This window comes from Diabrotica virgifera, chromosome 10 (genome assembly GCF_917563875.1).
Source record: "Diabrotica virgifera virgifera chromosome 10, PGI_DIABVI_V3a".
NCBI classification, from domain to species: Eukaryota; Metazoa; Arthropoda; class Insecta; order Coleoptera; family Chrysomelidae; genus Diabrotica; species Diabrotica virgifera.
Window position 1 is genome coordinate 133104126 of NC_065452.1, and position 60948 is coordinate 133165073.

General features: G+C 33.9%; 1 protein-coding gene across 1 annotated transcript; it reads left to right on the top strand.

Moving 5' to 3' along the window:
• The first annotated feature begins 12855 nt into the window (after positions 1–12855).
• On the top strand, positions 12856–56970 carry LOC126893413 (mediator of RNA polymerase II transcription subunit 30-like). The gene is made up of 4 exons (XM_050663563.1): positions 12856–13313; positions 17339–17638; positions 35360–35568; positions 45707–56970. Exons 1-4 carry the CDS (start codon positions 13259–13261, stop codon positions 46070–46072), a joined length of 930 nt encoding a protein of 309 aa, XP_050519520.1. The 5' UTR covers positions 12856–13258; the 3' UTR covers positions 46073–56970.
• The last annotated feature ends 3978 nt before the right edge of the window (positions 56971–60948 follow it).

A 60948-nucleotide genomic window follows, 5' to 3' on the forward strand; every position in this document is an offset into this window, starting at 1 on the left:
GCATCCCAAAAATAGTAATATAAGATAAAAATATCTACACCTATTTTTTTTTAATTTCTATTTTATATCCTTTTTGACAATATCGTGAAACCGTCACTAAAAATTTAGGCAGCTGCCCGGATTCTGGCACTACCTTCCTAAAGTTATACGAGCCGCCACTGAACTAGGATGCACAAATAAATGTACAAAGCAATGTCAAAATTAGGGAAAATATCTTTCAATCCTATAATATAAAATACGAGACAAATATAAAAGAGAAGCATTATTTTGTGGGAAAGGTATTTCTTCTTGAACCAGATTGTTCATCAAAAACTTAATTGCAACATCATTATGTTTGCATCCAAACAACCAATGATTAATATCGTCAACATATCCATTGCGATTGCAATGGATATGTTGACGATATTAATCATTGGTTGTTTGGATGCAAACATAATGATGTTGCAATTAATTTTTTGATGAACAATCTGGTTCAAGAAGAAATACCTTTCCCACAAAATAATGCTTCTCTTTTATATTTGTCTCGTAGAAATTCTAAAATTAAACAAATCATCTGGGAGTTTTTAAAAAGGACTAAGAGGAAAATTTAACTTGCACTGAATGAGTCCGGTTGAATGTGTTTAGCAATAATTATTGTTTTTTTATGTTTATCCTTATTATGTAATATTGTCTCCCTGTGAAAGTTCATTAAGTAGATTTTGCAGGGAGGTAATAAGAATAGAATTGTATAAAAGTTTATATTGAAAAAATTAAAAAAAAAAAAAAAAAAAAATTATACAAAAAAATATGTATACAAAAAAAATGTATAAAAAAAATTAAATCTTAATAAAAAAAAATAAATAAATAAATAAAAAGTATAATAAATTATAAAAAAAATAAAAAAGAGAAAAAAAAAAAAAAAAAAAATTAAAAACACAAAGAGGGTGTAAACCTCCGCGGGGTTGATCCGGGTTGAAGCCTTATCGCTGTGTAAAAAAAAACATATATTTATTAGCATTTAGTATTAGTATTTAGTATTAGCATGTAGTTTTTTTTTGTCGATTTAATTATTTGTAAATTAATTTAAGTTGGTTAGGGCCATGAATGAGGAGTATACCTACTGGTCAATTAAATGTTTCCACTTCTACATATGTATGTATGTATGTGCGTGCATAAGTATTATATGTGCGCACATGTACCTAATGTATTATGTAATGCAATGTATTATATTTGGAATATTGTAGCAAACAGTAATTTATTATCTATCGTAGCTGAATGGATCAAGTAATCCAAAGCCAATAAGGAAAAAAAAAATCTTTCAATCCACTTAGTGCAGTCACTGAAGGTTTTCACCTCCGATTTCGTTGAACCTCCATCGATTTTCATGAAAATTGATGAGTTGTTAGGGGATACCTCAATAAACAAAGGTAACATGATGTCAACTTGCGCTTTTACCGTGGTGGTGGATGCCACCCCTTCTCGCTGGTGAAAATTATTATTTTTTAATAATACCATAAATCGATAGAGAGACAAGTTCTAAGCAAAATTTGTTATACAAAGTTATTAATATAAATCAATACTTTTTGAGTTATTAAAGATAAGATTTTATTTTTTCGTAAAAAATGCATGTTTTAAAGCTGTATTTAACTTAAAAACTATAAGCTTTTACAAAAAAGTTATTATTACCAAAATTGAAGATAATAAAAAGCTGAATACATACCTCACTTAAAGAACTAAACTAATATTAATTCAAAGTGTGTTATGGGTAATTGAATGTATATTTTTTTCAACGAGTACCTACTCAAATCTAAGTATTCAAGCTGAAATAACGGGAAAACGTTGCTTTATAAAATATACCTGCCAAGCACTTGTCAAAGTACTTCGGAGTACCTATCAAATGAGCTCCAGTAGAAGTTAATAGCATCACAATTAAGCAAGTTATGATGAAAATAAGAGAACCCTTTAGAACTATTTAGGAAAAAGTGAAAAATAAAACGTAAGTAGGTACGCCATTTCCACACAAATAAAATTTTTAGTAATCCTTAGAAGAATTTCTTTATATTAGCAAAGTAATGATTTCAACAATTTTTAAGATTTAGAATGCATATTTTTGAAAAACAGTTATAATTTAAAAAAATCAGAAATTCTAAATTTTTTATTTTTTTTTTGATACTCCAAAAATACTCAATATACGTAAAAAGTGATATATGTTTAACCAAATTTTAGTTTTTTCTGTATCAAATATTTTACCTTTTTACTATTTCTGTATGGTAAAAAATAACTGAGATAGAAACGTGTAAATCTTAAATTTTGCTGCGAGAACCATGTAACCGGGGCCATTTAACCTTTTATTTTAAAAAAAGTAGGGGGTTTAAAAGATCAAATTCAACGTGGTTTAATAACCACTAAATTTAGTTTAAAATGTTTTTTAGGCAAACCTGATATCGTAAAAATTAACGAAGTAAAAAAAAACAATAACTTTTTTGGAAATATTTTTAAAAGATAAATTCTGAAAAATATTTTCTGTATAAATTTTAATGTCAACTTGTCCGGAGGCTCATTTAATAGATATTTCTAAGTAGGTACTTCGACAAATGTTTAATAAGTTTATGTAATAAAATGCATTATTTTCCCGTTATTTAAGCTTGAATACTTGGGTAGATACTCACCGAAAAAAATATACATTCAATTACATACAACTCACTTATAGTTAACATTAAAAGGTTTTTCCACTAAGGAGTTTATTTCATTTTTTTATTAGCTTCAATTTTGATAATAATAACTTTTTTGCAAAATGTTATAGTTTTTGAGTTATTTATGAAAAATCGGTTAAAAACATGCATTTTTCTCATGAAAAATGAAAATCTTTGATCTTGAATCACTCAAAAAGTTTTGAATTATTTTAATAACTTTATATAACAAATTCTGCTTAGTATTTGTCCCTTTATCGAATTATGGGGTTATTTTTAATAAAATATTTTCACTACTGAGACGGAGTGGCATCCACTCCCAGGGTAAAAGCGCAAGTTGGCACCATGCCACCTTTGTTTCTAGAGATATCCTCTAACCAGTCAACAATTTTTATGCAAATTGACCGAGGTTCAACGAAATCGGAGGTAATAGCTCATATCCACCTTCAGTGACTGCACTAACTCTTCTTTAAATAGTAAGATTAGTATGTCAATTGGTGATTTTATTATGGTATCCAAATCACCCTTTAAGTAAATGCATTCATGTACGAATGATGTATCTTGGTCGTCTTTATTTTGTATCAGATTTTCAGCTTCTTTAATAATTTCTTCATTGCTTAATTTTGGCAAATATGTTAATAACACGAAAACGTTGATAAATAAGTTGATAAGATTCCAGACGTCTCTTCAGGTCTCTTATCAGAGTGTCGATTATAATATAGAATGTGTGGATCTTCATCTCATCACTAGCTGAAAAGTTTGGTTCATCATCGGCCCCCTCGTCAAATTGAATTTTTCTTTTTCTCTTTCTTATTTCTTTATATGTTTTATTTGGGCACAATTTTTTTGCTTCCTTGCGGTAAGGTAATTTGAAAGAGCTTCATGCTGTTTAATAACAGAACCCAATCCATAATTTTTATATAAAAATATTTTTTTGTACAGTATATTTGCCGCCCTCTCATAATGTGCCGCCCTAGGCAACTGCCCATGTTGCCTAATGGATAAAGCAGCCCTGAGGATACGTCACTACAAAATTCATTATAAAAAAAAACATTAATTTGTATAGTACAATATTCACAGTGTAACAAAACTCACAAAACATAAAATATATAAAATAACATTTTTTTACAAGTGTGATGAGAAGCGACTGCAGTTTGCCTCGCAGTTTGTCTCTTGCAGGCACATAAGTGTAAAATTAACAACTGATGCTTGAGTGGCAGATCACTTTTATGTAAATAATGATTGCACAAAATATAATCAAACAACTGTGGCATTCTATTTTTTTCTAGATATCGATATTTTCAATATTATCAAGGGAAGCGTATCGACAATACAAGAGTATTGTATTGATTTCAGATAATGAGTATCGTATCAACATTAATATTGCTAAGGTATGTATATATTGCAATATCAATATATTTTTCGAATAGCGTGAAACTCTACTTGCAACATTTTTTTTTTAAATTTCGAGGAAAGTGGTATTTCTTTTACTGTTTTTGGCAAATGAGTGTATAAAGTCAGTCCTATATATCCGAAACAATGTTGAAATCTCGATGTTCTGTGTTTGGGAACTCGTAAAGATTCAGCACCTCTTGTATTATAATAGTGATTGTCTGAATTTACTGAATATGTATTGATTTCCTCTTTAACATAAAGTAAACATTTATGGATGTATCAGCTGTAGAAAGTTAAAATGTTTAATAAAAATTAGTTTACACAATTGTTGATAATCGAAACTAAAAATTGTACATGTAATTTTTTTGGGTAATGAATATGAACTCTTTGTTACTATCTACTGAGTTCCCCCACAAAATTACATTATAGCACATGTGGCTGTAAGCAAGGCCAAGTTATAAACGTTCATTAATCAGAAATGGGTAGTGTATAAAATTAAGTAGAACAAAACTTTATTCCAGGATTGAAAACAGCTATATCTCTTTGTGCATTGGAACAAGAATTAGATTAAATATAAGAAAGCAGTTCCAGTACAGAAAACGGTGTAAAGTTAATAGGATAAAGAAATACTATATAATATACCTAATGTTGATTTAAAGATGATATACAGTGGAACCTCGATAAGTCGGATTAATCGGGACCGCAGCCGATCTGGGTTATCGAAAATCCGGGTTAGCTGGAGAATATGGTAAAAATTAACAAAATACTGTATTCTTACAAGTAAACTGTGTTATAATTACGAAAACATGTGAAATACATATGGACAATACATCTAAATTATGTACAGTTGTATACCGTATTGTTCATTTCTTGGTAAAAAACTCTCTCTCTCTTGTATGGCGCTACAGCCCAAGTCGGGCCCTGGCCTCCCTTAGCATCCGCCTCCAAGTATCTCTGTCTCTGGCTGCTCTCCTCCAGTTGTCCACCCTCAATATCTCTTTAGAATTGCATTTAAACCTGGATATGCTAGAGCAGGGGTCACCAATTATGTTCCCTGAGGGTCCGTTTCTCAAACCTAAACCTATAACACTTGCGGGGTCCGGATTGAATGCTACCTGTGTCTGGTTGTTCTGATTCGGTTTATTTCCGAATTCTTGTCAAAAATATCCCCTTTAAATAAATCAGAAGGGTGCCGGGCGAAATTTTTGGAAAGAAAGTGTTTAACAATTTTTTTAACGAATTCAAAACATCACCTTTTTGCCCCCGAAAATATTTTTTTAGCATTTCTGGGGTCATCTTAAACAAAAAATATCTTTTGTCATTTTTCTCAAAAGTTTATAGATTTCGAGTTTTAAACGATTTAAAATCTGAAAAATACGAAAATAAGCATTTTCGAAGCTAGAAAAGTCATTTGTAAATTATTATTTTTGATTTGTCGTCAAGTACCTAAATTGAGGTTTAAACATTCAGTTTCAAGATTGTGATGTGTAATCGGGGTTTATTTTAATTTGGACTGTTGTTTTTAATTGTTAATTATGTACGTCCACTCGACCCTTAAGCCGGCGGCACGTCGCACTATATGGTGAGTATCGTACTATATGATTAGTATATTTAATTAGCTCATTGGCAATCAACTGAATAAATAAATAAATTATTTAAAAAAGCTATGTTAATAACCTATTATAACATTTTAATAAATTTTCGCATATGTATAATATATGTATACGTGTGACAGAGACTCACATATACATATAAAGTGCGACGCGCGACGATTAACAATTAAAAAACAACGGTCTATATTGAAATAAGCCCCAATGACTCGTTAGAATCTTGAAGTTGAATTTATAAGCTTCAATTTAGGCACTGGTCAACCTGAACACTAATGATTTACACATGATCAACTATTTTTAATGGGAAATAAGCCACAATTTTACCAAAAAAAAATGATGAATACTACTAGTATTTTGTATTTTGACAACGAAACCCGATTTGGGCTTCAAAACGTTAATAAAATCATTTTTTTTTTTTGGTAAAATTGTGGTTTATTTCCCATTAAAAATAGTTGACTATAAAAATGCCACAAGGAAATAGCTTCAGAACAACATTTACACATGAGTTTTCAAGCCTCGAAAATGTGTATGCGTATTTTCGCATTTTTTGGATTTTAAATCGCTTATAACTTGAAAACTATCAACATCTACTATCAAACTATCAATATCAACATTCAGTCGTTTACCAGCACTGGAAGCGTACGGTTGTATGTTTTGTTTTGTTTCTTGTGTTTACACATTTTGTTATTTTTTGTTAATCAGAAACATTTCTCACTCCACCTTCCTCTTTTTTCATTCGAAAAAACCCATGGCATTCTTTCAACAAATACTTCTACTCATCATAATTACTTTTCGGGAATTCTACAAATATTCTTTGGGCTTAAACAAAAGGACTTAAAATTCCAAACTTCTCTACCTTATTTTTCTAAAAACTAATTACCTGTGGCTTTTGCCTTTCCCGTAACAAACAATCTTTTTAAAATTATAATCCGAAATAAATTGTCTTTTCACTTCACCTTATTTACAAATGTCTTTAATTCTTCAGGGAAAAACTCATTAAGGATAAACCCACTGCGTAAAAGCTAACTTCTAATAAATAGTTACAAATCAATATACAGGGTGTATCAAATTTATGTGCCCGCGTTATAAAAAAAATAAAAATTTTATTCTATCTTTGATTGATAAAATGATACACAATAATACATAGGTCTATTAGCTCTAGGTATACAAAATTAAGACCAGCACGTCAATGATAGTAGGTAGTAGGTTCTGGTTGTCGTCCTCTTGGACGTTGTTCCGCATTTCCCTCCTCAAGCAGTTGATCAAATTTTTTTTTGTAAATTCTGCCTTTCACTTCTTTTCCAATATTTTTATTTCTTCATAATATGAAATTATTGTTTCATTCAGGAAACCTGCGGCTCTGTTTGCTTTATTCACTTGATCTTCCACTTCTGTTTCGAGATTTCCGTAGATAAATAGTGTGATGCCTAGTTATTTAAACTTCATTTTCTTTGTGTGCCTTGTCCGTTCTGAACGTTGGCAATTAACATGGCTATTCTGACTTTGTTTACGGCAGATGGCAATCCGAACCATTGCCGCAAGTTTTGGAGCCACGAGTGTCACCTCCTCCCTGGATTCCTTCTGCTGTCTATTTTCTCTTGAAGGATTAACTATAGTACTTTACAGGGACGCCGCTACCATATGTGCGAAGTGTGCATCGTACACGGGCGGCCGATTATAGGGGCGGCCAAAAGCAGGCCACTGATGATAATACCTTTTTAAAACGAAAATAAATTCAAAAAATTAAATAGTAATGATTCAGATATTTTTATAAACTCTAATATTCCAAACAATCTAAACAAAAATGCCAGAAGATGTTATTTATTATATGAACTGCCCTTTTGCAGCTGTAGTCATAAAGTAGTTCCGGGAATCAGGGGTGTAGTGGAGCCGGAACGCCGTTCCGGTACTGCTTTTTTGGGTTCCTCAAACCCCGCGGAAAATTGACCACTGTACTGACAAGTAACATCACAAAGTCATAGCGTCCCGGTAGTGCTTAATTTGCGACTACACCCCTCAGGGGCGTCATTTGATAGGGTCGGGGGGGCATTTGCTCCCACCTGACTCTGAAAATGACTGAAATTTACAAAAAATACATAAATTTTCATCATTACATCATATATAATTTATTGTATATATTATGCGTGCCCCCCTCCCAATCAAAATTTCAAATGACGCTCCTGACACTCCTGCCGGGAATGCTTTTTAATTCAAAGTGGTTGGCGGCTTTCGGACATTGATATTTTTATCTGCGTGGTTCATATGCGATTTTTTCAAATTCTGAACATTTATGATTTGAGAGTACGATACGACAATAGGATACTTTCCGAGAATTTAGATAAGTGCTTGTTAAGTTGCTCTCATTGAGTAATAAAAAAAAAGTCTTTTTTATTGCTCGATGGTTTAAAAAAATCATTTTTATTACTCGATGGTTGCTCTGTTATAATACTGTTCCTTTATGCTAATGTATGGTTATAGATGGGTTATAGTTCAGTCTAAGTTGAGAAGTTGATGATTTTAGACACGCTTTTGATAAACGATTTTGTTTGTAATATACATATAGTAGTGTGCCCGTTTCTTTTGCACACTACTGTATTTCAAATAGGCCTGGATCCCGCGTACGAAAAAAAAGTTGATTAATAGCAAACTGAAAATTTGTTAATAGCTTAACGGTGTCTGGTCGGGCAAACTTTGATGTACGGGAGCACTGGAACAGGGGAAATTTTAATTGTGGAACAGTTTAAAAATTTGGAACGTCAGATTACGAAAACGTCCCATGTATTTCGTCGGACTCGGGCAGAACATCCAATTGATTTGTTACCCTTTTATTAAACTCTCATGCAAAAATCAGGCTGCTATTACTAACCAACATGCTTCCTGTCGTTTTGAACATTTGACATGTTCTTCGTGTTCCACTCATTATAATGCCCAGTTGATGATAGACACCAGTCTGATTTTTGCATGAGAGTTTAATGAAATGGCAATGGTAACAAATCAATTGGAAGTTATATCATATTGGAACGTTTTCGTAGTCTGACCAAATTTTTAACCTGTTCCACAATTAAAACTTCCCCTGTTCCAGTGTCCCCATACATCAAAAGTTTGTCCGACTAGACACCATTAAGCTATTAACAAATTTTCAGCTATTAATCAACTTTTTTTGGTACGCGGTATCCAGGCCTATATATTTAAATATATTAGTAGACAATTAAGCATGCCGAATATTGTAAGTAGTCTTGTAAACAAAACTTACGCATGTAGGTATTAGTGCAAGATTGCCTTTTTGTATATTATTGTTGACATAATAATAATAACTTTTTTTTACATATACGCGTTACGGTCTCCTGCACATTTCTTTAAATACTAGTAAAATACCTATGTTGAAACGTCTAAAGTGTTGAAAGGGGGGCGGCAAATATTAAGTTGCACACGGGCGGCCAACACCTTAGCGGCGGCCCTGGTACTTTATATTTATTGTGCCTCATAACCTGACCCAAGTATTCCAACTTTCTTTTCGTTATAGTTATTCCTATCTCTCTTTCTTTACATATCCGGCGTAGTACCTCCTTATTAGTCACGTGCTCGGTCCAGGATATAGTAATATACGTCGGTAAGCCCACATTTCGAAGGCCTCTACTTTTTTTATTAATGTTGCGGTCATTGTCCACGCCTCCATTCCCTTCAGAAGTAGGATTTTGAGAGGTAGAGTGAAGCTGTGAGGAGGTGAAAATTTGATTCATGCTAGTGAACGACGCTTTTGCTTTTTCTATTCTTATACATATACTTCCTTCGCTTAATATCAACTTGAATTGAGAGCCAGAGTGGCCTAACTGATTTTAACATTACTTTACATAATCAAAGAAAATAATCAGAAGCTAACAATGTCCGATCGTTTTAGTAATTTTATGTTGACCAAGAATCATTATTGGTCAACATACAATTACTAAATTGACTTAATGGCAATTACTTAATTGCCATTAAGTCATTGAAATGTAAACAACTTAATTTGGATCCCACGTGTTGGGAAATCTCAATACATTACCTTAGGGCATTATCCTGGTTGCCGTGTGACCATCACAGTGGATTTTTATTGAAGTATGCACTTTTAAGGCATCTATATTATATGTAAAGGGTTTTTACCCGGATATTTTTCTTTTGTGGCTCAGCTAGCATCCAGTTTATCGAACACTGATGATGATTTTTTTATAAAAATCGAAAACGTTTTTCTGTGATGTAGCCCTTTTAACCCACCATTACACGCGCTATGAGGGAATCCCTCACCATATTTGTTAATAACCAATGAAATTGTGTAAACTAATACGATAACCTTAAGCACCCAGGAATGCCTTTAGCATGGTTCATGAGAGGGTATGAAAAAGTTATAGAATATTTCAGGCGGTCAGTGTGCTGTGTGATAGTTGAAAGAAGAGACATCCCTCTTCAAGTGAGGGAATTCCTCACTGCGCGTGCAATCACGGTGAAATCACGTTTCTGTTATCTCAAAGAAACTTTTAGTTTTTATTTAATATTTAGGTAGGTTTAATTAAAATATTATGGTTTGGATTAGGTTAGGAACAGTGGCACACCGAGCGGGGGGTTTGGGGGTTAAAATCCCACCCAGAGCATATAGAAATATATACAGGGTGTCCCAAAAGTAGTGGAACGGTCGAATATTTCGCGAACTAAACATCGGCTCGAAAAACTAAAAAATACGTGTTCAATCATTTTCAAAAATCTATCCAATGACACCAAACACCAACCCCCACTACACCCCCTGGAGGTGGGGTGGAGGGTAACTTTAAAATCTCAAATAGAATCTCCTAGTTTTTCTTGCAGATTTGGATTCGTTACGTAAAAGTAAGCAACTTTTATTCAAGACATTTTTCCGAACTGTGGATAGATGGCGCTATAATTGAGAAAAACGATTTATCCTGATACCATAGGTAAATTATATAAACGGTCTAATATCTCGAGAAATACACTTCCAAATAAGAAACCAAAAAAAAGGTTTTTAATACTTTTCGAAAACCTATCGAATAACACTAAACATGACCCTCCAACCCACCCCCTGGAGATGGGGTGGGGGGTTACTTTAAAATTTTAAATAGCAACCCCCACTTTTTATTACAGATTCGGATTCGTCATGAAAAACTTAGCAACATTTATTCGAAACATTTTTAGAATTGTTGATAGATGGCGCTTTAATTGGAAAAATACGATTTATTAGCGCCATCTATCAGCAATTTTAAAAAATGTTTCGAATAAATGTTGCTTAATTTTTCATGACGAATTCGAATCTGCAATAAAAAGTGGTGGTTGCTATTTAAGATTTTAAATTTACCCCCACCCCGTCTCCAGGGGGTGGGTTGGAGGGTTATTTTTGGTGTTTATCGATAGGTTTTCAAAAAATATTAAAAACCTGTTTTTTGTTTTCTCATTTGGAAGTGTATTTCTCGAGATATTAGACCGTTTCTATAATTTACCTATGGTATCAGGATAAATCGTTTCTCCCAATTATAGCGCCATCTACAGTTCAAAAAAATGTCTTGAATAAAAGTTGCTTACTTTTACGTAACGAATCCAAATCTGCAAAAAAAAACTAGGGGTTTCCATTTGAGATTTTAAAGTTACCTCCACCCCACCTTCAGGGGGTGTAGTGGGGGTTGGTGTTTGGTGTCATTGGATAGATGTTTGAAAATGATTGAACACGTATTTTTTAGTTTTTCGATCCGATGTTTAGTTCGCGAAATATTCGACCGTTCCACTACTTTTGGGACACCCTATATAAAAGAAAGTAGGAAAATGTAACTTGTCTTTCACAAATAATACAAAAAACTTTCGGTGCCCAAGCTAAACCCCCCTCCCCCAGAGGAAAATTTTAGGTGCGCCACTGGTTAAGAACCTATTTTTAAATTTACCTATTCTAATTGGGAAATAAGCCACAATTTAACTTGAAAAATTGATTTTATTGACGTTTCGAATTCCACCTCGGACGTCGTTATCAAAATACAAAATATTAATAGTTAATTACATAAATACCACAAAGAAATAGCTTCAGAACAGATGTTAATTTTAATTTGTATTTTTAGTAAAATGAATTCGCGTAAAGAACGTTAATTTTTTCAGTGGCTTGCTGAAATTGAAAATTAAGAAAACTTGCTTTTGATCTATGTATATTATTTTTACTTTTGTTTTGTTAAATTAATAAAAAAAATTGGTTTACGAGACTTTCTATAATATGTGATTACAACCCATTTTATATTTATACATGTTGACATTCATTCTTCCTCGAAATAAGTCGAACTTATGTAGGTGAGGGCGACGCTCATACGCGTGCAACCACGCCACAATAGGAGACGCGTGTAACGGCGGGTTAAGGGATTTTAATAAAAAAAATTTATACCTTTTACAAAGGATTTCTTTCCAATTTTAGACATTGATAGCTTCTGATCATTTTGTTTGATTATGTAAAGTAATGTTAAACTCAGTTAGGCCATTCTGGCTCTCATGGCCCCAATTAACTGTTGTTCCTAAGTAGATGGACGAATCCACGTGTTCAATTCTTTGATTGTCTAATATCAGTAGTTGTCTTGGTCGTTATTGGCTTTTGCTGACTAACATCCATTTGGTTTTTGTGATGTTTAGTTTGCGTCCTTATTGTGCACTTGTTTTTTGTATCTTACTCATTTGGCAACTCAGTTCCTCCATGCTACTCGCTAGAATCACAGTATCATCAGCATACCTTAGGTATGTTATTAATGTACACGTCTTAAAACTCCATAAGTTGTTATATTATCTGACCCTCCAGCTTTAATTTACATCTGATTAGATTTGCTGTTATAACCATGCATTTGGTCTTTTTGGGGAAATTAACAAGTTGAATTGTTGAATAATATATTTATAATAATAATAATTTATTAATCCTGATAGATCACTTACGTGATAGGACAAAACGATTAAAAAATACAAATACAAATTTATGAAACATTTCAGAATTAGAAAATTACATAGGATTAATGATTACTATTAACATCAATCACCTCATATTGGAATTGTACTGTAAATTAATAGGGAAAACTGGTAAAAGTGACAACACTGCATTTTTATTTACAGGAAGTCCAATTTTGGAAGCGCATGCGGTATGAACGTCAGAGCGTGTCTTTGGCAGATGACAGATGACAGATCCCCAGGTCCTGTTATTTGTTTATTAAATTTGTAATTTGTTTGTTATTAATAGACAAATAATAAATAATATATGTTTTATCAAGATACTAACAATTGCTATTTTCAAATTATAACAATTTATAAGTGAAAATAATTGAAATTCCGACGTTTAAGCAATTTTTAAACCCCATTTCGAAATACAAAATCATCCTAAATGATAGATCTTAATTCAGTATTTGTTTTGGCTGAAACACTAGCCACAGAAATAAATACTATTAATCGTGAACAGGAAAGTATAGAATTATTAATTATATATGGTTGCGTTGGAGTAGTATTATTCTATGGAGTTTCTAGATATTTAGATGTGAAGCCAGAAATAGTGAGAACTATTAATAACAATTATTTCTTCTGAATATAATAATGGCAGCTCCTCCACATCATTTTATGCAAAATTTGAATAACCCTCAGCCTACGGGTAAGTTATTTTGTAATACAATTATTAAAATATATACAGGGTGCAACAAAAAGGTAGGTTATAAATTCAATATGAGCTAATCAACTTGTTGGATTGGTCTACAAGAAATGCGATGAGTCGGAATCCATCTAAATGTAAAGCTATTACGTTTTCTCGATCCAGATCCCCAATCAAATTTGAATATAAGATTGGCCTGCATTGCCTAGATAATGTACCTTTCATCAAGGATCTAGGTGTCACTTTGGATGCAACTCAACAACTTTCCAATCACTTAAATAATGTAGTCAACAAGGCATTTCAGATTCTTGTCTTTATCAAAAGAAGCACACATGATTTTACTGGGATTACTGCTAAAAACTCTTTATTGCTCTCTTGTCCGTCCCCATCTCCAGTCTGCATCCTGTGTATGTTCACCTTTTTATGGTGTGCATATTGAGACCTTCTATCATGTTGAACATAAATTTCAAAAACAGACTACTTTCAAATTAAACATTTTGTACAACTAGAATGATGCAGATTTACTTGTTTTAAATAAGCCACCCATTTCTATGCTGCTGTGCTTAGCAAAAACGCAGTATCTGCAAAAATCTGAAAAAATGAAATTTTTACTTTTTTCTAACCCAAATGTACATATCTATCTTATTTGCTTACTAAACATGACATAAGTTAAGCAAAAACACAATAAACACACCGCGTTTTATGCCGTATCCTGTGTAAATGTATACGAATTCTTAAACTAAAATCGATTTTACTCATATGTGATGTCTCTGCAGATACAGCGTTTTTGTTAAGCACGGCAGTATGCGTCATAAGAAGAGAGATCTTATTACTATTTACAATATTCTGCATGGTAGAGCTGCTGCTTCTTCTTTGTTCAATAAAATTAATATACATCTTCCATCTAGCCCTACCCGATCTACAGCTAGTTTTCATTACCCTATACATGGCACTAACTATGGATTTAACAACTACCAGACTAGCCAATCAATATGATAACATAGGGTGCGTTCGGACGACCATAGCGGCTGGCTGCCAGCAGAAATCGGCTGAGTGGTTGCATCCAGCCGTGATAGGGAAAGCTTAGTAAATCTCTCAGCGGCTGGCTTCCAGCGGTAACGTCTGACAGCTACTGCTGGCTCAGCTGTCCAGCCGCTGTGGTCGTCCGAACGCACCCATAGATTCTTTGCAACCTTCGACTCATTTCTGCTTCAGGTTTTGTGTACTCTTGGCTTGAGTAATTACTATACTAAATTTACAATCAAGATGCAGTAGAAATAAACAAACCAAGACACGTTATATGCTACTAGGAGCACTCCCGAATCATAATTGACAATGTATATACAGTAGGACCCCCATTATCCGGGGCTCTATTAACCGGGTTGACAAAAAGCAAAGTTTTTGTAATTTTTTATTTATGTATTTATTTTTTTAAGTGTTTTATACAATATACATACATACCATAATTTAATATACACATTTAACTACATACATATGTGAAAAAACATTTGTTTTTTAATAAAAGTGATTTTTCGGATACATTTTTTTAATTATCCTTCTTATCCATCACATTAAGTCAATAAAATAATGTATTTCCGTTATCCAGTGTTTTCGATTATCCGTGCACCCCCAAACCCGTCATTACCCCTGATAACGGAGGTTCTACTGTACATTGTATATCCTAAATCATAATTTCCAAAGTTTATACATTGTAAATTATGATTCGGGAGTGCTCCTAGTAGCATTTAACGTGCCTTGGTTTGTTTATTTCTACTGTATCTTGATTGTAAATGTAGTATAGGTAATTTTATTAAGCAATTCAACATAATATATAGTCATAGTCAGATAACCTTTTGTATTGTAACCATAGATTATTTGTGATGTGTTGATAAATGTTACTGGTAAAACGGTTCAAGTGTAGATTTTAACTATTACTAATCATTTTTATCCCAGCTTGTATCCACAGTGTAAACACAACTTGCACGTTGCCTAATACTTTTACATAATTAGTCTTCAAAATTCAGTACAAATCTAATATTTATTTACTTGAAATTAATCCTGTATGAGGTTTTTACAGAATACTAAAAATAGTTTTGTGGTAAAATGATTCAAGCGCACTTAAACCCGTTTATTACTACATACTTGTTTTTAAAGAATATTAAAAATAGTTTTGTGGTAAAATGGTTCAAGTGCTCTTAAACCTGTTTACTACCAATACAAAATGCAATTTTTTTTATTAAATTAAATGTAATGGCGACTGTAGGGCGAAATATGCTTGAATCCTTTTACCACCAAGACCAAGTTATAATATCATTTAAGTATGCGAATTTGTATTTCGAGCATATTTTTAGAAAAGTGCACTTAAACCCTTTTACTTCTAACTTTCTAACCCCCTCAATTGTAACTGGGCTTGTCCCTTGATAGATAAAATAAATCACATATTCTGAAACCGAAAAAATCTGAACCTAACTTACCTTAGTACAAATGTGCACATACAAAAAGTTACAGCTCTTTGAAGTTACAAAATGAAAATCCATTTTTTCTAATATATTGAAATGAATTTTATCTTGAAAATGGACATGTGGCTTTCTGATGGCAGGAACATCTTAAAAAAAAATAAAAGTGAAATTTGAGCACCCCATAAAAATTGTATGGGGTGCCCATTTTAAACCCTCTGGAATATTTGTACTTTCCAACTAAATTATTATTGTTGTACCATTAGTTAAAGACAATGTTTTTAAAACTTTTTTGCCTCTTAAGTACATTTTCGATAAGCCATTTTTTATCGAGATGCACCTTCTTTTTTAAATGTTTCAAAATTTCTGAGTACCTAACAAAATGTAATTTTTTTTTATTTAGCTTAACACATTAGCTGCCACTTATATTGAGTATTGCCACTTTCTATAGAGCCATTACAAAAAGAACTTTATTTAATTCCACAGGTTATGAAAGGCATCAGCAGCACAAAATGCCTATTGGCATCAGTGGGAGCGAATGTGTTAATGTCTCAACAACTAATGGCCATTTGCATGGTACTGTTGATTTCGCAATCATATAGTGTAATGTGTGTGTCTTATTATTTAGTAAAGTCGACTTCATTGTCTTTATAAAGAGACACTAATTGTTTCTGAAAGTCTGCGGTCCCTCCGGTGAGTACCGATCCCAGAAGGATAGAAACTAGTTTCCTTTATTAATTTTTAATAAATGAAACATATCCTTCCCAGCTGAGATTTGAACTCACAACCCTTGGATTCAAAGCTAGGCTCTCTTACCACTGAGCCACAGAGGGGAAAATCAAATTATAAATAAATTTACATATTATTAGGTCTCTATAATCTTACTTAACCTAGTTAACTTAGTTCTGCTTTTGTGATGTAGCTGTCTTAGGGAATTTTAATAAATATACCTTTTATAAAGGATTTTACTGTAATTTTTTAAAAGTTGACTGAAAAATACTAAGAGGCAAAAAAGTTTTAAAAACATTATGTTTAACTAATTGTACCACAATAATAATTTAATTGAAACAGTACACAAATATTTGGGGGGTTTAAGGGAACAAAACCCCCATAAAATTTTTATAGGGTTCACAATTTTCACTGCAATTTTTTTTAAAGATGTCCCTGCCATAATAGTGCTACATGTCCATTTTCAATAAAAAAATCTCTAATAGTTTTCGATATATTGGAAAAAATCGATTTTCATTTTGTAACTTCAAAGGGCTGTAACTTTTTTATGTGCACATTTGTACTAAGGTAAGTTAGGTTGAATTGAACTATTTTGGTCCCAAAATATGTGATTTAATTTATGACCTACTTTTTTGTTACACCCTGTATAATCTGCATTGTAAATATTTTGTTTCCCTAGTTTAACACACAATTATCCGAGTATGATATTTCCCTCATATACTTTTGGCCTGGTATTCCAATCTTTTATCTTACAGTTGTATCATTTAGCCCCATGTGCTGATAAATGTTAAATTATGCAAAAAAAAATAGAAAATAATAGGAAAATATATTCATTTCTTATAGCGATGCGTAGTTCGTTTGGACCATCACCAATGCAGACTCAGATGGCTCCAGGGGGTATGCAGACTGCCATGCCAACGCAGATGCCAGTGCAGCTGTCGAATCCGATGGGTAGTCCTATGGTATCACAAATGAGCAATCCGATGAATGGCACCTTGACGCCAATGAATCCCAGCATGAACGGAGGCTCGCCAATGTTAAGTCAGATGAACCAGCACTACAACATGAGCAGTCCAATGAATGGGGGGCAAATGGGGCCTCATCAACCCCCTACCCAAATACCTATGCAGTCAAGACCCATGGGTAAGAAAAAATAGAAATATTACAATATTTGCCTCATCACTCATCATACATTCCATTTAGTTTTAAAACACTTCTAATTAGGCTGGCTTGTTGTAAACAGTACCTCTTTCCTTTGCGATGTAGGTATGTAGTTTTCATATTTTTCTTCTATAATCATTGGTTTACTTTTGGAGGTATCAAAAAGATTATTTGTGGACCTTATCTCAAAATGATGAAAGATTTCTTGGTATTTTTGGTAGAAAAATTCTTAGAAAGATTTTTGGAGGATGTTAATGAAAATGGGCTATGGCGTCGAAGATACAACTTTGAACTATATCAGTTATACACCGATCCAGTTATTGTGAAAATCGTTAAAGTGCAGAGACTTAGATGCGCTGGACACATTGCTAGGATGTCAGATCACAAATACACTAAGAGGACTACAAGGCCAAATGATCGCTTTGAAATATACAATCTACACAATTAGTGCATCTAACTAATAATAGAATCACGAAGAGGTTACCATTTTCAAAACCAGAGGGCACAAGAAGTAGAGGACGACCACGAAGAAGATGGATTGTTGATGTGGAAGAAGACCTAAAGATTTCTTTGTGAGCAGGCCAAGATCCACAACGGATTATCAAGCCACTTATGATGATGATGATGATGATGATGTATTTTCTTTATTTTATCGAAGCTAAGACAAAAAGTCCCCGGACAAATAATCCCGGACAAAAATCCCCACAAATTATCCCTGGACAAAAAATCCCCACAAAACATCCCGGACAAATAATCCCCACAAAACATCCCGGACAAATAATCCGCACAAATTTTTTTGTTGAACAAAATATCCCCACAAAAATAAATACAACAAATTTGTGCGGACAAATAATCCGCACAAATTTTTTTGTTGGACAAAATATCCCCACAAAAAATCCCGGACAAAAAATCCCCAAGAAATATTTCGATGGCTTAGTGTGAAAACCTCGTAACTCATTTTTTTTTTTCGAAAATGACATTTTGGTGGCTTTAGTTTGAAAATCTTGTATCTCACGATTTACAACTGTTAATTGTAATTGTAACTTGCCGCAGTAATTGTAACTTGTAATTCTTCTTCTTCTTCTTGTGCCACTCCTATCGGAGATTGGAAATCATCAAGGCTACCCTGACTTTGTTTACAGCTGACCTAAAAAGTTCATTAGTGGTGCAGCCAAACCACTCTCTCAAATTCCGCATCCACGACATTCTTCTACGGCCTGGATTCCGTTTTCCTTCTATTTTTCCTTGCATTATATTTTGAAGTAATGCGTATTTATGACCTCTCATCAGGTGACCCAAATACTCGAGTTTTCTTCGTTTTATCGTTAATAAAATTTCTGGGTCTCTTCCTATCCTTCGTATTACTTCAAGATTTGTGATTCTTTCAACCCAACTTATCTTCAGCATTCGACGGTAGCACCACATCTCGAAACTTTCAATATTTTTTATGTTGTTCTGTTTGAGAGTCCAGGCCTCTACACCGTATAATAGCGTGTTAAATACGTAGCCACTTAGCATTCTCAATCGTAGAGGGATGCTTATATCTCTGTTGCAGAAGAATTTTCTCATCTTTATGAAGGTGGCCCTGGCAATTTCGATACGTCTTTTTATTTCATTGTTTTGGTCTCCAGTTTCGTTTATTAAAGTTCCCAAGTATTTATAACTTGATACTTTTTCAATTTGAATGCCGTTTATACTAATATGTGCTGGTTGTGTCATGATTTTACTGAAGACCATATACTTGGTTTTTTTGATATTAATGTTTATGCGATAATTGTTGCAAGCAATATTTATGTTTGTAAGTAATCGTAGACAATCCAGAAAAACAATAGGTTGTCTAAACAGCGTACTGTGGAATCATGAAATAGGAAAAAGAAGAAAACACAATATCTACGAATCTCTTATTAAAAGCAGTCTATTGTACGGAGCAGAAACTTGGCGGATAACCGAAAACAACAGAAGAAAACTGGAGGCAGTAGAAATGGACGCTTTTAGAAGATCAGTAGGAGTGTCACGCAGAGAGAGAATACGTAATGATGAGATAAGACAGCGAATGGGGGTTGACGGCTCTCTAACAACAGACATAGAAAGAAAACAGCTGATATGGTACGGACACGTCCAGAGGATGGATAACTCAAGACTCCCTAAAATAATTATGCAATGGGTACCACCAAACCGCAGAAAGAGAGGAAGACCCAAGAAATCTTGGAGAGAGGGAGTAACGAAGGCGATGAGCGCAAGAGATCTTAGAGAGGGCCAATGGGATGATAGAGTGTCATGGAAATTAGGCATCGGACAACGTCGCAAGACGTTTTAAAACCGATTGATATATAAGTAATCGTTGTAATTCTTCTACTGTTCTTGCAGCTAGTACAGTGTCGTCTGCGTATCGAATATTATTTACAACCTCTCCATTGATTACGATTCCTTCATTTGCTTGCAAAAGGGCTTCCTGACAGATGCTTTCACTATATACATTAAATAGCAGTGGTGACAAAATGCATCCCTGTCTTACTCCTCTACGTATTTCTATTGCTTTTGATATCTCGTTTTCTATTTTGATGTTAGCTTTCTGATTCCAATATAAGTTGAGAATTATTCGCAGATCTTTATTATCTATGTCTTTTCTTTCAAGAATGTCTCTTAGCCTATCGTGGCGTACTCTGTCAAACGCTTTTTCAAAATCGGTAAAACATGCATGTACTTCTTGACTAACGTCTAGGCATCTTTGTGTAAGAACATTCAAACCGAAGAGAGCTTCTCGAGTACCTAGTCCTTTTCTGAACCCCATCTGTGTATTACTAATATCTGACTCCAACTTTTGATAAACTCGCTTGTGGATGATTTTTAGAAATATCTTTAGTAGATGGCTCATTAAAGATATTGTTCGATGTACTGAACATTCTTTTGTATTGGATTTCTTTGGCAATGTAACGAATGTAGACAGCAGCCACTCTTGAGGTATAATACCAGTATTGTATACTGTGTTAAATAAGTGCAATATTATACCTATTGATTCATCATTCAAGAGCTTTAGTAATTCAGTAGGAACCTCATCGGGTCCATTTGCCTTTCCAGTTTTGGAATTTCTAAGTGCCATTTCTACTTCACATTTTAGGATTTCAGGTCCCGTTTCACCATTTACCTTGTCAATGTTATTTCTGTTGTCCTCAAACAATTCTCTTATGTATTCACTCCATCTATTAATTTTTTCTGTTAAGTCTACAATAATATTTCCGTCTTTGTCCTTAAGCAAACTTATTTGATGTCTTCTTTGGGTTCCTGTAAGTTCTTTTACTTTTTTATGTATATTGAATGTGTCATACTTTCTTTCATAGTCTTCCATTTCTACACATTGTTCTTTAATCCATGATTCTTTGGCCTTCTTTATTATTTGCTTTATGTTCTTATCAACCTCTCTGTATTTTTCTGAATTATTCTTCAATTTGCGTCTTTCATCCATTAGTTCTAGTATGTCTGGTGTCATCCACACCTTATGTTTCTTTGGAGATTTTGTTAGGTGTTTCTTTCCCGTAGTTCTTATTATAGTGTTTATATACTTCAGTTTTTTATCTATGTTGTCTGTTCTGCGGATTTGGTTTTCTGCTACACTGAGGTCGGTGTTGATTTCTTCGCGCATTGTTTGTCGTCGGTGTTCACTTTTAAGCTGACTTAAGTCTAATGTTGGGATGATGGTTTTTCTCATTTTCTTTGGTCTAGCTTCTAACACAGATACTACTGGATTATGATCCGAACCGATATCAGTTCCAGGGTAAGTTTTAGTAGATTTCACGGCATTACGGTATCTTTTTGTCACCATTATGTAATCTATTTGGTTTCTGATTACTTTTTCTTGTGTGTGTTGAGGTGACGTCCACGTATACAGTCGCCTTGGGGGTAATTTAAAGAATGTATTAGTTATTATTAAATCTTCGCTTTGACAAAACTGAACTAAACGATCACCCCTTTCATTTCTATTACCTAAGCCGTATTCACCGACATTTTCTCCAACTTTACCCTGACCTACCTTGGCGTTCAGATCGCCCATTACTATGTTAATGTGTTGTCTCTTTGTTGTTCTCATCACCTCTTCTAAGTTATTATAGAATTGTTCTATTTCCTCTTCGTCTTTGTCTGCTGTAGGAGCGTACACTTGTATGATGTTTATTATGTTCTTCTTATCTTTCAGTTGTATTAACATCACGCGCTCTGAGAATGGAGTAAAATTTGCTACAGCATCTTTCCATTTTTTTTGAGATGATGACTCCAACTCCGTATCGATGGGTTGTGGTGTCACTTCCGGCATAATAAAACATACCATGATTAGTTGTGGGGCATTTTCCATTTCCTGGCCATTGTGTATCGCTTATGCCTAATATGTCTATACCCAAACGATCCATTTCCAACACGGCGTTATCTAATTTTCCCGAAGAGAATAAGCTCCTCACATTCCACGTAGCAATTTTTATGGTTGTCTTTTTCTTATTACAAGGGTTTCGCAGGTTTACGACCGAGGAAGCCTTGTATACCTCGTCTAATTTACTTACCGTTGCACGTCATCCGCGCCATAGCCTGTGACGCGATACCAACAGGAAATATTTAGGCGGTGGGTGTGTTCTTTTTTAGAATCAAAATGATTCTAAAGGGGAACACACCTACCGCCTAGATATTTCGTGTTGGTATCGTGTCACAGGCTATGGCGCGGATGACGTGCAACGGTAAGTAAATTAGACGAGGTATACTTATCTATTTGTCTTCCTCTGCCGGATCTTGGTATCCGATGTCCATGATCAGTACTTCTCCTTGTAATTAACTTACCGCAATTAATTTCTTGGGTACATCCAGCTCGGCCATTTTGGTCGAGCTGGGCGTATGGCCGAGCTGGGCGTACGTAAAAATTGTATTCCATATAGTGTTGGATGATTAATTTAATCATAAGCCTGTTTGGAATCTATAAAGACCTGATGTACGTCTTGATTATACTCCCAATCCTTTCAAGCATTTGTCTAATAGTAAATATTTGATCGACAATCGATCTTCCAGGTCTGAAATCACACTGGTAGTCACCAACTATTTGTTCGGCGTATGGTAGTAATATTTTTTATTAATACCGAAAAATATTTAGTTATCAGTTTCAATTAATGCAAACAACATTTCAAAAACCTGTTTCAAAAGCTATGTCAAAAACCTGTGTTCTGCGTTTTCATAGCAAAGCTAAAATTCGTAATATGTCAAAAGCTTTGCATGGACGTATACAGATAATAGCCCATGTTTTGAACTTTCAAGGTAGAGTGAGCAATAGATTTAAGCAAATAATTACAAAATAATTCCCACAGCCTTAGCTCATTTCCATTTCTTCCACGATTTTTAAAAAACTCACATTTTTTTGTCATGTAAAATTTGAAATTTTCGGCATGGAATTGGATTTCGAAATTTGGTAAAAGGACATCGCACACATCTTATGGAAAATATAATGTCACTCAAATTCAATAAAACTTACATGAATAGATTCGTTTCAATGTAACGGTCACTTATTATCATTGCGCCAACTCTGAATTTTCAGTAATAAGAGCAGGAATTGATATAAATTAATCTGAAATCAAATGGGTAGGTACATAAGTTAGAGAGAAAAAATATTTTAAGATATCCAAATTATCGGGAGTTCATAAATCTTCTAAGATTATTAAGCCTCTTACCTTGTAAATCATAAATGACAACGCACTTCCAGTGACGCACCGTAAAACAAGGGTATTTAACGCACTAATGAGAATTTAACAGAATTTTATTTAACAATAAAAAACTGAAAACGTTTGTTTTCTATACTTCCACAAAATTTATTATATCTAAGTGACTACAGCTGTTTCGGCGGAGTGCCTTTCTCAAGTAATATAGTTTACAATGTGTACAATTACTTGAGAAAGGCACTCCGCCGAAACAGCTGTAGTCACTTAGATATAATAAATTTTGTGGAAGTATAGAAAACAAACGTTTTCAGTTTTTTATTGTTAGATAAAATGAACTTCCATCAAGTAACGGTCGAATCCATCAAGAATTTTATTTAATTAACACTATTGAATTACGACTTAAATTGCATTCTACTGTGTTTTAACATTATCGACGAATTAAAAGAAAATTAGGCAAATCGTTTGCTTTAGAAAGAATCAAAAGTTTTTGTCACTAGTCAACTTTATCTGGTAATTATTATTGTAAACTAGTAATTATTATAAAGGGTCGTTACGTTCCGCCAAATGGTTAGTTTTTGTCGAACTGTTGTTCTACTATTAACTATTTTAATGTTTTGTATGTGATAGAGCTAGAAATCTTGAACGTTTGTCATTAAAAGCTAGAGTAGATATCTACATGAAACGAGAGATTTTTGTAGGAAAGGGTGCTTTATGTTGCAGTGATCACATAAATGATGACAGTATGCTAGATCAGGGGTCACCAATTAGTTTCCCTGAGGGTCCGTTTCAAAAACCTATGACACTTCCGGGGTCCGGATTTGTGCTGCCTGTGTCTGACTGTTCTGATTCGGTTTCTTTGTGGATTCTTGTTAAAAAATATCCCCTATAAACAAATCAGAAGGGTGCCGGGCGAAATTTTTGGGTAGAAATTGTTTAATATTTTTTTAACAAATTCAAAACATCACCTTTTTTGCCCGCGAAAATATGTTTTTAGCATTTTTGGGTCATCTAAAATAAAAAAGATCTGTCATTTTGTTAAAACTTAGAGTTTTCAAGCATGGCAAATGCATATTTTCGCATTTTTCAGATTTTAAATCGCTTATAACTCGAAAACTATCAACTTTTCAGAAATATGACAAGAAACCTTTATTGTTTATAATTACCCAAGAAACCTAAAAATACATTTTTCGAGGCAAAAAAGTAATTCTGAATTTCCTTAAAAGATTGTTTCACCCGGCACCCTTCTGATTTGTTTAAAGGGGACATTTTTGAACAGGAATCCGCAAAGAAATCGAGTCTTCTTCTTCTTCTTCTTCTTCTTCTTCTTTCTCGAAACCCCTTATGCCCCTCAGGAGCGTCGGAGGTTTTATTCATATTCTATCCATCTCTTCCATTTCTTGCGGTCCTTTGCTAACTCTTTCATTTGTTGATGTTTTTTTCCTTGTTCCTGTCCAATTTCTATAATCTGATCGATCCATCTCTTCCTTGGCCTCTGTTTCCTTCTTTTACCATATCTTTTCGATTCCATCACCTGCTTTGGTAGTCTTCCCTGGTCCATTCTGTTAATGTGTCCATACCATTTTAATTTTCTTTTTTGTATCTTGGTTATTATCGATTCCTGTTTCAGTCTTTGTCTAATATCTTCATTTCTTATTCTGTCCAATTTCGTTTTTCCTGCTATTTTTCTTAGCTGCTTCATCTCCGCTGCGTTTATTGTACTGTCTATTTTTGCATTGTTTACCCATGTCTCACTTGCATATATTAAAGTTGGTACAGAGATTGCGTTGTATACCTTCAGTTTTATTTCTTTATTCTATTTCTTCCTTTCCAAATATTGTTTTATTTAGTGCATAGTAGATCTTATTTGCTTTTTTCGCTCTGTATGAGATTTCTTGATCTATCTTTCCATCCTCTGATATTATTACTCCAAGGTATTCAAACGTCGAGACTGTTTCTATTATTTCGTTTTTGCACCTAAATATCGTTTGGTTTATTTCTTCCCTTTTCTTTTGGGTTACTATCATGGTCTTCGTTTTCTTTACATTTACCTCCATTTTCAAATTTTCTATTTCCTCCACCCAGATATCGATTACTTTTTGCATTTTCTCTTTATTGTCTGCTATTATCACTAAGTCATCTGCATATAGTAATCCCTCCATTCTCACTGGTACTAAATTCCTGTACCCTATTATTGACTGTAATTGCCTTGACCTTCTTTTAGCGCTCTTCATTACTCTATCCATTACTGATATAAACAAAACTGGGCTGATACTGTTCCCTTGTTTTATTCCTCTCCTTAGGTTTATTATTGGCGATCTGTTTCCGTTTATTTGTACTTTAGCAAGTACGTTTCTATATGTACTTTTTACCATGCTTACTATCTTTTGCGGGATTTGCAGATCTTCCATTCCTGACCATATTACTTCTCTATTTATAGAATCAAAAGCAGCTTTAATATCTATAAACGTAATATATAAGTATTCTACTATTTCGTTTTTCCTTTCAATTATATTTCTCAGTATGTATATATTATCTGTTGTTCCTCTTTCTTTCCTAAAGGCCGCTTGTTCTTCTAGTTTTTCTTCCAGTTCTTTCCTGAGCTTCCTTTCTATTATCCCGGTGTAGACTTTATATGCCACTGATGATAAGCATATAGCCCTATAGTTATCACATTCCGCTTCATCTCCTTTCTTGTGTATTGGTATCAATAAATTTTCTTCCCAGTCTTCCGGTATCTTTTTTGTTCTCCATGATTCCCTCATTATTTCCAGTAGCCAAAGCTTGCCTCGGTCGCCCACGTACTTCATCATCTCCGGATCTATGTCATCGGCACCTCCCGCTTTTCCAATCTTTATTCTTGCTAATCCTTCTTCAATATCTTTGTTATGAATTTCGTCTACTCGATTGTCTCTATCCACTTCTCTTGCCTGCTGTCCTCTCTCCTCATTTTGTTGGTTACTTGCCTCGAATTTTTCTTTATAGTGCTTATTCCATATTGTATGTCTTGTATGTTTGTTTTCAATTCATTTCGCTCATTTCTAATTCCTCTTATTTGTTTCCTTTTTGTTCCTTTCATGCTTCTTATTTTATTCCGAAACTGTTTATTGTTATTTCCAAAACCTTCGTTCAATTCTTCACCGAATTCCTTCCAGCTCTTCTTCTTCGCATCTTTTACTAGTTCTTTCACTATATTTCTCTGTCTTCTGTATTCGTCTCTGTCTTGCTCTTCATTTGTGTTTATGTATCGCTTCCGCATTTCTTTCTTCTTTTTTACAGCTTGCTTTATTTCCTTATTCCACCATTCAGTTCTTTTATTATTCTTCCCATTCTTTCTTATTCCACATACTTGTTTTGCAGTGTTCCATAACGTGTCTCTCAATTTTTTCCATCTCTCTTCCATATTCCATATTTCCTCATTGTTTTCATGCTGTTCCAGTATTTTATCTGTCTCTCTTTGGTATAACTTCCTCATTTCCATATTTTTCATCTTATGTATTGCTATTCTTGTATATTGAGGACTCTCTATTATTTCCATTAGTGTCATGTTTATCTCTGCTGTCACTAGTCTGTGTTGGGTATCGAGTTCGGCTTCGTTCTCTGTTTTTATATTTTGTATCGTTAGTTCTGCGTCTCGAGGATATACTATGTAGTCAATTATGTTTCTCGCATTTCTTTCTTCTGCTACGTATGTATATTTTTCGTTTCTCGGTTGATACCAGAAAGAATTACCTATTAACAAGTCATTTATTTGGCAGAAACTTATCATTCTTCTACCATTTCTATTCGTATATTGTCTATATCATCTCTTCTCCATACCTTCCCCAGCAGCCTAATGCCATATTTTCATCATTTCCTATTCGTGCATCCCAGTCTCCTAGTAAAATGATGTTTTTACTTTCCTCTTGTATCTCATCAATAAGTTTCTGTATCTCATCATAGTTCTGTTCTGTTCTGTTTACTGTAATGTTAACTTAAGTCCGAAAGAAGTTTCAGAGTGGTTTCTGACAGCAATTGAAAATACTACTAATCGTTTCGAAACAGACACGGGTATTCAAGAGGACGACTTCAAAGCATTGACAAACTTAAGCAAAAATAATTTTTAAGATCTTTATACTTATTGCGATGAGGTCGTAGTTTATGATAGAACTAGAGTTATTACTAAAAAGGATTTAATTACATTTCTTATGAAATTAAAATACAATTTAAGTGACGATTTATTAAAAATTTTGTGCTCATATTCTAGCAGATCCAACGTTAGTCTGACAATAACTGCAGTACGTACAAGTCTTTGTCAACGATTTGTTAGAGAAAATATGGGTTTAGAAGCAATTGGTCGCCAAGAATTTATTAGAACCCATGTTACAGATTTTGCTAACTCTTTGTACAATCCGAATCCTGACAATCCTCAAGCCATTATTTACATAGATGGAACCTATCTCAAAATTCCCAAATCGTCCAATTTTCGAAGTCTTCGCCAAACTTACTGTCTACATAAGGGTTATCATTTAATCAAACCTGTTTTAATAGTCGGACCTGACGGATATATTTTGGACGTACAAGGCCCCTATTTTTCTGATTCAAGAAATAACGTTGCTGCAATTTTACAACATCACCTTGAAGATGAGGAACAAGACGAAGTAAATAACTTGCGTAACTGGCTGCAACCAAATGATATTGTAATTGTAGATAGAGGCTATCGTGATTCTATTCATTTATTAAATTATTTAGGCCTAGAATGTCATTTGCCACCACTTCTACCAAGAGGACAAAGACAGTTGTCTACTGAAGATACTGAAGACAGAATTTAGATGAACTTATTTTACCAGAATTTCCCATTTTGTCGTTACAACAGATTAGAGATTTGACTATTGGAATCTACCAAGTAAAACTTGCACCCAGTTACATTCAAGATAAATTACAGAGAGAAAACATTGAACATTTTACATTTCAAGCACTTTTAGAAGAACAGGGTCTTCTTAGAGCTCGTGTTTACTCTAGATTTCGTCAGGCGACTAAACATCAATTATGGATAGCTTTTCAACCACTCCATCTAGAAAATGACGGTGACAATATACCAATCGACGGCTACTACTGCACTTGCAAAACTGGTGCACGAACTGTTGGATGCTGTGCTCATGTTGCAAGTGTATTATGGTATCTAGGGTATGCAAGGCATGACGCAATTGTAAGGTATCCATCAACACAGTTATTACATTCTGTCTTAGACGCTCCTAATAGAGACGTGCATTTGAATCAGTAATTGTTGACTTTTTGAATACCACAACTTGGTTTTCAATTTTTTTATATATATTTTTAATAATTAATGACAACATGGATTAGGCCTAATGGGGAAACCATGCAAAAAAACGCGCCTTGCATTTTACCTCAATGGTGGTGGGGAAATGAAATGCATTATTTAATCGAAATTAGTTACAGATTTTATGTATACTTACCATACATAAATAATAAAAAATGATTAGTATTGCACAACATTTACACAGACGAACCACTCACTAATGAATGCATTATTTAATCGAAATTAGTTACAGATTTTATGTATACTTACCATACATAAATAATAAAAAATTGATTAGTATTCCACAACATTTAAACAGGCGAACCACTCACCATTGATAATTTTTAACGAACGCCTATGTAATAATTAAATATTTGGTGAGAAGTAGGAAAGTATAAATAGTTTCACTAATCCGCTTTTAGGACCCGCTGGGCTTAAGCTGCTTTGAATAGCACCCTGAGTAATAGTGATTGTATCTGACATTTTTATGAACTCCCAAAATATGATTTTGATAAACTTTAATTGCAATTTGCGCCGTAATTAATCATAATTAAGAGTTGGCGCAATGATAAGATTTGATCGTTAATTTAAAACGAATCTATTCGTATAAATTTTATTGAATTTGAGTGACATTATATTTTCCATAAGATGTGTGCGATGTCCTTTCGGGAAAACTTTTAGAGAACTATTCGGCAGCAAATATTTCTAGGGGATTTTTTGTGGGGATATTTTGTCCAAAAAAATTTGTGGGGATTATTTGTCCGGGATCTTTTGTGGGGATTTTTGTAGAGGGATAATTTGTGGGAATTTTTTGTCCGGGGATTATTGGTCCGGACCCCATTTTATCAGTTATCGGTACTTACTGTATGTTCTGAATATATTTTTCTAGGGCATTTTAATAGTGTATACTATTTTTATTCGTAATTACCACAGTTTAATATACATTGTTTTGTCGTTTCCATTTCAGAAACCTATTTTAAGGATGATTTCCAAAGTCTAAATCAAAATGTCAAAACAATGTATTTTAAATTGAAATTATCCCCAAATAATTCCCAATAAAAATACTAAATAATACTGTATATCTGGTAAAAAATAGTAAATCATTTTGTGCATATTGTTCTGTATAGGGTAAGTCCAGGATAGACTGCCACAAAAAAACAAATTTCTCCTTCAGGAGACTTTTTATTCAGATATTTGAGAGTCAATTAAACTGTTTAAAATATATTTATTTCTTTGAAATCATAACAATAGAAGTATAACTTCTTACGTGCGTACAAAGTACACACACTCTTTTTTTATTGTTAATTTAGTTTTGTTTTAGTTAAAACACGTCATGTTAAATATTAAAAGCGTATATTTTCTTTGTTTCTAAAGATATCAGGTCATTCAAAAAACAAAATGTTCACAAAACATAAGACTACAGTACCATTTCGATGTATACCCATACCCCATATTTATACCTCATCCTCCCTACAGGATGTCTCAAACTTAACACACAAAAAAACATTTTTTTCTTCCACCCGGTATAAGTTCAAAAAAGAAGTTTGAGTAAACCTTTGCCCAACTGTGGAAATACCAAAGAAAAATCGAAAATAATAAAAAAAATTTAGCAGAATGCGTTAATCTGTTCACGAAAAAATCAACTCTGAAAATGACCATACTTTTTGGGTGATGCATAACTTTTGAAACTATGTGTATAAACTGACTATATTCTGTGACATCTATCGTCAAACGTAAGAAATATTAAGCATGGTCTTCACCTAGTATGGCCATCTATCCCGGACTTATTCTATTTGTTACTAAAAAACTTTTACTTCCCTATAAATTAATCATTGTACATTCCAGTGTTATGATTAATTTGATGATTAACGAACAAAAACAACTATAAAAAATCAATAATTATTGCTATTTTCTTATAATTTAAAGTTAATTTATGATGAATATAGTGAATCTATTTAAACAAGTTTGAATAATTTTAATTTTACTAAAATGGATTATACTCTGTCCACTTCTGTGACAGAATCAAAAGATACTGAAGACACTACGAATAGAAAAACCTCTGAACAGGAAACTACAGATTATGATACACATTCAGGTAATCTGTTTCAAGACAACTTTATAGGTGCGGCTCCGTCTAAAGCTATTAGAAGTACCACAGAGTCAAAAGATACTGAAGAAACTACAAACAAAAAAACCTCTGAACAGGAAAGTACAGATCATGATACACATTCAGGTAATCTGTTTCAAGACAACTTTATGGGTGCTGGTCCGTCTAAAGCTATTAGAAATACCACAGAATCAAAAGATACAGAAGATACTACAAACAAAAAAACTTCTGAACAGGAAAGTACAGATTCGGGTAATCTGTTTCAAGACAACTTTATAGGTGCTGGTCCGTCTAAAGCTATTAGAAGTACCACAGAATCAAAAGATACAGAAGAGACTACAAACAAAAAAACCTCTGAACAGGAAACTACAGATCATGATACACATTCAGGTATTCTGTTTCAAGACAACTTTATAGGTGCGGGTCCGTCTAAAGCTATTAGAAGTACCACAGAGTCAAAAGATACTGAAGAAACTACAAACAAAAAAACCTCTGAACAGGAAACTACAGATCATGATACACATTCAGGTAATCTGTTTCAAGACAACTTTATGGGTGCTGGTCCGTCTAAAGCTATTAGAAGTACCACAGAATCAAAAGATACAGAAGATACTACAAACAAAAAAACCTGTGAACAGGAAAGTACAGATTCAGGTAATCTGTTTCAAGACTTTATGGGTGCTGGTCCGTCTAAAGCTGCTAAAAGTGCCACAGAATCAAAAGATACTGAAGACAGTATAAACAAAATAATCTCTGAACTCATAACTACATATCATGATGAACATTCAGGTAAGTAATCTGTTTCAAAACAACGTTTACTGGATATTGTATTGTAAGTTATTTCATTATTGTAAATAATGTCACTTCTTTGCGTTTTTGCTTCTTTCACCGATTTTGTATTCTCCATTATTTGAAGATGACCCCACCAACTGAGTTGCTTTCGTATATTCCAAGATTGACTCGATTTCCAAATCTCTTACTTGAGTGTTCCGTAGTCCATCTCTTTTGGTAAATACTCAAACTCATTTGTGTTATTTCATTTCTACTGCCTGTATTTTACTTTTTTGTCGTTCTGTTAGAACCCAAGACTCACAACCAAATGTTAATACAGGCCTATATATTGACTTCACATTAATTTTTGTTTTTCTAGTTATTTCATTTTTATTTATGAATTTATTGTTCATTGCATAGTATAGGTTCATCGTTTTTTGGATTCTATTATTAATTTCTGTTTCCTGTCTTCCGTTGTCTTCTAAATCTACGCCTATGTACTGGAAGGTTCGGGTTTGTTCTATATTTACTTTCCTATTTTTATGTTTATGTTTTCTTCTTCATTTTCTCCTATGAACTGGTTTTATTTTTATTCATTGTCAATCCATATTTTTTAGTACTTCATTCTATATTTCTTTGTAATTGTTTCTCGTTTTTGGCCAATATGACGACGTCGTCAGCGAATGCTCCTTCTGAAATGTCTATTCTTCTTAAATTTCTATAACCCACATGCATTTTTCACTTTTACATTACATTCTTTAATTATCTCATCCATATTATGAAGAGTGTTGGACTTAATCCTCCTCCTTGTGTCAAACCCTCGTTTGAAGTAAATGGCTTTGATATTCTTTTTTTGACGGATAACGTAATTCATATTGTTGTTGTAAATATTCTTAATTATATTCATTTTGTTACTCAATACTTTTCTTTAATTTTTTTTGTCTTGGCACTGTGTCAAAAGCCTTTTCAAGGTCTATATATGCCATACACATCTTTTTCCTGTTACTGATATTTTTATATTATTTGCTATTGGTAAATACAGGGTGTTAGTAAATAAGTATGAAAAATTTTAAGGGCTAATTCTACATGCAAAATTAATGCCGGTTTGCTTTATAAATATATGTCCGCAAATGCTTAGTTTACGAGATACGGGGTGTTGAAATTTTTATTTCAAACTACCAATTTATTTATTGCTCTAAGACCAGTTGAGCTATGAAAATGAAATTTGGTGAGTTTTAGGAGGTAGTTATTACGCATTTTTTGACATACAATTTAGTACTTTGTATTCATCATTGGCGCGCCTACGGGTAATGGTCTGAATTTTTTTAAAGAAAAGAATAGTACGCCACTGAGATATTTCGAATTAAAAATTATTTTTAAATTACACGTCTAATTTATGATAAAAATCCTTTCTTGACTTTTTTTCATATGGTGCACCGTTTTTATGCAGAAAAATAAAACATCTTGACGCGTATTTTTCATTTTTTGATTACATTATCAAGAAATATCCATAATAATACTAAACTGGAACAATAACAGAAAATATTTCTAATAAGATTTTAACTAGGTGCAGAGCTACAACAAATGTTAAAAAGACTTCCTTTAGAGGTTATAGAAGAATTTTATATTCATCATTGGCGCGCGTACGGGTAATGGTCTGATTTTTTTTTAAGTGAAAAATAGTACGCCACTGAGATATGTCAAATTAAAAATTATTTTTAAATTGCTGGTTCAATTTACGACAAAAAATCTCTCTTGCCTTTTTTCATATTCGGCATCGTTTTTATGTAAAAAAATAAAACATCTTAACGTTTTCAAAGTATTTGAACTAAGTTTCTATGCATATGGAAACTACCTCGAATACTTTGTAAGCGTTAAGATGATTTATTTTTTTGTATAAAAACGGCGCCTCGTATGAAAAAAAGATAAGAAAGATTTTTTGTCGCAAATTGAACGATGAATTGAAAAATGATTTTTAGTTTGACATATCTTAGTGGCGTACTATTTTTTTCTTCAAAAAATTCAGACCATTACCCGTACGCGCACCAATGATGAATATAAAATTCTTCTGTTACCTGTAAAGGAGATCATTTTAAACATTTTTGCAGCTTTGCACCTAGTTGAAATCTTATTAGTAATATTTTTTGTTATTGTTGTAGTTTAGTATTATTGTATTGGATAGTTGTTCTTGATGATGTATTAAGAAATGAAAAACACGCGCCAAGATGTTTTATTTTTCTGCATAAAAACGGTGCATTATATGAAAAAAAGGCAAGAAAGGTTTTTTATCAAAAATTAAACGTGGAATTTAAAAATAATTTTTAATTTGAAATATCTCAGTGGCGTACTATTTTTTTCTTTAAAAAAATTCAGGCTATTACCCGTATGCGCGCCAATGATGAATACAAAATTCTTATTTGTATGTCAAAAAATGCGCAATAGCTACCTCCTAAAACTCACCAAATTTTATTTTCATATCTCAACTGCTTTTGGAGCAATAAATAAATTGGCAGTTTGAAATAAAAATTTCAACACCCCGTATCTCGCAAACGAAGGATTTGCGGACATATGTTTATAGAGCAAACCGGCATTATTTGTTTATGTAGAATTAGCCCTTAAAATTTTTCATACTTATTTACTAACACCCTGTATATGATCATGGGCCGTTTCTGAATCCGCTTTGTGATTCTTCAATCACAATTTTTCAGGTTTTTTTTTCTTTTGTTCAGTATTTTTTCGGATATTTTCATGGCAGTACTTAAGAGTGTTATGGATCTGTAGTTTTTGCAATCCGTTCTATCGCCCTTTTTATAAATCGGTACTATCTGAGCCTTCTGCCAGTCGATTGGAATCTGTTTTTCTCTCCATATGGCATTAAATATCTTTAGTAATAACTCTGTTGCATTTTGTCCATTTTTTTTATCATTTCACTTGTTATTCTGTCGTACCCTGGTGCCTCTCCGTTTTTCATTTCTGCAATTGCTTCGTGCAGCTCATTTATGGTTATAAGATCTACAATATCATCTTCTATTTGGTTCAACACGCTGTTCATTATTTCGTTTTCTTCTGTGAGAATTTCGCCAGTTTTATTCTTTATGTTTTTTATGACTTGAATTTATTCTTTTCTCATTGATTTTAAAACTCCATAGAACAGTTTCTGATTCTTTTCACTGTTTGTTTCCATCTTTTCTCCAAATTCTGTCCATTTGTCATTTTTTGCTTTTGTAACAAATTCTTTTACTATTAATCTCCTGCGTTTTTTATATTCTTTATCTACTAATCAATAATGAAGTGTAATATCTAAGTTCCTGGCCTAAATTATTTTCTTTATAGAGACTATTTAACCTAGCAAACCAGTTAGGATTGAAAATAAAAAAGGCAAACAAAAACAATCTTAAAACAATAATACTTGCTCTTTTCTTTCAATTTAAAGTTTGCATAATTTTCTAAGAATAATCTAAGATTAATAATTCTTTAAACAAGTTCGAATAATTTTATTAGTACTAAAATGGGTTCTACTGCGTCTACAAGCTACTAAAAGTACCACAGATTCAAAAGATACTGAAGAAAGTAGAAACAAAAAAACCTCTGAACCGAAAACTACAGATCATGATAAACAACCCGCTAAGAAAAAAAGGAAGAAGTGTTCAAAACATTCAGGTAATCTGTTTCAAAACAACTTTTATTGGATATTGTGTAAGTTATTTCATTAGTGTACTAAATGTTTACATTGATAAAATGTATTTGTAAATGTGAGTGACAAGCTTAACTAAGACCTGCCCTGTATATTGTACCGATGTTGAAAAACCAAATGCCAATAGTAACAACATATTCTATTTTTCCAGAATTTGCTCCTGCTTTGAATCACCATGAAATGCCTCAACAAACTCCAACAGTTGCTCCAACACCTCCACCAGTTCCTGTTCAACAGCAACAACAACAACAGCAAGCCAAAGAGTTCAATACTGCTTCTTTGTGTAGATTGGGACAAGAGACTGTTCAAGATATTATTAGTAGAACACAGGAAGTATTTCAGACCTTGAAACAGATTCAGGTTAGTAGATAAGTTTTTTTTATTTATTTTCTTCTACCGATGGTGATTTATCTCTTGCTATTTTGACCACACGTGTCTCCCCAATTTTGCTTTTGTGGTTATTCCATTCTTTTTTTTTCTATACAGGGTAGCGAGAAAGTATGGAAACACGGTAATTTCTCGGAAACCGCTTAAACGATTTTTATAAATTTTGGTGGGTAAGGGTGTTTTAATGCGACCGATATTACAGTGGTAATTACATTGTTGTCAAATCTTCCATTTTTCTGTAAATCTGATGAACTTTTTTATTTTAAATGAAACAACCTGTATATTTTTTGCGTTTTGAAATCTTTAAGAAATACTGATTATTTTTCATGATATATTCCCTATACATAAATGCCATAATTTCGGTATATATTAATAATAACGTAATAACGTTTAAATAATAATAACGTATAAACGTTTATTTTCCATGGAAAGTATCCCCCATTCGCAGGGGGCCGCGCCTGATAGAAGAACTGACAAAAAACTCCCACAGGTAAACGTTTATTTTCCATGGAAGTATACAATTAATAATAATACAATACTATACTTACATCACTATACAATAATTTAATTTAATATTACATTCATTTAATTGTTCTGTACTTTGTTCAAGGTAAAAAAACAATAGTGCCCATTAAAGCAGTGAAGTTGAGCATGTGCCAATTTTTTTTTATATTGTTCATTTATATTGAGCTTACATTAAATTTTTATTTAAGCGATTAAACAATTTTAAAAACTTAACAAATCTATTAAGTTTAAGAATTTTTTTTATTAAGCGATTTTAATTATTTTAAGAATTCTGTTAAAAAAAATTGACATAAAAAAAATCTACAAAGGAGAGATATTTCATGCTTATAACAATAGATGCTTATATTTAATCTGAATCTATTAACTTTATTTATTAATTGGTTTCAAAAAGGTGGCTGAACATTTGCCTGTGATTTTGTTTCAAGTACCTACTAAACAATTTCTTAATCATTTTCAGGGAATTTATAGTGATTAGGTATGTTTTGTAAATTTCAGGGATTAAATTGTAGATTCTTCCTTGTAAATACTCAAAATTTCGTTTCTTTACAACATTTAGTCTAACACAGGACTGTGCTCTTGTTCTTGTATTGTAGGTATGCTCTAATGGTGTAAGTAAATGTTTATTTTTGTATAGATTGGTAATTATGGTAAGAATATATAATTGTCTTGTATCTAACGTTTGATATTCGCTATATAGATCATTAGTAGAGTATTTCGAAGGTCTATTGTAAATAAATTTCAGTATTTTTCTCTGGATAATGTCTAATTGGTTTAGGTATCTATTTACAACTCCACCCCAACTAAGGATTCCATAACGTAGTCGCGATTCTACCAAAGAATAGTAAATAACCTTTAGATGATGGATATCCAGTATGTTACGTAAATATCGAAATTTGTACAATAGACATCTCAATGTTTTACACGTTTGGTTTATGTGTATATCCCATCGTAGATATGAGTCGATGTGAACTCCAAGGTATTTTTTATTACTTACTGCATTAATATTCAGATTTTGTATTTTTATAAATTTATAATCTGGTAGACCTCTCTTATAGCTTTTAAATGGAACATAAACCTTCTTATCCATATTTAATGTAAGAAGTTTGTGGTTAAATATATCAATAATTCTTCCTAAGTCATGTTCCATTTTTCTCTTTAGTTCCATCCACGTATCTGCAGAGTACAAAATTGCGGTATCATCTGCAAAACTTAGTATATCACCTTCAGTGCGACAAGTAAGGATATTATTTATATACATTATAAATAATATGGGTCCTAGTACAGTCCCTTGTGGTATACCAAAATTTATGTTTCTTGCACTACTTAATTTCCCTGCTAACCGCACTCTTTGATATCGATTTTCTAAGTAGCTTTCCATTAAGTTAAAGGTGTTTCCTCTTATACCCATGTCTGCCAATGTTTCTAATAGTTGTGAGTGACTAACCGTATCAAACGCCTTTGCCAGGTCTAGGAATACACAGGCTGTTGGTGTACTGCTGTCGACTAGGTTGTAAATTTTGTTTGATAGGTACGATATTGCATTCTCCGCGGATACTCCTTTCCTAAAACCATATTGTTTATTTGATATTAAATTATATTTTTCTAAGTATATTACTAGTTGATATTTTATAGTCTTTTCCAATATCTTACAAAGTGAAGTGATTAGTGAGATTGGTCTGTAATTGTTTATTAACTTTTTATCGCCTTTCTTATGAACGGGAATCACCACTGTTTGCTTAAGTTGTTCGGGCCATTTGCCGGTAGAAAATACATTATTTATTAAATGGGTAATGGGACCAGTTATTACTTGTGATAGTTCTTTAAGTACTTCAGATTTAATACCATCTATTCCTGGTGCTTTGTTCGATTTTAAGGAGGCTATAATCTGGGCAACGTCATTTTCATTCACAGGTGATAAAAAAAGGAGTTTATTGCAACGTTTCTCTTTGGTGGTTGAGAACAGGGTTTTATTATTTTCTGAGCATATTATGTTTCTCCAACTTTTGAAAAATATTCATTGAATTCCTCAGCAATATCATTTGGATCGGTAATAGATTGGCTTTTTGCAGTAAGTATTTCTTTTATATTTTGAGTATTAACATTTGCACTGTTATAGTTATTCACTATTTTCCACACATTTTTTGAAGACTTGTTATTTTTCATAATTTCTTCTTTAAAGTAATTTTTTCGTTGTCACCTTAATAAGTATGTTCAATTGTTTACGGTAATCTATGTATGCTTCCTTTTTATCTTCATTTGTTGGCTCATTTATGTGATCTTTATACAGTTTATTTTTGAAGTGAAAACTTCTTTAGGGACATTGTGCGATTTTTGGATTGGGGAAAAAGCATTGAATTCGCGACCGTCATTGCGACCGTCATCGTGACCGTCATTGCGACCGTCATCGCTTATGCTATATATTATTTGTATGTATATATAAATTGTATAGAAGTATTTAAATTTAAAATAAATGTAAAACCTATTTTAGGATGGGGAAAAAAGATTTATTTCGCGACCGTCATCTCTTCGACGAAATAAATTTTGTACGTATATATATTATGTGTATCTATACATAAATTGTATAGAAGTATTTAAATTTAAAATAAATGTAAAAACTATTTTTCGATAGGGAAAAAGGATTTATTTCGCGACCGTCATTGCGACCGTCATCGCTTCGAAGAAATAAATTTTTGAAGTGAAAACGTCTTGAGCGTCGTTGTGCACTTTTTGGATGGGGAAAAAGTATTAAATTAGCGACCGTCATCGCTTCGAAGAAATAAATTTTTAAAGTGAAAACTTCTTGAGTGACGTTGTGCACTTTTTGGATGGGGAAAAAGTATTAAATTAGCGACCGTCATCGTTTCGACGAAATAAATTTTTGAAGTGAAAATTTCTTTAGGGACGTTGTGCACTTTTTGGATGGGGAAAAAGTATTAAATTAGCGACCGACATCGTTTCGACGAAATACATTTTTTAAGTGAAAATTTCTTTAGGTTGTTAAAATAAATTTTTAAAGTGAAAACTTCTTTTGGGGACGTTGTGCACTTTTTATATGGGGAAAAATTATTAAATTTGGATGGGGAGAAAGTAATAAATAAGCGACCGTCATCGCTTCGACGAAATAAACATTTGAAGTAAAAACTTCATTAAATTATCGACCATGAAATAAATTCGTGGAGTGAAAACTTTTTGAGGGACGTTGTGCACTTTTTGGATGGGGGAAAAGTATTAAATTAGCGACCGTCACTGTTTGACGAAATAAATTTTTAATGTGAAAACTTCTGTAGGGACGTTGTGCACTTTTTAGATAGGAAAAAATATAAATTAGCGACATTTATCGCTTCGACGAGATAAATTTTTGAAGTGAAAACTTCTTTAGGGACGTTGTGCACTTTTTGGATGGGGAAAAATTATTAAATTAGCGACCGTCATCGCTTCGACGAAATACATTTTTGAAGTGAAAACTTCTTTAGGAACGTTGTGCACTTTTTGGATGGGGGAAAAGTATTGAATTAGGGACCGTCATCGCTTCGACGAAATAAATATTTGAAGTGAAACTTATTTATGGACGTTGTGCACTTTTTCGATGTAAAAAAGTATTAAATTAGCCACCGTCATCGCTTCGATGAAATCAATTTTTTAAGTGGAAACTTCTTGAGGGACGTTGTGCACTTTTTGGATGGGGAAAATATATTAGCGAACCTTCATCGCTTCGACGAAATAAATTTTTGAAGTAAAAACTTCTGGAGGGCCGTTGTGCACTTTTGGATAAGAAAAAATTAGCGATCGTCATCGCTTCGACGAAATAAATTTTTTAAGTGAAGTGCACTTTTTGTATGGAGGAGAAGTATTGAATTAGGACCGTAATCGCTTCGACGAAATAAATATTTGAAGTGAAACTTATTTAGGGACGTTGTGCACTTTTTCGATGTAAAAAAGTATTAAATTAGCGACCACCATCGCTTCGACGAAATAAATATTTGAAGTGAAAACTTATTGAGGGACGTTGTGCACTTTTTGGATGGGGAAAAAGTAGTAAATTAGCGACCGTTATCGCTTCGACGAAATACATTTTTGAATTGAAAATTTCTTTAGGGACGTTGTGCACTTCTTGGATGGGGAAAAGTATTGAATTTGCGACCGTCATCACTTTGCTGAAATAAATTTTGTACATATATAAATTATGTGTATGTATACATAAATAGCATAGGGCATACGCATCGCGTATATCGTATATGATATAGGTATAGCACTTCTTTTAGGATGGGGTAAAAGCATTGAGCTCGTAATTTATATACTATAAGAAGTTTTCACTTCTGTCGGCACTCCCACGAGTGCCTTTAATTTTTTTTATTTTATTTTATAAAAAAATTGTTTTAACAAATTATAAAAATAAATTTTTTTCGGCCCGGGTAGACATTATTTTAGGTTCTTTGGATTATTGGGAACAAAAAAGGTCTTTTGTAATTTTCCTCAGAAGTTAATCGTTTCCGAGTTATGAACAATTTAAAACTGAAAAAAAAAATCGAAAAATGACGATGTTCTAGGTTCAAATAGACAAGCAAAAAATATTATTTTTGGAACTACTATGTTCCTAAATTTAAGTGATTTTGTCTTATTTCATTTTAAAACATTATTTTTTAGTTGTTAATGCAGCGCCCGATCGCCCGTCCTCTCATATGAGCTTCATTAACCATTAAAAAAACAATGTTTTAGATTAAAACATGCCAAACATTCTTATAGGGATCGGATAGAAGAAGGTGTGAGCTTGAATTTAGGTACTTCCTAATTTTAAAAATGATTTTTTTACTTGTGTCTTTAAACCTTAAAAATCGTAATTTTTCAATTTGTTTTCAGTTTTAAATTGTTTATAACTCGAAAATGATTACCCGTGTTGAGCTGCCCCCCCCCCCCACTTGCAAAAATCAAAAAACAAATAGCCCTGATTTATGAGCTATTTATGAGCTTTCATATTCCGCAAACTAAAAATTTTGAGCTCGTTCCACTGAGCAGAAATTTAATACTTTAGTGGGGGGGAGTGAGGGGGGGCTGAGTCAGCCCCCCCCCACTACTTAAAAATAGGAATATAGAATCGGTTTTTGCGGCAGAATTACGAGCTATTTATGAGCTCTTGAAATTATATAGTTTCGATTTTTGAGCTCATCCCCTTCTCCCCCAAACTACCCTTTAATTGATTTAACTTAAGAGAAAAATGCTGAGAAAACTTAAAATATATCGTATTGCGGATATAATTCCTATAGCTTATATACTCTAAGAATAAACTATTAAATCACGTGCATTTCGATTATTGAGCTACAACCCCTTCGCAAGAAAACCACCCTATCTTCCCGGCTTAAGAGAAAGTTGTACTTAAAATGCATTAAACATTAAACTGATTATTTGGCGACTAAATATCATTGAATTATTTATAAGCTTCCAAATTACGCGCATTTAGATCAGTAAATTGCAATTTATTTTGTATAGTGCAGTCACTGAAGGTAAAAATCAACGATTACCTTCAATTTCGGTGAACCTTCATCGATTTTCACGAAAATTGGTCAGTGGTTAGAGGATACGTCAAGAAACAAAGGTGACATGGTACCACCTTGCGCCTTTACCCTGAGGGTGGATACCGCCCCTTCTCGGGGGTGAAAATTATTTTATAAAAAATAACTGCACAAATCAATAAAAGAACAAATTAAAAGCAAAATTTATTGTATAAAGTTATTAAAATAAGTCATTATTAAAATAAGTCAATACTTTTTAAGTTTTTAAAGATCAAAGATTTTAATTATTCGTGAAAAAAAATGCATGTTTTGAAGCGGTTTTTCATAAATCACTGAAAAACTGTAAGTGTTTACAAAAAAAGTTAATAGTAGTTTAATTCGTATAGCTTATATTCTAAGAATAAACTCTTAAATCACGCGTCTTTCGATTATAGAGCTACAACCCCTTCGCAAGAAAACCATCCCATATTCCCGGCTTAAGAGAGAGTTGTACTTAAAATAATTTAAATTAATTATTTGGCGACTACATATCGTTTAATAATTTATGAGCTTGCAAAATATACGCATTTCAATTATTGAATTGCCATTTTCTTTCTATAGTGCAGTCACTGAAGGTAAAAATCAACTATGGCCTTCGATTTCGGTAAATCTCCATTCATTTTCACGAATTGACAATAACAACTTGCGGTTTTAGCCTGGGGTATATGTCACCCCTTCTCGAGGGTGAAAATTACTTTATTAAAAATAACCCCACAAATCGAGAGAGGGACAAATTGTAAGCAAAATTTGTTATCTAATGTTATTAATAAATCAATACTTTTTGAGTTATTAAAGACCAAATTAATATTTTAATTTTTGTGAAAGAAAATGCATGCTTTAAAGCGATTTTTCATAAATAACTCAAAAACTGTAAGTTTTTACAAAAAAGTTTTCATCACTAAAATTGATGCTAATAAAAAATATAATAAATTACTTACTTGAAAAACCCTTTAATGTTAATTTAAAGTAAGTTATTGGTAATTAAATGTATATTTTTTTCTGCGACTGTTCAAATCTAAGGATTCAAGCTTAAATAACGGGAAAGAGATGCATTTTATAACACTTAGGTACTAAATACTTGTCAAAGTACTTAGAAATACCTATCAAAAATGAGCTCCAGAAAAAGTTGATAGCATCAAAATCCGCTCACCAATTTTCGTGAAAATGAATGGAGATTTACCGAAATTGAAGATCATAGTTGATTTTTACCTTCAGTGATTGCACTGTAGAAAGAAACTGGCAATTCAATAATTGAGATGCGTATATTTTGTGAGCTCATAAATTATTAAACGATATCTAGTCGCCAAATAATTAATTTAAATTATTTTAAGAACAACTCTCTCTTAAGCCGGGAATATGGGATGGTTTTCTTGCGAAGGGGTTGTAGCTCAATAATCGAAAGGCGCGTGATTTAGGAGTTTATTCTTAGAATATAAGCTATACGAATTAAACTACTAGTAACTGTTTTGTAAAAACTTACAGTTTTTCAGTGATTTACGAAAAACCGCTTTAAAACATGCATTTTTTTCACGAATAACTAAAATTTTTGATCTTTAATAACTTAAAAAGTATTGACTTATTTTAATAACTTTATATAAGAAATTTTGCTTATAATTTGTTCTTTTATAGATTTGTGCAGTTATTTTTTATAAAATAATTTTCACCCCCGAGAAGGGGCGGTATCCACCCTCAGGGTAAAGGCGCAAGGTGGTACCATGTCACCTTTGTTTCTTGAGGTATCCTCTAACCACTGACCAATTTTCGTGAAAATTTATGGAGGTTCACCGAAATTGAAGGTAATCGTTGATTAGTGACTGCACTATACAAAATAAATTGGAATTTACTGATCTAAATGCGCGTAATTTGGAAGCTTATAAATTATTAAATGATATGTAGTCGCCAAATAATTAATTTAATGCATTTAAGTACAACTTTCTCTTAAGCCGGGAAGGTAGGGTGGTTTTCTTGCGAAGGGGTTGTAGCTCAATAATCGAAATGCACGTGATTTAATAGTTTATTCTTAGAGTATATAAGCTATAGGAATTATATACGCAATACGATATATTTTAAGTTTTCTCAGCATTTTTCTCTTAAGTTAAATCAATTAAAGGGTTGTTTGGGGGTGAAGGGGATGAGCTCAAAAATCGAAACTATATAATTTCAAGAGCTCATAAATAGCTCGTAATTCTGCCGCAAAAACCGATTCAATATTCCTATTTTTAAGTAGTGGGCTGACTCAGCCCCTCCCCCCACTAAAGTATTAAATTCCTGCTCAGTGGAACGAACTCAAAATGTTTAGTTTGCGGAATATGAAAGCTCATAAATCAGGGCTATTTGTTTTTTAATTTTTGCAACTGGGGGGGGGGGAGGCAGCTCAACACGGGTAAAATGATTAACTTTAGAGGAAAATTACAACAGACCTTTTTTGTTCTCAATGATACAAAGAACCTAAAATCATGTCTACTCGGGTCGAAAAAAAAAAGATTTTTATAATTAAGTTTAATTTTATTTAATAAAAGCAGTAACTCCGAAATTATGGCATTTAGGTATAAGGAATATAACATAAAAAATAATCAGTATGTCTTAATGACTTCAAAACGTGAAAAATATATAGGATGTTCTATTTAAAATAAGAAAGTTCATTAGATTTCCAGAAAAACGGAAGATTTGACAACAATGTAATTACCACTATATTATCGGTCGCATTAGAACACCTTTACCCGCCATAATTTATAAAAATCATTCAAGCGGTTTCCGAGAAATTATCGTGTTTCCATACTTTCTCGCTACCCTGTATAGTGTTCATTCGTTTATACACTTTACGTTACATTGTCTTCTAATGTCTTCACTCCTCTCTCGGTCTCTCAGCGTATTTCCTGTAATTCTTCTCAGTACTCTCATCTCTGCCGTTTCTAGTAGTCTTTATTTTGGTGCTGTATTGGGTCTTGGTTCTGATGCATGTGTCATTATTGGTCGGACACTGACTTTATAACTCTTGACTTCATGTCAGTGTCGGTTTTGTCACATAGTGTTATTAAGACATCCTTCCAGTCTATTTGCTTTTTGTACTTGATTTCTCACTTCTTTGTCCAGGTCTCCATAGCTTGTTAATGTAATTCCAGGGTATTTTATTTCCATTACTTGTTCAATACTGATACCATCAATTTCTATTTTACATCTGGTTGATTCTTTAATGATTACTATTGTTTTAGTTTTCTGTGATGAAATTGTCATATTGAATTATTTTGCTTTTATATTCAATCTGTGAACTAATCTTTGCAGACTATCTTCATCTTGAATCATCTAATATTGTGTCGTCTGCGTAACAGAGTATTTTTACTTCTTTGTTTCCCATTATGTATCCTCTTACTTTGTTGACACTTTTGATTATTTCATCCATGATCAAATTGAAGAGCATAGGACTCAATGAGCCTCCCTGTCTTATTCCGCTGCCTATATCTATAGGTTCTGTAAGTTGTCCATCTATTCTGACTTCCATTTTGTTGTTTTGGTAGATGTTTCCAATGGTTTTTATAATAACTAGAGGGAATTCTCTATTATACAGAAGATGGAATACATCTTTGAATGTTACTCTGTCATATGCTTTCTTCAAGTCAATCAGACATAGAAATGCTGGTCTATTATACTCTTAGTGATTTCTCAGTAATATGCTTTATGACGAATATTGCATCTGTACACGAAATCCCTGTTGTTCATCTGCTAAACTTATCCTCTGATTCATTAGTTCTTGTAGAATTTTAGTTGTAAGTTTTAGGGTAGTATTTAACAAGTTGATACCTCTGTAGTTTTCTGGTTGCTTTTTATCTGCCTTTTTGAATAGTAGAATTAGTTCGCTCGTTCTCCATTCTTCTGGTATTTCATTGTTTCATGATTTTGTTAATTAATGTTGTTAATTGTTCTGTTATTGCTGCTCCACAGTATTTCAGTAATTCGTTTGATATACCTGTTTGATATACCATATACCTAAACAAGACTCAACACTTTAAACCTTTTTTTATAAAGATTATTCTGTTTTTTAGCCTCCTAATGGGACCCCCCAATCCCTTAACACAAGCAACGAAAAGAAGGCCAAGGTTCAAGAACTTCTGCGCACAATTAGAGTACTATTCAAAAGACTGCGTTTGATATACGAAAAATGCAATGAAATTTGCCAACTACAAGGAATGGAATACACACATATCGAAAGTTTGATTCCGTTTAAAGACGAATTAGATCCGAAACACGACGAGAAGAAGAATTCTGAAGCATACCGGACAGCTTGCGATGAGAGCAAGGAAGTGATGGAGCAGGTTATCTTAAAAAACAAGCAACTGAAAGAGGTTATAGATCATTTGAGGCGTATTATTTGGGAGATCAATACAATGCTCACTATGAGGAAGTCATAACAATTCTCCATGCAGTAGCATAGCTGTGAATAAACCTGTTTTGTAGTGAAATTAACCAAACTTCACTTAGGCTTATTTCGCACCAAGCAAGTCCAGTCCAGTCACGTCCAATCCAGTCAGACGTTACAAGATTCAAAAATTTAATGAAAAATCCATTACTTACTTACTTTCCGTGTCCGGAACACCAACAACTTTAAATTCTGTATTTCCAATGGTTGGCCACATAAATGGCCCTGTCATTTGCTATAATTAAGTCTTCTTCTGTGCAGGTCTCTCTCATCTCTGTGCATGATAGTAGATGCCGGCTGGTCTGAACCGCACCACAGTCGCAGGTATCGTCCTCCTGGTATCCCCATTTTTTCAGGTTACTAGCACAACGTGAAACGCCGGTTCTTAGTCTGTTTAGCGCTTTCCAAGTTGGATACGGTAAATTGTGTCCAGCTGCCATTTCCTCTGCGGGAGGAAAATGTGTCACGGTAGCTGACGCTTGCCATAGGTGTATTCAGCGCGTCTCTGGCGCTTCGGGGATGGATCTTGATGTTTTCAGGAAGCTTTTCCGAGATCTTAGTTGCTTGGCTGAGTTTGGTGGTCATATAAGGGGCGTCTTCGGTCCTGCTTTTTTCGTTCTACCGCTGACGTGACCTTCATCCTGATAGGTGGTGGAGCAATCCCAGCTATGGGGTATACCTCTTCGATAGGTGTCGGTTTCAGGCAACCCGATATTATACGAACCGTTTCATTTAGAACCACGTCGACGTTCTTTGCGTGAGCAGAGTTTGCCCATACTGGTGATCCAAACTCCGCGGCCGAAAAACATAATGCTAAGGCAGAAGTGCGGAGAGTGTGTGGTTGTGCTCCCCATTTTGTATTAGTTAGCTTACGGATGATATTATTTCTGGCACTTACTTTCTTCTTGACATCTAGATACTGGTATCGGTAAGACAGAGTTCTATCCAGACGGACGCCAAGGTATTTTGGCGTCTCGTTGTGTTCCAGCATCTGACCACGCCATTCCACCTCCAGCGGCCTTCGGGCATGCTTGTTTCTAAGGTGGAAAGCACATACCTGGGTTTTTGTGAGATTGGGTTTCAGCTGGTTTTTATCGTAGTATAGAACTAAGTGTCCCAGGGCATTTGTCAGTTTCACTTCGACTTCATTGAAGGTTCTTCCCTGAGCTACCACAGCTGTATCATCAGCGTAAATAAATTGCCTTGTTTGTTGGTGTATGGGTTAGTCGTTGGTGTATATGTTGTATAGAATCGGCGCGAGGACACTTCCCTGTGGTAGCCCGTTTTTTTGGTCCCTCCACCGACTGTTCTTGGACTGGAGCGTTACATAGAAGCGTCTATTCTGGAGGAGACATTTCACTAAATTTGTTAGTCGGAAATCGTTTGTAGTTTCGTAGAGTTTTGCGAGTAGCCGTTGATGGTTAACTGTGTCATAGGCGGCAGTTAGGTCTATGAACGCTACTCCTGTTATTTCTTTCCGTTCAAAACCGTCTTCAATATGTTGGGTGAGATTAAGAATTTGACTGCAGCAGTACTTTCCGGGTCTGAATCCTGCTTGTTCTGGAATAATTTAGTCTCCACATATTCAGCGATCCGGTTCAGTATCATTCTTTTAAATGCCTTGAAAAGGTGGCACAAAAGAGAGACAGGTCTAAAACTCTTTGTATCCGCCGGATCCTTCCCTGGTTTTAAGAGGGCTACCACTCTAGCTTTCCTCCAGATTTTGGGGATTTGTAATGTACGGATGCAGCAATTCATCATTTTTACGAGCCACTCTACGGTTTTTAGTCCAAAGTTCTTTATTTGTTCTGTTCGTATGTCGTCCAGGCCAGCCGCTTTATTATCTTTCATTTGATGGATCGCGCCTCTGATCTCCTCTAGACAAAAAGAGGTACCTAGAACATCCCTTTCTTCGTCGATATTCCGTTGAGCTCTCACCTTGTTCTTTCTTGATGTTGTCTTACCGTTCATTAGAAGACGATGGGCTATCTGATCGGGTGTGACTTCTGTCATGTTGACTGCCGGAGCAGCGGGATCGTTGCCAAGATTCCGAATCAGCTTCCAGGCACGTCTGCTGTTTTGTTTCATGTCCAGACTCGTGACCAGCTTGCACCACCTTTCCGTTCTGTTGGCGGATATCGCATGTAACATTTCCTCCCCAGCCTGTATTGTTGCTTCCGAGAAAGGGTCTTCTTCATATAGCTGTTCATATCTTTTAAGTAGGGGTTTAGATTCTTCATTGGGCCCCGCTATGTACTTAGTTCGAGAACCTCTTGGGATAAATTTCCGTGATACTTGCTTTACAATTTCTACAAATTTATCGTATGAGTCAGGGCAAGGTTCTAGCTAGGAAACTTCTTGATCCAATGCTTCAGAGAATTTTTCCCATTTTGCGTTAGTAAAGTTGAACCTTCTCTTGAAAGGAAAAATTTCGTATCTGATTGCCGCGCCGGAAAGACAAATTATTGGTCTGAAAAAATCCTTTGTAAAAGGTATACATTTTTTTATTAAAATCCCTTTAAGGGCTACATCACAGAACGTTTTCGATTTTTAGCAAAATAATCATCAGTGTTAAGAACAGGTTAATTGCAAGCTGAGCCACCAAAGAAATACCAGGGCGAGAACCCTTTAAATGGTATAAAAATATATTATAAGTTTCTGCTTCTCATATGTCTCCTCAGTCCAAAATAGCATTTGTTTTCTAGGATTATCCTTCGCTTGATTTCTTCCGTCATGACGTTTTCCTTGGCGATCAGGGAGCCTTAGGGTAAGACCAGAACAAGTGGGTCTCGGTGGAGGTGGAGGTCGCGGTCGATATCCATGTAAAACAAACACATTGTAGTGAATGGAAGAGAACAGAGCAGGTAAGTCGCGGTGGAGGTTTAGCGCGATGCCATCCAGGAGGTTTACATCGATGCTTTTGAAAATAAAATAAGTTTGTTTTACATGGATGTCTACTGCGCGACCTAGAAGGATGCTTTACTGTGATTGGTCCGTTCGAAGCCAAGTTGTCATTACCTGCGCTATCTGAGTTGATACTTTTTATATAATCCCTTTTTTGTTTTCAGTTTATTTTTGAATTTTTAAAGTAATTAAATTCAGTAAATTTTTGAAGTATGAAGGAAGATCTGATTATTTACAGCTGACATTTCGTCACGATCATCACTTGACTGACACAACATCGCAAAAGCACAGTCTTTTTGTCATTCAAATTTCATTAAACTACTTCACTTGATAGTGGTTCTAGCTCGACTGACAGCGCAGGTGACCTCCTGCTATGTGCTGTCGACATCGACCGCGACTTAACTAGTAGCATTCACCGTGACCTACACCTCCACCTCGACCCACTTGTTCTGTTCTTACCCTTAGTATGTGAATTCCATTCCTTCCGTGTCCATTACTTCAAAGGTAGAGTTATTGACCGTGAATTGGTGACCGATGTTTCTGGCTCTATAGTTGGTTTTTGATGCCATCATCTTAGTTTTCTCCTCATTTACTTGTTGGCCCATATTTTTTGAGGCATTTGAGAAGTTGGTATACATTTCTTCTAGCTTGCGTGTTGTGCGGGCAACGACAAATTCTAGTTTGAACAACTACAACCATTTTTAACCACATGTGTCTCTACATTGATGACTCGACAGGACTGGAATCGATTGGACTCACTTGGTGCGAAATGAGCCTTAGAGTCATCCGATTGAACGTTAATATCAGGTCGAGTACCAAAAATTTAATTATTTTATACCAAGAAAAAGTTTTTATGTTTAACTAATTGCCTAGGGCAAAACTTTTATTACAATACTCAAGGACTTATAACATGAACGAATATCTTCCTATTTTAGTAGCACTTAGTCAACATGAAACCTCAATTTTTTTGCCATTCAATTTTCATGTCATTATTGATATAATCGTTGTCCTGAAAAGTTCGTAGGCTAACAGAAAAAAAAATTTTTGATCAAATTTATTTTATTATTCCATATTAATTCAAATTTAGTTACCTTCGAGGGCGATACAACAATATAGCGGTCATACAACTTTTCAATACCATTTTTATTCAAAAATTTTTACTGAAGCATTCTCTTGAGGTCAGCGAACAGGTGGTAGTCGCTGGGAGCCATATTAGGTGAATACGGTGGCTGCGAAAGAAATTCGAAGCACAATTCATGAAATTTTACCATCGTTTTCATTGATTTGTGACACGGTGCGTTGTCTTGATGAAATAGCACTTTCTTCTTCAAATCGGGCCGTTTTTTCTCGATTTCTTCCTTCAGACGCTCCAATAACGTAATGTAATAGTCGCTGTTAATAGGTTTTTCCCTTGTCAAGACAGCCGATGAATATTATACCACGCGCATCCCAAGTCCCATACTGATGTCATAATCTTGCCAGCTGACTGTTGCGTCTTTCCAAGCTTTGGAATCGGTTCACGTTCAGTCCACACGGGTGAATGACGATTGGACTCCGGTGTGAAGTGATGGAGCCATGTTTCATCCATTTTATCATATCGATGCAAAAATTCGGTTTTATTACGATTTAACCATCTTCAAACACTTCTCAGAATCATCAATTCGTTGTTGTTTTTGATAGATTGTGAGCTCTCGCGTCACCCACTTTGCACAGAGCTTTCGTCTACATAAATATTCATGCACAATATATCCAACAAGTTCCTTTGATATCTTTAGAGTCTCAGCTATCTCGAATAACTTCACTCTACTCTCTCTTGTCGTTTCCCCATTACTGAGGATCGTGATTTCTTCCAATATTCCTAACAATGTTTCTCCATTGGTCTCTATCTTCAGCTGCTCTAAGAGCTTCGCAGAATGAGTTTCCAGCTGAATTCTTTATTTGGTCGGACCATCTAGTTGGTGATCGTCCTCTTGATCTTCTCCCCGGAACGTTTCCAGAAACAATTAATCTCTCCAATCTGTCGTCACCTCTGCGAACCACGTGACCAAAGAATTGCAGTATTCGTTGCAGACATATTGTGGACAGCCTTTTTTTAATCTTGAGTTGGTTTAGAATGGAAACGTTTGTCCTATGAGCTGTCCAAGGTATGCGCAGCATTCTTCTCCAGCACCACATCTCAAAGGCATCAATTCTTTGGCGCTCGCATGCGCGAAGAGTCCAAGTCTCTGCTCCGTATAGAAATATTGAGAATACAAGGGCATTCACCAGTCTCATCTTGATATTTTGAGAGATAGATATGTCTTTCCAAACTTTAGTTAGGCGACTCATCGCATTTTTTGCCATACCAATACGTCTCCGAACTTCTGCTTCACAGTTACGATCGTTAGTTATACTAGACCCGAGATTGACAAAGGTGTTTACTATCTGGTATTCCTGTAACATGTTAGTCAGTTGAATAGTGTCGAATCTGTCGACCACCATTATTTTTGTCTTAGCTTTATTGATTTTCAGACCAACTTTATTGCTTTCGTACTCAACTCTTCGCAGAAGATCAAACATTTCTTGCTCATTTGCTGCTATAAGTGTAGTGTCAGCAGCAAATCTTAAATTGGAGATTTTCCTACCAGCTACTGATACTCCACCGGCCCATCCTTCACTCTACAACTCTATAGTCATCCAAAATTATTTTGTTGACTTTTTTATGTTTTCGTTAGTAGCAGACTCTTTGGGGCATCCACTGCGTGCATCGTCCTCTGTACTCATTTCGCCTCGTTTAAACCTAGCAAATCACTTTGCTAGCTCAATGGTTGATTTTCCTGGTGCAGAGTCCGAATAATGTTTATCAAGCCAAGCCTTGGCTTCAAGAGTATTTTTTTTCGCCAAAAAGCAATGCTTTATAAAGACCCGAAATTCCCATTTTTTTAAACTATCACATGTTGCTTCACTCATCTCATAAACTAATAGTTTGACAGCTGTCAAATTTATACACGCATCTTTTGAAGTTTAGGGCTGACTAAAAATCATATAGATTTAATACCAGTAGTGCCATTTATGTGTCAGCCTACGAACTTTTAATCCGACCTGTTATGTCACTGTTATTAACATAATTTCTTCAATTATTGGTAATTTTTGTGCTATTGCGGCCTTATCAGTTAAAATCTATTAGTTTTTATATAATATTTTCATATAATTTTTATTAATTTTTTGAGATAGGTATATCTATATCTTAGAATTTAGAATAATATTCAGGTTAATTTTTAAACTTTTCTTTTCTCGTCCATTATATTAAACATATTTATACATCTTTATGCCTACATAATATGTAGGCATAACGATGTATAAATAACGATAACATTTTTCAGCAATAATGATACAAAATGACCTATTTCGACTATTTACTGACCTAGTTGGCATATTATGCCATAGGTCATTTTGTATCATTATTGCTGAAAAATGTTATCGTCTTATCTCCAGAAAAGTGAATCTATATTCTATAGAAAATAAACACTGATAATAATGAATCACCTAAATGTACCTATTTCTACTTTGACTATGATTACTTTATTATTAATTATAATTATGATATTTAGAATTAATTTTAATGCCATTATCCACTAAACCATATACACTAAGCATGAAAATTAACGCACCACCTTAAAAATGGGACATTTTTGATGTCTCGTATTTCCTAAACCTGTTGTCCGATTTGAGTGATTTTTTAGTATATTATAGCTTTGTTTTTTAAGAAAATAGACGTTATTATATTATTGCTAAACAGGTAAGTGTCATTGTATACCGGGTGTAACAATGATAGTGTGTTTTTTCCTCAAAGTTTGGAGCACCCTGTATATTCTAGCGTATATAAAATATTGAAATTAAAATTCAACTGTAGCCTTAGGCTTTCTTAATATTTTGCTTTTTGATTCATTCGCTTATATTGGATAATAAACAAGTTAGGTACTTTAACAACTAGCAATTTTATTCATCACTACAGGGTGTTTCTAAATAAGTGCGACAAACTTTAAGGGGTAATTCTGAATGAAAAAAGAATGTCCGTTTTCTTTATAAACATAAAGGCGGAAATACATATCCGCGCCGCGAACTCCACGCCGTGTGTGCGCCGCGCGTTCGTGGCGCGGTTATTGTTCGTTAAAATTTTTCATTTTGACGATCCAGAGGAAACTTACGAACGTTTAGTAATTGTAGATAATCATGTCTCTGTCCTGTACTTCTACTACATCTTATTTTGGTATTGTTCTGAAACTATTTTCTTGTGTCATCTTATGCAATTTACTATTTTATGTGGAATAAGCCACAGTTTGGGAACATTTCGGGAACTACCTTTTTCGCTTCCTGGCAACACAAATATAATGGTAGGGGAGCCCAAGCGGGGATTTTTGCAGTTACTCGAGCGCGTCAGATTATCATATGGGGAGAAACGTGGTACCCTGCAGATGTACCTTCACCATATATTGGCTCTTAACACAGGGGAGTTCGTTCAGGGGGGCCCGAAAAAAAATCTATCCTTAAAATATTCGAAATTGTCAGATTAAGATAAGGTAAGTACATGCAAAAGAGTCTATATTTCAAAAATATGACGATTTGAGCGGGGCGTACGAAAATGGGTGAGTCAAAAAGTTTCACAAAAAAAAGCGAATATTTCGCGAAATGAACGTCAGATTGAAAAACTAAAAACTACGTGTTCAATATTTTTCAAAAATCTATCGAAAAATACCAAACTTGACCCCCCACGGAGAGGGGTGGGGGGTAAATTTAAAATTTTAAATACAAATCCCGCGATCTTTCGCAAAATAAACATCATATCGAAAAACTGCAAAGTACACTTTATCAATGTTTTTGAAAAAACTATCGAGTGGTTCCAAACACGACCTCCCACGGAGGTGAGGTGGGGGGTTACTTTAAAATCTTAAATGGTAGACCCCGTTTCTTATTGCAGATTTGGATTGTTTGTATAAAAATAAACAACTTTTATTCGAAACATTTTTTTGAATTATGGATAGATGGCGCTATAATCGGAAAAAAGATTGTTGGAAATGGAAAATTAAATTAAAAAATGGGAAGTCCCCACTAAAATGGAAAATTTTACTTAACTTTTTTGGTTTTAGGACCTAATAATCATAGCCCAATAGGTCGCCAAAGCGCTCGAGTGACTGCACATTTAGCATACTTTGCTCCCCTACCATAATATATCTGCTTGTTCCTACAACCCGAAACAAAATTAGAGAACTATAGGTACTTCCAAGTCATGCGATACCTTTTTCGTTTTCCGGTGACCCAATTATAATATATCTGCTTGTTAAAACTCAGTTGCTTTACCAGAAGCGAAGTTAGGAAACTATAGGCTCTTCCAAGATGTGCGTGACCTTTTTCGCTTTCCGACGACACAATTATAACATATCTACTTGTTCCAACTCCGTTGCTTCACCAGAAGCGAAGTTAGGAAACTATAGGCTCTTCCAAGTTGTGCGTTACCTTTTTCGTTTTCCGGTGACCCAATTATAATATATATGCTTGTTCCAACTACGTTGCTTCACCAGAAGCAAAGTTAGAGAACTATTGGGTCTTCCAAGTTGTGCGTTACCTTTTTGGCTTTCCGGTGACCCAGTTATAATATATCTGCTTGTTCCAACTACGTTGCTTCACCAGAAGCGAAGTTAGAAAACTATTGGGTCTTCCAAGTTGTGCGTTAGCTTTTTGGCTTTCCGGTGACCCAATTATAATATATCTGCTTGTTCCAACTCAGTTGCTTCACCAGAAGCGAAGTTAGGAAACTATAAGCTCTTCCAAGATGTGCGTTACCTTTTTCGCTTTCCCACGACACAATTATAACATATCTACTTGTTCCAACTCCGTTGCTTCACCAGAAGCGAAGTTAGGAAACTATAGGCTCTTCCAAGTTGTGCGTTACCTTTTTCGTTTTCCGGTGACATAATTATAATATATCTGCTTGTTCCAACTCCGTTGCTTCACCAGAAGCGAAGTTAGAAAACTACTGGGTCTTCCAAGTTGTGCGTTACCTTTTTGGCTTTCCGGTGACCCAATTATAATATATCTGCTTGTTCCAACTCCGTTGCTTCACCAGAAGCGAAGTTGGAAAACTATTGGGTCTTCCAAGTTGTGCGTTACCTCTTTCGTTTTCCGGTGACCCAATTATAATATATCTGCTTGTTCCAACTCCGTTGCTTCACCAGAAGCGAAGTTAGAAAACTATTGGGTCTTCCAACTTGTGCGTTACCTTTTTGGCTTTCCGGTGACCCAATTATAATATATCTGCTTGTTCCAACTCTGTTGCTTCACCAGAAGCGAAGTTAGAAAACTATTGGGTCTTCCAAGTTGTGCCTTACCTTTTTCGCTTTCCGGTGACACAATTATAATATATCCGCTTGTTTCAACTGCGTTGCTTCACCAGACACGAAGTTAGAAAACTATAGGTTCTCCAAGTCGTGCGTTACCTATTTCGCTTTCCGGTGACACATAATTATGAATGTTTTTTTGATATTGATAACTATTTCCGAAGTGAAAGTCGAAAGGTCAAGTAAACTTGATTTCAAACTCGAATTGTGGCTTATGCCCAAATAAAATAATAAATCTTATTTTTAATACATGTTATTTTTAGTACAACAATGAACTAACATTTTTTAAAAAGGTCCGCATGTACATTTTTTTATTTCAGCTTCTATTTCCGTTCAGATCGGATTTAAGTCGTTTCTTTAAATTAAATGGTTCTTTATTGAGGATCCCACAATAATGATTTTCCACGGTAAACATCAATTTCCTTCCGACCATTCCATTACTAACAAATATTCAACTCATGCGCGCCAAAACCAACAAACCACTCGCAAACCCGTCCAAATACGTATTGCGAACCATCAAAGCGTTTGTTGAAAAACCGACAGAATTTAGATCGTGGTGCGCCGTGTGCGTGCCGTTTGTGCGTCACTTGAAAACACGTACTAATCTGACGAATACGCTGCGCGCGAGCGGCTCGCACACCGAGCAGAGCGCATATGCATCTCCGCCTTAATATGTCCGCAAATGCTTTGTTTCCAAGATACGGGATGTTGAATTTTTTCTTCCAAACTGACGATTTATTTATTGCTCTAAAATTGGTTGAGATATGCAAATGAAATTTGGTAGGTTTTAAGAGGTAGTTAGTACGCATTTTTTAACATACAATTAAGAATTTTATATTCACCATTGGCGTGCATATGGATATAAACATTTTAGATACATCCCGTATGCACGCCAATGGTGAATATGAAATTCTTAATTGTATGTCAAAAAATGCGCAATAACTACCTCTTAAAACCTGCCAAATTTTATTTGTATATCTCAACGGGTTTTAGAGCAGTAAATAAATCGTCAGTTTGTAAGAAAAAATTCAACATCCCGTGCCTCGGAAACGAAACATTTGTGGACATATGTTTATAAAGTAAACGGTCATTATTTTTTCATGTAAAATTACCCCTTAAAGTTTGTCGCACTTATTTAGAAACACCCTGTATTGATGAAGAACATGGCTAGTTGTTAAAGTACCTAACTTTTTTATTATCCTACATAAGCGAATAAATCAAAAAGAAGAATATTAAGAAGGCCTAAGGCTACAGTTAAGTTTAAATTTCAATATTTTATATACGCTAGAATATACCACAGGGTGTTCCAAACTTTGAGGAAAATACACACTATCATTGTTACACCCGGTATACAATGACACTTACTTGTTTAGCAATAATATTATTACATCTATATTCTTGAAGAATAAAGCTATAATATACTAAAAAAATTGCTCAAATCGGACAACAGGTTTAGGCAATACGAGATATCAAAAATGTCCCATTTTTAAAGCGTTAATTTTGATGCTTAGTGTATGTTACGTTTTTCGTTATGTTAAGATGTGTAAAATTTTATATTTGTAATTATTGTATTAATATTTTTGGTCATTTGTTAATAAATAAATAACTAGAATTTGTTTTGTTTTTGTAAATATTCTTTTTTTTTTTCCTATTTCTGTACATAATATAAGAAGGGTACCTACTTAGGTACTTTTATGGCAATATGTGACAAATGTTCACAAAATGTGATTTTATAAAGGCATTTGACAGAGTAGCACTATTTATAAAGTCAGAGTCAGCCAGAATTGGTTTATATTCTCGTGGTTAGCTTTTTTTCTTTGTATACTTTCGATGCCGTTTTGAAAAAAGCATTTGACAGTGTCAAAATCTATGTAAGTCAATTAGAATTTGGGTGTGTTTTGGGAAAACCAGACGGTATAAGACCTGCCAGGACGGCCTAGAAAAAGGAGGGCCAGTCAGAGAAGATGGAGGTGAGACCATGGGAAATAGCACAGGATCGGAACCAGTGGAAGACAAAAGTAAACGCGGCAAAGACTCACGAAGAGTTGTAAAAGCCAAAGATGATGATTCTTTTGCATCAGTTTTTCTTTCTTAGTTTACCTTGTAAATTTCATTTTTGACAGCAAACTCTCCCTATCTTCTTTTTTGGATATTTTCTCTGCAAAATGTTTAGTTCTTTGTGAATAATTCCTGTTTCCAAACTTAAATAAAGGACATTTAGGGCAGCGTTCTGCAATTGAGAATGGACTAATAAACGAAATGTCACATTAAAATTAAAGAGAAGTGAAAAGTCATAGATCTAAACAATAAATCTGAAACTTTCTGGTAACATCCTTAATCTCTGCCTTTTACGATTTATAAGGCAAGGTGACGACGAATAAAGAAGAAACATAAGCTGTTTTTAATTTTTCTTTTTGCAAATACACTAAGCGTTAAAATTAACGCACCACCTTAAAAATGGGACATTTTTGATGTCTCGTATTTTCTAAACCTGTTGTCCGATGTGAGTGATGTTTTTAGTTTATTATAGCTTTATTCTTCAGGGTCAATAAAAGCCAAGTGGTCCAAAGGTGGTTGCTTGACTATTTTTAATATTTTTTATTTTTCTACCTTTTAAACTTCAGTCTATAGAGAGTACAAAATTGCATTCATTTTATTTTTAAAAAATTTAGTTTGCCGATTACGGCCATTTTTGTTAAAGCGTGTCGATCATTTTCACGGAAAACTTGGCTTCGCTCTTTAGCCAATATTTTTTCTGAGGTTTGTCCTAGAACAATAAATCAAAAACCAACCTTTTTAGAAAAGTATGTAGCATTATTTAATTTCAAACTACCCTTAAGGCCTTAAATGAACCTCAAAGTTTGAACAGGTAAACTGATAAAATTCCATTTTCAGCATTTTTTTAACAGCATAAGGCAAGCCGATATTGGTTTGTAATTTTTTTCTGGAAAAGACCTACGTACATACTTTAAATAAAAAAAGTTTGAGCTTTGAGACTTAAGTTTTAAAAATGTAATTTTTTGAAAAATCTCAAAATTTGACCCCTTATATCTCTGATGGGCACTGATGAAAAAATTTAAAATTTGCCTGAATGTTAGAATAGAATAGAATAGAAATATGCTTTATTGTCATGAAAAATTGTACAATTTTATCGACAAAGCTTATAAAAAGTCAAGAAAACAAAATAATAATTCAATTTACTAAAATTACATAAATCGAGAATATATTTACAATAATAACAATAATAATGAAGTTAAACAGAAGTAGTCATTTGCAAAATTTAAGTAAATTGCAAATGCATAGTCTACCTAGTAATTAATAAGTTTAAAAGTTAAGCTGCTGCATATGACACCCAAATATAGACAAAAAAATGATAATAAAAATACTACTAGTGCAAAGGGTACTGTAATTTCTTAGTTATTGATTAAAAAAATCTTCTACTAAATAATATGGTCTTTCAGATAGGTAGGCTTTTGTCAGTTTACGGAATTTTGGGAAAGATGCTGCAGATAAGTTGTAGAGGGAGATGGTTGTAAAGTTTTCTTGCGGAATATAATATAGATTTCTTTACTAACTCAGAGGACGGGGTCGGCATATAGACGTCAAACGTAGAATTTCTCGTAAAGTAGTCATGATTAGGTCTTGGTGGAAAGACATGTAGATGTTTACGAATTAAGCAAACAGTTTCTAAAATATACAAAGATGGAAGGGTTAAAATTCTGTGATCTTTGCCCCTACCTTGTGATCTTTGTTAGCCCCTAGCAAGTAGAATAAGGAGTAAAAATTTGAAGTTGCAGACTTACGTCATATAGGAGTTACAGGCCTGAAAAAATGGTCAAAAATCAAAATGGTCAAAATTTGAGCGTTTGCGGGCAGGGTAATAAAAATTCAAATAAACTGTCTAATGAAATAAAAATTAATCTATTTTCACCAGATTTCACAATGAATATAAATTTATACAGGGTGGGCCAAAGAAAAGAGTCCACCTCGATATTTGGCAATAGTTACCTATTAGATTTTAAGGAAATGCCGAAATAGGTCCATTTTAATTTTTATTATATTGCAACTTTTTGGGATATATTTCATACTACGTGACGTCATCCATCAGAGCGTGATGACGTAATCGATGATTTTTTTAAATGGGAATAGGGGTCTTTTGGCAACTAAATATACATTGTACTGCTGTCAGAAAATAGAAAAAATGTTTATTTCACACATAAACATTTCTTGTCGCTTAAATTAAATCACAAATAGCCCCCTACTTACCTCTTGACAGTTTGAACATTTAATTTAAGCGAAAAGCAATGTTTATTTGCCAAATAATAATTCTTTTTTTATTTTATGACAGCAATAAAATGTATTTTGAGTTAAATAAATTACATACATTCTACTTTTTGCGTCAATTAATTTAATTCAAAAATTATTTTTTGGCCACCCTGTATAAATAATTATATTATTGTTTATACTACTGAACAGAGAATTGAACACTCTTTCAAATGAGATAACATACGACCCCTATTACCATTAAAACAATAATTGATTACGTCATCACGCCCAGTTGTATGACGTCACTGACATGGAGACGTATGAAAATATATAAGAAAATTGTAATTGAAAAATAAAAATCGACCTGTTTCGGCCTTCCCTTAAAATCTAATAACTGCCAAATATCAAGGTGAACTCTTTTCTTTGGCCCACCCTGTATAAATTTGTATTCATTGTGAAATCTGGTGGAAATAGATTAATTTTTATTTCATTAGACAGTTTATTTGAATTTTAATTACCCTGCCCGCAAACGCTCAAATTTTTACCATGTTTATTTTTGACCATTTTCTCAGGCCTGTAAAGCCACGGTTTGTTAGAACAGTGAGCGACGCACAACTCACAGTCAGTCGAACGCCGCGCACGTCAGTCCAAATCAAAGGAATGGTTTCTGTATGTTAACGGATTGTTAGGTTCTGCTTAGTTGCGCGCTCTGAAGACCGACAGCAGTGTACGTCGACGGTGTGCGCTGGAATCAACTGCGATTTGATTTGGACGCAAACGTTCAGCTGAACTCACAGTGTACAACGTGGTGGTAAACTAATTTTATTCAAACAAAAATGTTGATGCATGATTTGACATGCATGACGTTGAAAATGCATGATTTGACATATTTTTAATTGCACAAAGTAAATGAAAAAGTCACTTGTATTAAATTGATATTATTAGTATTTAATTGCTATTTAGATTAATTGGTATTATTTCTATTATTTATTAAACTGAAGCATGCATTATAATAAAACTACGTTTGTACAAAATAAAGTGTATCGTTATTATTCAACAAATGGCACAATTTTGTCTTGCCATTATCCCTGATCCCTATTTTAAAGTATGCTTTGAATATCTCATTTTTTATTATTTTATTTGCGTATTTTTAAATATGTACGTAGTTCTCTGTAAATTGACCTGTTTTCAGGTCAATTATTTGGGGAAATATTCAAAGAGAAAAGCAGCTTGCATTTAACAAAAGGTACCTACTATAAACCTTTCCCCTTCAGTAGTGCGTTTCAAAGACACCATGTGCCTCACCGGAACCCAACATCTAATT

Bases quoted from the DNA above. Each gene is read 5' to 3' on its own strand.
- LOC126893413 (XM_050663563.1), top strand. From the start codon at position 13,259: ATGGCAGCTCCTCCACATCATTTTATGCAAAATTTGAATAACCCTCAG. The intron at 13,314-17,338 runs GTAAGTTATTTT...CATTTCTTATAG, and splicing joins GAATAACCCTCAGCCTACGG to CGATGCGTAGTTCGTTTGGA. The intron at 17,639-35,359 runs GTAAGAAAAAAT...CTATTTTTCCAG, and splicing joins TATGCAGTCAAGACCCATGG to AATTTGCTCCTGCTTTGAAT.